This window comes from Melospiza melodia, unplaced genomic scaffold (genome assembly GCF_035770615.1).
Source record: "Melospiza melodia melodia isolate bMelMel2 unplaced genomic scaffold, bMelMel2.pri scaffold_18, whole genome shotgun sequence".
Taxonomy (NCBI): Eukaryota; Metazoa; Chordata; class Aves; order Passeriformes; family Passerellidae; genus Melospiza; species Melospiza melodia.
This window is the reverse complement of record NW_026948525.1, coordinates 339,841-411,929: the sequence shown is the minus strand read 5'-3', so window position 1 is coordinate 411,929 and position 72,089 is coordinate 339,841.

The window sequence follows — 72,089 nt, the reverse complement described above, 5'->3', positions numbered from 1 at the left end:
GTGCCCAGACACAAACCTCGGCCCGTTTCCCTGGCAAACAAAAGTAAGCTGCTCCGCTTCTGGATGGCAGATTGTAGGAACCACTTGTTACTATCAAACCAGCCCGACTTGGCACTAATGCCACCTCTGGTCTGGGAACCATCCTGCGTATCGTGGATTCTAAGGAGCCAGGCGGCCACTCCCAGCCACAGGCCCCCAAACACAAACAATGGCGCTTTTCCCTGGAAAACAAAACTCGCCTGCCAACTTTTTGATGGCAGATTGCAGGAGCCACTTGGTACTATCAAACCAGCCCGACTTGGCACTGGTGTCACCATGGGTCTGGTCACCTTCCTGCCTATCATAGCTTTTCAGGAGCCAGCCGGTCACTCCCTGCCATAGGCCCCCAGACAAATACCTCGGCCCGTATCCCTGGCAAACAAAAGTAAGCTGCCCCGCTTCTGGATGGCAGATTGCAGGAGCCACTTGGTACTATCAAACCAGCCCAACTTGGCACTGGTGCCACCACTGGTCTGGGAACCATCCTGCGTATCGAGCTTTTTAAGGAGCCAGCCGGCCACTCCCAGCCATATACCCCCATACACAAACCACGGACCTTTTCTCTTGCAAACAAAAATCCGCTGCCCCGCGTCTGGATGGCAGATTGCAGGAGCCACTTTGCACCATCAAACCAGCTTGACTTGGCACTGGTGTCACCTTGGATCTGGGAACGATCCTGCCTATCGTGGATTTTCAGGGGCCAGCCGGCCACTCTCAGCCATAGGCCCCCAAACACAAACCACGGCCGTTTACTCTGGCAAACAAAACTCAGCTGCCCACCTTCTGGGTGGAAGATTGCAGGGCCAATTCGTACTATCAAACCAGCCCAACTTGGCACGGGTGCCACCTTGGGTCTGGGAACCATCCTGCGTATTGTGGATTGTCAGGACCCAGCCGACCACTCTCGGCCACAGACCCCAATCAAAACCAACAGCCCGTTTCAATGGCAAAAAAAACTCAGCTGCCCCGCTTCTGGATGTCAGATTGCAGGACGCACTTGGTACTATCAAACCAGCCCGACTTGGCACTGGTGCCACCTTGGGTCTGGGAACCATCCTGCGTATCGTGGATTTTCAAAAGCCAGCCGGCCACTGCCAGCCACAGGCCCCCAAACACAAACAACGGCGCTTTTCCCTGGAAAATAAAACTCGCCTGCCAACTTTTTGATGGCAGATTGCAGGAGCCACTTGGTACTATCAAACCAGCCCAACTTGGCACTGGTGCCACCATGGGTCTGGTCACCATCCTGCCTATCGTAGCTTTTCAGGAGCCAGCCGGTCACTCCCTGCCATAGGCCCCCAGACACAAACCTCGGCCTGTTTCCCTGGCAAACAAAAGTATGCTACCCCGCTTCTGGATGGCAGATTGCAGGAACCACTTGGTACTATCAAACCAGCCTACCATGGCAATGGTGCCACCTCTGTTCTGGGAACCATCCTGCGTATCGTGGATTCTAATTAGCCAGCCGGCCACTCCCAGCCACATGCCACCAAACACAAACAACGGCGCTTTTCCCTGGAAAACAAAACTCGCCTGCCAACATTTTGATGGCAGATTGCAGGAGTCACTTGGTACTATCAAACCAGCCCAACTTGGCACTGGTGCCACCATGGGTCTGGTCACCATCCTGCCTATCGTAGCTTTTCAGGAGCCAGCCGGTCACTCCCAGCCATAGGCCCCCAGACACAAACCTCGGCCCGTTTCCCTTGCAAACAAAAGTAAGCTGCCCCGCTTCTGGATGGCAGATTGCAGGAGACACTTGGTACTATCAAACCAGCCCGACTTGGCACTGGTGCCACCTTGGCTCTGGGATCCATCCTGCGTAAAGTAGATTATAAGGCGTCTGGCGGCCACTCCCAGCCACAGGCCCCCAATCACAAACAACGACGCTTTTCCCTGGAAAACAAAACTCGCCTGCCAACTTTTTGATGGCAGATTGCAGGAGCCACTTGGTACTATCAAACCAGCCCAACTTGGCACTGGTGCCACCATGGGTCTGGTAACCATCCTGCCTATCGTACCTTTTCAGGAGCCAGCCGGTCACTCCCAGCCATAGGCCCCGAGACACAAACCTCGGCCCGTTTCCCTGGCAAACAAAAGTAAGCTGCCCCGCTTCTGGATGGCAGATTGCAGGAGCCACTTTGCACCATCAAACCAGCCCGACTTGGCGCTGGTGCCACCTTGGCTCTGGGAACCATCCTGCCTATTGTGGATTTTCAGGGGCCAGCCGGCCACTCTCAGCCATATGCCCCCAAACATAAACCATGGCCCTTTTCTCTGGCAAACAAAACTGAACTGCCCCTCTTCTGGATGACAAATTGCAGGACGCACTTGGTACTACCAAACCAGCCCGACTTGGCACTGATGCCACCTTGGGTCTGGGAACCATCCTGCGTATCGTGCTTTTTAAGGAGCCAGCCGGCCACTCCCAGCCATATACCCCCATACACAAACCACGGACCTTTTCTCTTGCAAACAAAAATCCGCTGCCCCGCGTCTGGATGGCAGATTGCAGGAGCCACTTGGTACTATCAAACCAGCCCGACTTGGCACTGGTGCCACCTTGGATCTGGGAACCATCCTGCCTATCGTGGATTTTCAGGGGCCAGCCGGCCACTCTCAGCCATAGGCCCCCAAACACAAACCACGGCCCTGTACTCTGGGAAACAAAACTCAGCTGCCCACCTTCTGGGTGGAAGATTGCAGGAGCCAATTCGTACTATCAAACCAGCCCGACTTGGCACTGGTGCCACCTTGGGTCTGGGAACCATCCTGCGTATTGTGGATTGTCAGGACCCAGCCGACCACTCTCGGCCACAGACCCCAATCAAAAACAACAGCCCGTTTCAATGGAAAAAAAAAACTCAGCTGCCCCGCTTCTGGATGTCAGATTGCAGGACGCAATTGGTAATATCAAATCAGCCCGACTTGGCACTGGTGCCACCATGGGTCTGGGAACCATCCTGCGTATCGTGGATTTTCAGGAGCCAGCCGGCCACTGCCAGCCACAGGCCCCCAAACACAAACAACGGCGCTTTTCCCTGGAAAACAAAAGTAAGCTGCTCCGCTTCTGGATGGCAGATTGCAGGAACCACTTGGTCCTATCAAACCAGCCCAACTTGGCACTGGTGCCACCTTGGGTGTGGGAACCATCCTGCGTATCCTGGGTTCAAAGGAGCCAGCCGGCCACTCCCAGCCACAGGCCCCCAAACACAAACAACGGCGCTTTTCCCTGGAAAATAAAACTCGCCTGCCAACTTTTTGATGGCTGATTGCAGGAGCCACTTGGTACTATCAAACCAGCCCAGCTTGGCACTGGTGCCACCATGGGCCTGGTCACCATCCTGCCTATCGTAGCTTTTCAGGATCCAGTCGGTCACTCCCAGCCATAGGCCCCCAACACAAACCTCGGCCTGTTTCCCTGGCAAACAAAAGTAAGCTACCCCGCTTCTGGATGGCAGATTGCAGGAACCAAATGGTACTATCAAACCAGCCCGACTTGGCACTGGTGCCACCTCTGGTCTGGGAACCATCCTGCGTATCGTGGATTCTAATTAGCCAGCCGGCCACTCCCAGCCACAGGCCACCAAACACAAACAACGGCGCTTTTCCCTGGGAAACAAAACTCGCCTGTCAAATTTTTGATGGCAGATTGCAGGAGCCCCTTGGTACTATGAAACCAGCCCAACTTGGCACTGGTGCCACCATGGGTCTGGTCACCATCCTGCCTATCGCAGCTTTTCAGGAGCCAGCCGGTCACTCCCAGCCATAGGCCCCGACACACAAACCTCGGCCCGTTTCCCGGGCAAACAAAAGTAAGCTACCTCGCTTCCGGATGGCAGGTTGCCGGAGTCACTTTGCACCATGAAACCAGCCCGACTTGGCACTGGTGCCAGCTCTGGTCTGGGAACCATCCTGCGTATCGTGGATTCTAAGGAGCCAGCCGGCCACTCCCAGCCACAGGCCCCCAAAGAAAATCATCGGCGCTTTTCCCTGGAAAATAAAACTCGCCCGCCAACTTTTTGATGGCAGATTGCAGGAGCCACTTGGTACTATCAAACCAGCCCAACTTGGCACTGGTGCCACCATGGGTCTGGTCACCATCCTGCCTATCGTAGCTTTTCAGGAGCCAGCCAGTCACTCCCAGCCATAGACCCCCAGACACAAACCTCGGCCCGTTTCCCTGGCAAACAAAAGTAAGCTGCTCCGCTTCTGGATGGCAGATTGTAGGAACCACTTGATACTATCAAACCAGCCCGACTTGGCACTGGTGCCACCTCTGGTCTGGGAACCATCCTGCGTATCGTGGATTCTAAGGAGCCAGGCGGCCACTCCCAGCCACAGGCCCCCAAACACAAACAACGGCGCTTTTCCCTGGAAAACAAAACTCGCCCGCCAACTTTTTGATGGCAGATTGCAGGAGCCACTTGGTACTATCAAACCAGCCCAACTTGGCACTGGTGCCTCAATGGGTCTGGTCACCATCCTGCCTATCATAGCTTTTAAGGAGCCAGCCGGTCACTCCCAGCCATAGGCGCCCAGACACAAACCTCGGCCCGTTTCCCTGGTAAACAAAAGTAAGCTGCCCCGCTTCTGGATGGCAGATTGCAGGACGCACTTGGTACTATCAAACCAGCTTACCATGGCAATGGTGCCACCTCTGGTCTGGGAACCATCCTGCGTATCGTGGATTCTAAGGAGCCAGCCGGCCACTCTCGGCCACAGACCCCAATAAAAAACAACAGCCCGTTTCAATGGCAAAAAAAACTCAGCTGCCCCGCTTCTGGATGTCAGATTGCAGGACGCACTTGGTACTATCAAACCAGCCCAACTTGGCACTGGTGCCACCTTGGGTCTGGGAACCATCCTGCGTATTGTGGATTGTCAGGACCCAGCCGACCACTCTCGGCCACAGACCCCAATCAAAAACAACAGCCCGTTTCAATGGCAAAAAAAACTCAGCTGCCCCGCTTCTGGATGTCAGATTGCAGGACGCACTTGGTAATATCAAACCAGCCCGACTTGGCACTGGTGCCACCTTGGGTCTGGGAAACATCCTGCGTATCGTGGATTTTCAAAAGCCAGCCGGCCACTGCCAGCCACAGGCCCCCAAACACAAACAACGGCGCTTTTCCCTGGAAAACAAAACTCGCCTGCCAACTTTTTGATGGCAGATTGCAGGAGCCACTTGGTACTTTCAAACCAGCCCAACTTGGCACTGGTGCCACCATGGGTCTGGTCACCATCCTGCCTATCGTAGCTTTTCAGGAGCCAGCCGGTCACTCCCTGCCATAGGCCCCCAGACACAAACCTCGGCCTGTTTCCCTGGCAAACAAAAGGATTCTACCCCGCTTCTGGATGGCAGATTGCAGGAACCACTTGGTACTATCAAACCAGCCTACCATGGCAATGGTGCCACCTCTGTTCTGGGAACCATCCTGCGTATCGTGGATTCTAATTAGCCAGCCGGCCACTCCCAGCCACAGGCCCCCAAACAAAAACAACGGCGCTTTTCCCTGGAAAACAAAACTCGCCTGCCAACATTTTGATGGCAGATTGCAGGAGTCACTTGGTACTATCAAACCAGCCCAACTTGGCACTGGTGCCACCATGGGTCTGGTCACCATCCTGCCTATCGTAGCTTTTCAGGACCCAGCCGGTCACTCCCAGCCATAGGCGCCCAGACACAAACCTCGGCCCGTTTCCCTGGCAAACAAAATTAAGCTGCCCCGCTTCTGGATGGCAGATTGCAGGAGCTCTTTAGTACTATCAAACCAGCCCGACTTGGCACTGGTGCCACCTCTGGTCTGGGAACCATCCTGCCTCTCGTGGATTTCCAGGGGCCAGCCGGCCATTCTCAGCCATAGGCCCCCAAACACAAACCACGGCCCTTTTCTCTGGCAAACAATACTCAACTGCCCCTCTTCTGGATGGCAAAATGCAGGACGCACTTGGTACTACGAAAACAGCCCGACTTGGCACTGGTGACACCTTGGATCTGGGAACCATCCTGCCTATCGTGGATTTTCAGGGGCCAGCTGGCCACTCTCAGCCATAGGCCCCCAAACACAAACCACGGCCCTTTACTCTGGTAAACAAAACTCAACTGCCCCTCTTCTGGATGGCAAATTGCAGGACGCACTTGGTACTAAAAAAGCAGCCCGACTTGGCACTGGTGCCACCTTTGGTCTGGTCACCATCCTGCGTATCGTGCATTTTAAGGAGCCAGCTGGAAAGTGCCAGCCATATGCCCCCAAACAAAATCTACGGCCCTTTTCACATGCAAACAAAACTCAGATGCCCGGCATGTGGATGGCATATGGCAGGACCCACTTTGCAGCATCAAACCAGCCCGACGTGGCACTGGTGACAACTTGGGTCTGGGAACGATCCTGCATTTTGTGGATTGTCAGGAGCCAGCCGGCACCTGCAAGCCACAGACACCAATGAAAAACAACGGCCCGTTTCACAGCCAAAAAAAAATCAGCTGCCCCGCTTCTGGATGGGAGATTGCAGGACGCACTTGGTACTATCAAACCAGCCCAACATGGCACTGGTGCCACCTCTGGTCTGGGAACCATCCTGCGTGTCGTGGATTCTAAGGAGCCAGCCGGCCACTCCCAGCCACAGGCCCCCAAATGAAATCATCGGCGCTTTTCCCTGGAAAACAAAACTCGCCTGCCAACTTTTTGATGTCAGATTGCAGGAGCCACTTGGTACTATCAAACCAGCCCAACTTGGCACTGCTGCCACCATGGGTCTGGTCACCATCCTGCCTATCGCAGCTTTTCAGGAGCCAGCCGGTCACTCCCAGCCATAGGCCCCCAGACACAAAGCTCGGCCCGTTTCCCTGGCAAAAACAAGTAAGCTATCCCGCTTCTGGATGGCAGATTGCAGGAGCCACTTTGCACCATCAAACCAGCCCGACTTGGCACTGGTGCCACCTCTGGTCTGGGAACCATCCTGCGTATCGTGGATTCTAAGGAGCCAGCCGGCCACTCCCAGCCACAGGCCACCAAACAAAAACAACGGCGCTTTTCCCTGGAAAACAAAACTCGCCCGCCAACTTTTTGATGGCAGATTGCAGGAGCCACTTGGTGCTATCAAACCAGCCCAACTTGGCACTGGTGCCACCATGGGTCTGGTCACCATCCTGCCTATCGTAGCTTTTCAGGAGCCAGCCGGTAACTCCCAGCCATAGGGCCCCAGACACAAACCTCGGCCCGTTTCCCTGGCAAACAAAAGTAAGCTGCTCCGCTTCTGGATGGCAGATTGTAGGAACCACTTGTTACTATCAAACCAGCCCGACTTGGCACTGGTGCCACCTCTGGTCTGGGAACCATCCTGCGTATCGTGGATTCTAAGAAGCCAGGCGGCCACTCCCAGCCACAGGCCCCCAAACACAAACAACGGCGCTTTTCCCTGGAAAACAAAACTCGCCCGCCAACTTTTTGATGGTACATTGCAGGAGCCACTTGGTACTATCAAACCAGCCCAACTTGGCACTGGTGCCTCCATGGGTCTGGTCACCATCCTGCCTATCGTAGCTTTTCAGGAGCCAGCCGGTCACTCCCAGCCATAGGCGCCCAAACACAAACCTCGGCCCGTTTCCCTGGCAAACAAAAGTAAGCTGCCCCGCTTCTGGATGGCGGATTGCAGGACGCACTTGGTACTATCAAACCAGCTTACCATGGCAATGGTGCCACCTCTGTTCTGGGAACCATCCTGCGTATCGTGGATTCTAAGGAGCCAGCCGGCCACTCCCAGCCACAGGCCCCCAAACACAAACAATGGCGCTTTTCCCTGGAAAACAAAACTCGCCTGCCAACTTTTTGATGGCAGATTGCAGGAGCCACTTGGTACTATCAAACCAGCCCGACTTGGCACTGGTGTCACCATGGGTCTGGTCACCTTCCTGCCTATCATAGCTTTTAAGGAGCCAGCCGGTCACTCCCTGCCATAGGCCCCCAGACAAATACCTCGGCCCGTTTCCCTGGCAAACAAAAGTAAGCTGCCCCGCTTCTGGATGGCAGATTGCAGGAGCCACTTGGTACTATCAAACCAGCCCAACTTGGCACTGGTGCCACCACTGGTCTGGGAACCATCCTGCGTATCGAGCTTTTTAAGGAGCCAGCCGGCCACTCCCAGCCATATACCCCCATACACAAACCACGGACCTTTTCTCTTGCAAACATAAATCCGCTGCCCCGCGTCTGGATGGCAGATTGCAGGAGCCACTTTGCACCATCAAACCAGCTTGACTTGGCACTGGTGTCACCTTGGATCTGGGAACGATCCTGCCTATCGTGGATTTTCAGGGGCCAGCCGGCCACTCTCAGCCATAGGCCCCCAAACACAAACCACGGCCGTTTACTCTGGCAAACAAAACTCAGCTGCCCACCTTCTGGGTGGAAGATTGCAGGGCCAATTCGTACTATCAAACCAGCCCAACTTGGCACGGGTGCCACCTTGGGTCTGGGAACCATCCTGCGTATTGTGGATTGTCAGGACCCAGCCGACCACTCTCGGTTACAGACCCCAATCAAAAACAACAGCCCGTTTCAATGGCAAAAAAAACTCAGCTGCCCCGCTTCTGGATGTCAGATTGCAGGACGCACTTGGTAATATCAAACCAGCCCGACTTGGCACTGGTGCCACATTGGGTCTGGGAAACATCCTGCGTATCGTGGATTTCCAAAAGCCAGCCGGCCACTGCCAGCCACAGGACCCCAAACACAAACAACGGCGCTTTTCCCTGGAAAACAAAACTCGCCTGCCAACTTTTTGATGGCAGATTGCAGGAGCCACTTGGTACTATCAAATCAGCCCAACTTGGCACTGGTGCCACCATGGGTCTGGTCACCATCCTGCCTATCGTAGCTTTTCAGGAGCCAGCCAGTCACTCCCTGCCATAGGCCCCCAGACACAAACCTCGGCCTGTTTCCCTGGCAAACAAAAGTATGCTACCCCGCTTCTGGATGGCAGATTGCAGGAACCACTTGGTACTATCAAACCAGCCTACCATGGCAATGGTGCCACCTCTGTTCTGGGAACCATCCTGTGTATAGTGGATTCTAATTAGCTTGCCGGCCACTCCCAGCCACAGGCTACCAAACAAAAACCACGGCGCTTTTCCCTGGAAAACAAAACTCGCCTGCCAACATTTTGATGGCAGATTGCAGGAGTCACTTGGTACTATCAAACCAGCCCAACTTGGCACTGGTGCCACCATGGGTCTGGTCACCATCCTGCCTATCGTAGCTTTTCAGGAGCCAGCCGGTCACTCCCAGCCATAGGCCCCCAGACACAAACCTCGGCCCGTTTCCCTGGCAAACAAAATTAAGCTGCCCCGCTTCTGGATGGCAGATTGCAGGAGCTCTTTAGTACTATCAAACCAGCCCGACTTGGCACTGGTGCCACCTCTGGTCTGGGAACCATCCTGCCTATCGTGGATTTCCAGGGGCCAGCCGGCCATTCTCAGCCATAGGCCCCCAAACACAAACCACGGCCCTTTTCTCTGGCAAACAATACTCAACTGCCCCTCTTCTGGATGGCAAAATGCAGGACGCACTGGGTACTACGAAAACAGCCCGACTTGGCACTGATGCCACCTTGGGTCTGGGAACCATCCTGCGTATCGTGTATTTTAAGGAGCCAGCTGGAAAGTGCCAGCCATATGCCCCCAAACAAAATCTACGGCCCTTTTCACATGCAAACAAAACTCAGCTGCACAGCATGTGGATGGCAGATTGCAGGAGCCACTTTGCACCATCAAACCAGCCCGACTTGGCACTGGTGACACCTTGGATCTGGGAACCATCCTGCCTATCGTGGATTTTCAGGGGCCAGCTGGCCACTCTCAGCCATAGGCCCCCAAACACAAACCACGGCCCTTTACTCTGGTAAACAAAACTCAACTGCCCCTCTTCTGGATGGCAAATTGCAGGAGCCACTTGGTACTAAAAAAGCAGCCCGACTTGGCACTGGTGCCACCTTTGGTCTGGTCACCATCCTGCGTATCGTGCATTTTAAGGAGCCAGCTGGAAAGTGCCAGCCATAGGCCCCCAAACAAAATCTACGGCCCTTTTCACATGCAAACAAAACTCAGCTGCACAGCATGTGGATGGCAGATTGCAGGAGCCACTTTGCACCATCAAACCAGCCCGACTTGGCACTGGTGACACCTTGGATCTGGGAACCATCCTGCCTATCGTGGATTTTCAGGGGCCAGCTGGCCACTCTCAGCCATAGGCCCCCAAACACAAACCACGGCCCTTTACTCTGGTAAACAAAACTCAACTGCCCCTCTTCTGGATGGCAAAATGCAGGACGCACTTGGTACTATCAAACCAGCCCGACTTGGCACTGGTGCAAACTTGGGTCTGGGAACCATCCTGCGTATCGTGGATTTTCAAAAGCCAGCCGGCCACTGCCAGCCACAGGCCCCCAAACACAAACAACGGCGCTTTTCCCTGGAAAACAAAACTCGCCTGCCAACTTTTTGATGGCAGATTGCAGGAGCCACTTGGTTCTATCAAACCAGCCCAACTTGGCACTGGTGCCACCTTTGGTCTGGTCACCATCCCGCGTATCGTGCATTTTAAGGAGCCAGCTGGAAAGTGCCAGCCATAGGCCCCCAAACAAAATCTACGGCCCTTTTCACATGCAAACAAAACTCAGCTGCCCAGCATGTGGATGGCAGATTGCAGGAGCCACTTTGTACTATCAAACCAGCCCAACTTGGCATTGGTGCCTCCATGGGTCTGGTAACCATCCTGCCTATCGTAGCTTTTCAGGAGCCAGCCGGTCACTCCCAGCCATAGGCCCCCAGACACAAACCTCGGCCTGTTTCCCTTGCAAACAAAAGTAAGCTACCCCGCTTCTGGATGGCAGATTGCAGGAGACACTTGGTACTATCAAACCAGCCCGACTTGGCACTGGTGCCACCTTGGCTCTGGGATCCATCCTGCGTAAAGTAGATTATAAGGCGTCTGGCGGCCACTCCCAGCCACAGGCCCCCAAACACAAACAACGGCGCTTTTCCCTGGAAAACAAAACTCGCCTGCCAACTTTTTGATGGCAGATTGCAGGAGCCACTTGGTACTATCAAACCAGCCCAACTTGGCACTGGTGCCACCATGGGTCTGGTCACAATCCTGCCTATCGTAGCTTTTAAGGAGCCAGCCGGTCACTCCCAGCCATAGGCCCCGAGACACAAACCTCGGCCCGTTTCCCTGGCAAACAAAAGTAAGCTGCCCCGCTTCTGGATGGCAGATTGCAGGAGCCACTTTGCACCATCAAACCAGCCCGACTTGGCGCTGGTGCCACCTTGGCTCTGGGAACCATCCTGCCTATCGTGGATTTTCAGGGGCCAGCCGGCCACTCTCAGCCATATGCCCCCAAACATAAACCATGGCCCTTTTCTCTGGCAAACAAAACTGAACTGCCCCTCTTCTGGATGACAAATTGCAGGACGCACTTGGTACTACCAAACCAGCCCGACATGGCACTGATGCCACCTTGGGTCTGGGAACCATCCTGCGGATCGAGCTTTTTAAGGAGCCAGCCGGCCACTCCCAGCCATATACCCCCATACACAAACCACGGACCTTTTCTCTTGCAAACAAAAATCCGCTGCCCCGCGTCTGGATGGCAGATTGCAGGAGCCACTTGGTACTATCAAACCAGCCCGACTTGGCACTGGTGCCACCTTGGATCTGGGAACCATCCTGCCTATCGTGGATTTTCAGGGGCCAGCCGGCCACTCTCAGCCATAGGCCCCCAAACACAAACCACGGCCCTGTACTCTGGGAAACAAAACTCAGCTGCCCACCTTCTGGGTGGAAGATTGCAGGAGCCAATTCGTACTATCAAACCAGCCCGACTTGGCACTGGTGCCACCTTGGGTCTGGGAACCATCCTGCGTATTGTGGATTGTCAGGACCCAGCCGACCACTCTCGGCCACAGACCCCAATCAAAAACAACAGCCCGTTTCAATGGCAAAAAAAACTCAGCTGCCCCGCTTCTGGATGTCAGATTGCAGGACGCAATTGGTAATATCAAATCAGCCCGACTTGGCACTGGTGCCACCTCTTGTATGGGAACCATCCTGCATATCGTGGATTTTCAGGAGCCAGCCGGCCACTGCCAGCCACAGGCCCCCAAACACAAACAACGGCGCTTTTCCCTGGAAAACAAAAGTAAGCTGCTCCGCTTCTGGATGGCAGATTGCAGGAACCACTTGGTCCTACCAAACCAGCCCGACTTGGCACTGGTGCCACCTTGGGTGTGGGAACCATCCTGCGTATCCTGGGTTCAAAGGAGCCAGCCGGCCACTCCCAGCCACAGGCCCCCAAACACAAACAAAGGCGCTTTTCCCTGGAAAATAAAACTCGCCTGCCAACTTTTTGATGGCTGATTGCAGGAGCCACTTGGTACTATCAAACCAGCCCAGCTTGGCACTGGTGCCACCATGGGCCTGGTCACCATCCTGCCTATCGTAGCTTTTCAGGATCCAGTCGGTCACTCCCAGCCATAGGCCCCCAGACACAAACCTCGGCCTGTTTCCCTGGCAAACAAAAGTAAGCTACCCCGCTTCTGGATGGCAGATTGCAGGAACCAAATGGTACTATCAAACCAGCCCGACTTGGCACTGGTGCCACCTCTGGTCTGGGAACCATCCTGCGTATCGTGGATTCTAATTAGCCAGCCGGCCACTCCCAGCCACAGGCCACCAAACACAAACAACGGCGCTTTTCCCTGGAAAACAAAACTCGCCTGCCAAATTTTTGATGGCAGATTGCAGGAGCCCCTTGGTACTATGAAACCAGCCCAACTTGGCACTGCTGCCACCATGGGTCTGGTCACCATCCTGCCTATCGCAGCTTTTCAGGAGCCAGCCGGTCACTCCCAGCCATAGGCCCCCAGATAAAAACCTCGGCCCGTTTCCCTGGCAAAAAAAAGTAAGCTACCTCGCTTCCGGATGGCAGATTGCAGGAGCCACTTTGCACCATCAAACCAGCCCAACTTGGCACTGGTGCCACCTCTGGTCTGGGAACCATCCTGCGTATCGTGGATTCTAAGGAGCCAGCCGGCCACTCCCAGCCACAGGCCCCCAAATGAAATCATCGGCGCTTTTCCCTGGAAAACAAAACTCGCCCGCCAACTTTTTGATGGCAGATTGCAGGAGCCACTTGGTGCTATCAAACCAGCCCAACTTGGCACTGGTGCCACCATGGGTCTGGTCACCATCCTGCCTATCGTAGCTTTTCAGGAGCCAGCCGGTCACTCCCAGCCATAGGCCCCCAGACAAAAACCTCGGCCCGTTCCCTGGCAAACAAAAGTAAGCTGCTCCGCTTCTGGATGGCAGATTGTAGGAACCACTTGTTACTATCAAACCAGCCCGACTTGGCACTGGTGCCACCTCTGGTCTGGGAACCATCCTGCGCATCGTGGATTCTAAGGAGCCAGGCGGCGACTCCCAGCCACAGGCCCCCAAACACAAACAACGGCAGTTTTCCCTGGAAAACAAAACTCGCCCGCCAACTTTTTGATGGTAGATTGCAGGAGCCACTTGGTACTATCAAACCAGCCCAACTTGGCACTGGTGCCTCCATGGGTCTGGTCACCATCCTGCCTATCGTAGCTTTTCAGGAGCCAGCCGGTCACTCCCACCCATAGGCGCCCAGACACAAACCTCGGCCCGTTTCCCTGGTAAACAAAAGTAAGCTGCCCCGCTTCTGGATGGCAGATTGCAGGACGCACTTGGTACTATCAAACCAGCTTACCATGGCAATGGTGCCACCTCTGGTCTGGGAACCATCCTGCGTATCGTGGATTCTAAGGAGCCAGCCGGCCACTCCCAGCCACAGGCCCCCAAACAAAAACAATGGCGCTTTTCCCTGGAAAGCAAAACTCGCCTGCCAACTTTTTGATGGCAGATTGCAGGAGCCACTTGGTACTATCAAACCAGCCCGACTTGGCACTGGTGTCACCATGGGTCTGGTCACCTTCCTGCCTATCATAGCTTTTCAGGAGCCAGCCGGTCACTCCCTGCCATAGGCCCCCAGACAAATACCTCGGCCCGTTTCCCTGGCAAACAAAAGTAAGCTGCCCCGCTTCTGGATGGCAGATTGCAGGAGCCACTTGGTACTATCAAACCAGCCCAACTTGGCACTGGTGCCACCTCTGGTCTGGGAAACATCCTGCGTATCGAGCTTTTTAAGGAGCCAGCCGGTCACTCCCAGCCATATACCCCCATACACAAACCACGGACCTTTTCTCTTGCAAACAAAAATCCGCTGCCCCGCGCCTGGATGGCAGATTGCAGGAGCCACTTGGTACTATCAAACCAGCCCGACTTGGCACTGGTGCCACCTTGGATCTGGGAACCATCCTGCCTATCGTGGATTTTCAGGGGCCAGCCGGCCACTCTCAGCCATAGGCCCCCAAACACAAACCACGGCCCTGTACTCTGGGAAACAAAACTCAGCTGCCCACCTTCTGGGTGGAAGATTGCAGGAGCCAATTCGTACTATCAAACCAGCCCGACTTGGCACTGGTGCCACCTTGGGTCTGGGAACCATCCTGCGTATTGTGGATTGTCAGGACCCAGCCGACCACTCTCGGCCACAGACCCCAATCAAAAACAACAGCCCGTTTCAATGGCAAAAAAAACTCAGCTGCCCCGCTTCTGGATGTCAGATTGCAGGACGCAATTGGTAATATCAAATCAGCCCGACTTGGCACTGGTGCCACCTCTTGTCTGGGAACCATCCTGCATATCGTGGATTTTCAGGAGCCAGCCGGCCACTGCCAGCCACAGGCCCCCAAACACAAACAACGGCGCTTTTCCCTGGAAAACAAAAGTAAGCTGCTCCGCTTCTGGATGGCAGATTGCAGGAACCACTTGGTCCTACCAAACCAGCCCGACTTGGCACTGGTGCCACCTTGGGTGTGGGAACCATCCTGCGTATCCTGGGTTCAAAGGAGCCAGCCGGCCACTCCCAGCCACAGGCCCCCAAACACAAACAAAGGCGCTTTTCCCTGGAAAATAAAACTCGCCTGCCAACTTTTTGATGGCTGATTGCAGGAGCCACTTGGTACTATCAAACCAGCCCAGCTTGGCACTGGTGCCACCATGGGCCTGGTCACCATCCTGCCTATCGTAGATTTTTCAGGATCCAGTCGGTCACTCCCAGCCATAGGCCCCCAGACACAAACCTCGGCCTGTTTCCCTGGCAAACAAAAGTAAGCTACCCCGCTTCTGGATGGCAGATTGCAGGAACCAAATGGTACTATCAAACCAGCCCGACTTGGCACTGGTGCCACCTCTGGTCTGGGAACCATCCTGCGTATCGTGGATTCTAATTAGCCAGCCGGCCACTCCCAGCCACAGGCCACCAAACACAAACAACGGCGCTTTTCCCTGGAAAACAAAACTCGCCTGCCAAATTTTTGATGGCAGATTGCAGGAGCCACTTGGTACTATCAAACCAGCCCAACTTGGCACTGGTGCCACCATGGGTCTGGTCACCATCCTGCCTATCGCAGCTTTTCAGGAGCCAGCCGGTCACTCCCAGCCATAGGCCCCCAGATAAAAACCTCGGCCCGTTTCCCTGGCAAAAAAAAGTAAGCTACCTCGCTTCCGGATGGCAGATTGCAGGAGCCACTTTGCACCATCAAACCAGCCCAACTTGGCACTGGTGCCACCTCTGGTCTGGGAACCATCCTGCGTATCGTGGATTCTAAGGAGCCAGCCGGCCACTCCCAGCCACAGGCCCCCAAATGAAATCATCGGCGCTTTTCCCTGGAAAACAAAACTCGCCCGCCAACTTTTTGATGGCAGATTGCAGGAGCCACTTGGTGCTATCAAACCAGCCCAACTTGGCACTGGTGCCACCATGGGTCTGGTCACCATCCTGCCTATCGTAGCTTTTCAGGAGCCAGCCGGTCACTCCCAGCCATAGGCCCCCAGACACAAACCTCGGCCCGTTCCCTGGCAAACAAAAGTAAGCTGCTCCGCTTCTGGATGGCAGATTGTAGGAACCACTTGTTACTATCAAACCAGCCCGACTTGGCACTGGTGCCACCTCTGGTCTGGGAACCATCCTGCGCATCGTGGATTCTAAGGAGCCAGGCGGCGACTCCCAGCCACAGGCCCCCAAACACAAACAACGGCAGTTTTCCCTGGAAAACAAAACTCGCCCGCCAACTTTTTGATGGTAGATTGCAGGAGCCACTTGGTACTATCAAACCAGCCCAACTTGGCACTGGTGCCTCCATGGGTCTGGTCACCATCCTGCCTATCGTAGCTTTTCAGGAGCCAGCCGGTCACTCCCAGCCATAGGCGCCCAGACACAAACCTCGGCCCGTTTACCTGGTAAACAAAAGTAAGCTGCCCCGCTTCTGGATGGCAGATTGCAGGACGCACTTGGTACTATCAAACCAGCTTACCATGGCAATGGTGCCACCTCTGGTCTGGGAACCATCCTGCGTATCGTGGATTCTAAGGAGCCAGCCGGCCACTCCCAGCCACAGGCCCCCAAACACAAACAATGGCGCTTTTCCCTGGAAAACAAAACTCGCCTGCCAACTTTTTGATGGCAGATTGCAGGAGCCACTTGGTACTATCAAACCAGCCCGACTTGGCACTGGTGTCACCATGGGTCTGGTCACCTTCCTGCCTATCATAGCTTTTCAGGAGCCAGCCGGTCACTCCCAGCCATATACCCCCATACACAAACCACGGACCTTTTCTCTTGCAAACAAATATCCGCTGCCCCACGTCTGGATGGCAGATTGCAGGAGCCACTTTGAACCATCAAACCAGCTTGACTTGGCATTGGTGTCACCTTGGATGTGGGAACGATCCTGCCTATGGTGGATTTTCAGGGGCCAGCCGGCCACTCTCAGCCATAGGCCCCCAAACACAAACCACGGCCGTTTACTCTGGCAAACAAAACTCAGCTGCCCACCTTCTGGGTGGAAGATTGCAGGGCCAATTCATACTATCAAACCAGCTCAACTTGGCACGGGTGCCACCTCTGGTCTGGGAACCATCCTGCGTATTGTGGATTGTCAGGACCCAGCCGACCACTCTCGGCCACAGACCCCAATCAAAACCAACAGCCCGTTTCAATGGCAAAAAAAACTCAGCTGCCCCGCTTCTGGATGTCAGATTGCAGGACGCACTTGGTACTATCAAACCAGCCCGACTTGGCACTGGTGCCACCTTGGGTCTGGGAACCATCCTGCGTATCGTGGATTTTCAAAAGCCAGCCGGCCACTGCCAGCCACAGGCCCCCAAACACAAACAACGGCGCTTTTCCCTGGAAAACAAAACTCGCCTGCCAACTTTTTGATGGCAGATTGCAGGAGCCACTTGGTACTATCAAACCAGCCCAACTTGGCACTGGTGCCACCATGGGTCTGGTCACCATCCTGCCTATCGTAGCTTTTCAGGAGCCAGCCGGTCACTCCCTGCCATAGGCCCCCAGACACAAACCTCGGCCTGTTTCCCTGGCAAACAAAAGTATGCTACCCCGCTTCTGGATGGCAGATTGCAGGAACCACTTGGTACTATCAAACCAGCCTACCATGGCAATGGTGCCACCTCTGTTCTGGGAACCATCCTGCGTATCGTGGATTCTAAGGAGCCAGCCGGCCACTCCCAGCCACAGGCCCCCAAACACAAACAATGGCGCTTTTCCCTGGAAAACAAAACTCGCCTGCCAACATTTTGATGGCAGATTGCAGGAGTCACTTGGTACTATCAAACCAGCCCAACTTGGCACTGGTGCCACCATGGGTCTGGGAACCATCCTGCCTCTCGTGGATTTCCAGGGGCCAGCCGGCCATTCTCAGCCATAGGCCCCCAAACACAAACCACGGCCCTTTTCTCTGGCAAACAATACTCAACTGCCCCTCTTCTGGATGGCAAAATGCAGGACGCACTTGGTACTACGAAAACAGCCCGACTTGGCACTGGTGACACCTTGGATCTGGGAACCATCCTGCCTATCGTGGATTTTCAGGGGCCAGCTGGCCACTCTCAGCCATAGGCCCCCAAACACAAACCACGGCCCTTTACTCTGGTAAACAAAACTCAACTGCCCCTCTTCTGGATGGCAAATTGCAGGACGCACTTGGTACTGAAAAAGCAGCCCGACTTGGCACTGGTGCCACCTTTGGTCTGGTCAACATCCTGCGTATCGTGTATTTTAAGGAGCCAGCTGGAAAGTGCCAGCCATAGGCCCCCAAACAAAATCTACGGCCCTTTTCACATGCAAACAAAACTCAGCTGCACAGCATGTGGATGGCAGATTGCAGGAGCCACTTTGCACCATCAAACCAGCCCGACTTGGCACTGGTGACACCTTGGATCTGGGAACCATCCTGCCTATCGTGGATTTTCAGGGGCCAGCTGGCCACTCTCAGCCATAGGCCCCCAAACACAAACCACGGCCCTTTACTCTGGTAAACAAAACTCAACTGCCCCTCTTCTGGATGGCAAATTGCAGGACGCACTTGGTACTAAAAAAGCAGCCCGACTTGGCACTGGTGCCACCTTTGGTCTGGTCACCATCCTGCGTATCGTGCATTTTAAGGAGCCAGCTGGAAAGTGCCAGCCATATGCCCCCAAACAAAATCTACGGCCCTTTTCACATGCAAACAAAACTCAGCTGCCCGGCATGTGGATGGCATATGGCAGGAGCCACTTTGCAGCATCAAACCAGCCCGACTTGGCACTGGTGACAACTTGGATCTGGGAACCATCCTGCCTATCGTGGATTTTCAGGGGCCAGCTGGCCACTCTCATCCATAGGCCCCCAAACACAAACCACGGCCCTTTACTCTGGTAAACAAAACTCAACTGCCCCTCTTCTAGATGGCAAATTGCAGGACGCACTTGGTACTATCAAACCAGCCCGACTTGGCACTGGTGCCACCTTGGGTCTGGGAACCATCCTGCGTATCGTGGATTTTCAAAAGCCAGCCGGCCACTGCCAGCCACAGGCCCCCAAACACAAACAACGGCGCTTTTCCCTGGAAAACAAAACTCGCCTGCCAACTTTTTGATGGCAGATTGCAGGAGCCACTTGGTTCTATCAAACCAGGCCAACTTGGCACTGGTGCCACCTTTGGTCTGGTCACCATCCCGCGTATCATGCATTTTAAGGAGCCAGCTGGAAAGTGCCAGCCATAGGCCCCCAAACAAAATCTACGGCCCTTTTCACATGCAAACAAAACTCAGCTGCCCAGCATGTGGATGGCAGATTGCAGGAGCCACTTTGTACTATCAAACCAGCCCAACTTGGCATTGGTGCCTCCATGGGTCTGGTAACCATCCTGCCTATCGTAGCTTTTCAGGAGCCAGCCGGTCACTCCCAGCCATAGGCCCCCAGACACAAACCTCGGCCCGTTTCCCTTGCAAACAAAAGTAAGCTACCCCGCTTCTGGATGGCAGATTGCAGGAGACACTTGGTACTATCAAACCAGCCCGACTTGGCACTGGTGCCACCTTGGCTCTGGGATCCATCCTGCGTATAGTAGATTATAAGGCGTCTGGCGGCCACTCCCAGCCACAGGCCCCCAAACAAAAACAACGGCGCTTTTCCCTGGAAAACAAAACTCGCCTGCCAACTTTTTGATGGCAGATTGCAGGAGCCACTTGGTTCTATCAAACCAGCCCAACTTGGCACTGGTGCCACCATGGGTCTGGTAACCATCCTGCCTATCGTTGCTTTTCAGGAGCCAGCCGGTCACTCCCAGCCATAGGCCCCGAGACACAAACCTCGGCCCATTTCCCTGGCAAACAAAAGTAAGCTGCCCCGCTTCTGGATGGCAGATTGCAGGAGCCACTTTGCACCATCAAACAAGCCCGACTTGGTGCTGGTGCCACCTTGGCTCTGGGAACCATCCTGCCTATCGTGGATTTTCAGGGGCCAGCCAGCCACTCTCAGCCATATGCCCCCAAACATAAACCATGGCCCTTTTCTCTGGCAAACAAAACTGAACTGCCCCTCTTCTGGATGACAAATTGCAGGACGCACTTGGTACTACCAAACCAGCCCGACTTGGCACTGATGCCACCTTGGGTCTGGGAACCATCCTGCCTATCGAGCTTTTTAAGGAGCCAGCCGGCCACTCCCAGCCATATACCCCCATACACAAACCACGGACCTTTTCTCTTGCAAACAAAAATCCGCTGCCCCGCGTCTGGATGGCAGATTGCAGGAGCCACTTGGTACTATCAAACCAGCCCGACTTGGCACTGGTGACACCTTGGATCTGGGAACCATCCTGCCTATCGTGGATTTTCAGGGGCCAGCCGGCCACTCTCAGCCATAGGCCCCCAAACACAAACCACGGCCCTGTACTCTGGGAAACAAAACTCAGCTGCCCACCTTCTGGGTGGAAGATTGCAGGAGCCAATTCGTACTATCAAACCAGCCCGACTTGGCACTGGTGCCACCTTGGGTCTGGGAACCATCCTGCGTATTGTGGATTGTCAGGACCCAGCCGACCACTCTCGGCCACAGACCCCAATCAAAAACAACAGCCCGTTTCAATGGCAAAAAAAACTCAGCTGCCCCGCTTCTGGATGTCAGATTGCAGGACGCAATTGGTAATATCAAATCAGCCCGACTTGGCACTGGTGCCACCTCTGGTCTGGGAACCATCCTGCGTATCGTGGATTTTCAGGAGCCAGCCGGCCACTGCCAGCCACAGGCCCCCAAACACAAACAACGGCGCTTTTCCCTGGAAAACAAAAGTAAGCTGCTCCGCTTCTGGATGGCAGATTGCAGGAACCACTTGGTCCTATCAAACCAGCCCGACTTGGCACTGGTGCCACCTTGGGTGTGGGAACCATCCTGCGTATCCTGGGTTCAAAGGAGCAAGCCGGCCACTGCCAGCCACAGGCCCCCAAACACAAACAAAGGCGCTTTTCCCTGGAAAATAAAACTCGCCCGCCAACTTTTTGATGGCTGATTGCAGGAGCCACTTGGTACTATCAAAACAGACCAGCTTGGCACTGGTGCCACCATGGGCCTGGTCACCATCCTGCCTATCGTAGCTTTTCAGGATCCAGTCGGTCACTCCCAGCCATAGGCCCCCAGACACAAACCTCGGCCTGTTTCCCTGGCAAACAAATTAACTACCCCGCTTCTGGATGGCAGATTGCAGGAACCAAATGGTACTATCAAACCAGCCCGACTTGGCACTGGTGCCACCTCTGGTCTGGGAACCATCCTGCGTATCGTGGATTCTAAGGAGCCAGACGGCCACTCCCAGCCACAGGCCACCAAACACAAACAACGGCGCTTTTCCCTGGAAAACAAAACTGGCATGCCAAATTTTTGATGGCAGATTGCAGGAGCCCCTTGGTACTATGAAACCAGCCCAACTTGGCACTGGTGCCACCATGGGTCTGGTCACCATCCTGCCTATCGCAGCTTTTCAGGAGCCAGCCGGTCACTCCCAGCCATAGGCCCCCAGATAAAAACCTCGGCCCGTTTCCCTGGCAAAAAAAAGTAAGCTACCTCGCTTCCGGATGGCAGATTGCAGGAGCCACTTTGCACCATCAAACCAGCCCGACTTGGCACTGGTGCCACCTCTGGTCTGGGAACCATCCTGCGTATCGTGGATTCTAAGGAGCCAGCCGGCCACTCCCAGCCACAGGCCCCCAAACACAAACAAAGGCGCTTTTCCCTGGAAAACAAAACTCGCCCGCCAAAATTTTGATGGCAGATTGCAGGAGCCCCTTGGTGCTATCAAACCAGCCCAACTTGGCACTGGTGCCACCATGGGTCTGGTCACCATCCTGCCTATCGTAGCTTTTCAGGAGCCAGCCGGTCTCTCCCAGCCATAGGCCCCCAGACACAAACCTCGGCCCGTTCCCTGGCAAACAAAAGTAAGCTGCTCCGCTTCTGGATGGCAGATTGTAGGAACCACTTGTTACTATCAAACCAGCCCGACTTGGCACTGGTGCCACCTCTGGTCTGGGAACCATCCTGCGTATCGTGGATTCTAAGGAGCCAGGCGGCCACTCCCAGCCACAGGCCCCCAAACACAAACAACGGCGCTTTTCCCTGGAAAACAAAACTCGCCCGCCAACTTTTTGATGGTAGATTGCAGGAGCCACTTGGTACTATCAAACCAGCCCAACTTGGCACTGGTACCTCCATGGATCTGGTCACCATCCTGCCTATCGTAGCTTTTCAGGAGCCAGCCGGTCACTCCCAGCCATAGGCCCCCAGACACAAACCTCGGCCCGTTTCCCTGATAAACAAAAGTAAGCTGCCCCGCTTCTGGATGGCAGATTGCAGGACGCACTTGGTACTATCAAACCAGCTTACCATGGCAATGGTGCCACCTCTGGTCTGGGAACCATCCTGCGTATCGAGCTTTTTAAGGAGCCAGCCGGCCACTCCCAGCCATATACCCCCATACACAAACCACGGACCTTTTAGCTTGCAAACAAAAATCCGCTGCCCCGCGTCTGGATGGCAGATTGCAGGAGCCACTTTGCACCATCAAACCAGCTTGACTTGGCACTGGTGTCACCTTGGATCTGGGAACGATCCTGCCTATCGTGGATTTTCAGGGGCCAGCCGGCCACTCTCAGCCATAGGCCCCCAAACACAAACCACGGCCGTTTACTCTGGCAAACAAAACTCAGCTGCCCACCTTCTGGGTGGAAGATTGCAGGGCCAATTCATACTAGCAAACCAGCCCAACTTGGCACGGGTGCCACCTCTGGTCTGGGAACCATCCTGCGTATTGTGGATTGTCAGGACCCAGCCGACCACTCTCGGCCACAGACCCCAATCAAAAACAACAGCCCGTTTCAATGGCAAAAAAAACTCAGCTGCCCCGCTTCTGGATGTCAGATTGCAGGACGCACTTGGTACGATCAAACCAGCCCGACTTGGCACTGGTGCCACCTTGGGTCTGGGAACCATCCTGCGTATCGTGGATTTTCAAAAGCCAGCCGGCCACTGCCAGCCTCAGTCCCCCAAACAAAAACAACGGCGCTTTTCCCTGGAAAACAAAACTCGCCCGCCAACTTTTTGATGGTAGATTGCAGGAGCCACTTGGTACTATCAAACCAGCCCAACTTGCCACTGGTGCCTCCATGGGTCTGGTCACCATCCTGCCTATCGTAGCTTTTCAGGAGCCAGCCGGTCACTCCCAGCCATAGGCGCCCAGACACAAACCTCGGCCGGTTTCCCTGGTAAACAAAAGTAAGCTGCCCCGCTTCTGGATGGCGGATTGCAGGACGCACTTGGTACTATCAAACCAGCTTACCATGGCAATGGTGCCACCTCTGTTCTGGGAACCATCCTGCGTATCGTGGATTCTAAGGAGCCAGCCGGCCACTCCCAGCCACAGGCCCCCAAACACAAACAATGGCGCTTTTCCCTGGAAAACAAAACTCGCCTGCCAACTTTTTGATGGCAGATTGCAGGAGCCACTTGGTACTATCAAACCAGCCCGACTTGGCACTGGTGTCACCATGGGTCTGGTCACCTTCCTGCCTATCATAGCTTTTCAGGAGCCAGCCGGTCACTCCCTGCCATAGGCCCCCAGACAAATACCTCGGCCCGTTTCCCTGGCAAACAAAAGTAAGCTGCCCCGCTTCTGGATGGCAGATTGCAGGAGCCACTTGGTACTATCAAACCAGCCCAACTTGGCACTGGTGCCACCACTGGTCTGGGAACCATCCTGCGTATCGAGCTTTTTAAGGAGCCAGCCGGCCACTCCCAGCCATAGGCCCCCATACACAAACCACGGACCTTTTCTCTTGCAAACAAAAATCCGCTGCCCCGCGTCTGGATGGCAGATTGCAGGAGCCACTTTGCACCATCAAACCAGCTTGACTTGGCACTGGTGTCACCTTGGATCTGGGAACGATCCTGCCTATCGTGGATTTTCAGGGGCCAGCCGGCCACTCTCAGCCATAGGCCCCCAAACACAAACCAAGGCCGTTTACTCTGGCAAACAAAACTCAGCTGCCCACATTCTGGGTGGAAGATTGCAGGGCCAATTCGTACTATCAAACCAGCCCAACTTGGCACGGGTGCCACCTTGGGTCTGGGAACCATCCTGCGTATTGTGGATTGTCAGGACCCAGCCGACCACTCTCGGCCACAGACCCCAATCAAAAACAAGAGCCCGTTTCAATGGCAAAAAAAACTCAGCTGCCCCGCTTCTGGATGTCAGATTGCAGGACGCACTTGGTACTATCAAACCAGCCCGACTTGGCACTGGTGCCACCTTGGGTCTGGGAACCATCCTGCGTATCGTGGATTTTCAAAAGCCAGCCGGCCACTGCCAGCCACAGGCCCCCAAACACAAACAACGGCGCTTTTCCCTGGAAAACAAAACTCGCCTGCCAACTTTTTGATGGCAGATTGCAGGAGCCACTTGGTACTATCAAACCAGCCCAACTTGGCACTGGTGCCACCATGGGTCTGGTCAGCATCCTGCCTATCGTAGCTTTTCAGGAGCCAGCCGGTCACTCCCTGCCATAGGCCCCCAGACACAAACCTCGGCCTGTTTCCCTGGCAAACAAAAGTATGCTACCCCGCTTCTGGATGGCAGATTGCAGGAACCACTTGGTACTATCAAACCAGCCTACCATGGCAATGGTGCCACCTCTGTTCTGGGAACCATCCTGCGTATCGTGGATTCTAAGGAGCCAGCCGGCCACTCCCAGCCACAGGCCACCAAACAAAAACAACGGCGCTTTTCCCTGGAAAACAAAACTCGCCTGCCAACTTTTTGATGGCTGATTGCAGGAGTCACTTGGTACTATCAAACCAGCCCAACTTGGCACTGGTGCCACCATGGGTCTGGTCACCATCCTGCCTATCGTAGCTTTTCAGGAGCCAGCCGGTCACTCCCAGCCATAGGCCCCCAGACACAAACCTCGGCCCGTTTCCCTGGCAAACAAAATTAAGCTGCCCCGCTTCTGGATGGCAGATTGCAGGAGCTCTTTAGTACTATCAAACCAGCCCGACTTGGCACTGGTGCCACCTCTGGTCTGGGAACCATCCTGCCTCTCGTGGATTTCCAGGGGCCAGCCGGTCATTCTCAGCCATAGGCCCCCAAACACAAACCACGGCCCTTTTCTCTGGCAAACAATACTCAACTGCCCCTCTTCTGGATGGCAAAATGCAGGACGCACTTGGTACTACGAAAACAGCCCGACTTGGCACTGATGCCACCTTGGGTCTGGGAACCATCCTGCGTATCGTGTATTTTAAGGAGCCAGCTGGAAAGTGCCAGCCATAGGCCCCCAAACAAAATCTACGGCCCTTTTCACATGCAAACAAAACTCAGCTGCACAGCATGTGGATGGCAGATTGCAGGAGCCACTTTGCACCATCAAACCAGCCCGACTTGGCACTGGTGACACCTTGGATCTGGGAACCATCCTGCCTATCGTGGATTTTCAGGGGCCAGCTGGCCACTCTCAGCCATAGGCCCCCAAACACAAACCACGGCCCTTTACTCTGGTAAACAAAACTCAACTGCCCCTCTTCTGGATGGCAAATTGCAGGACGCACTTGGTACTAAAAAAGCAGCCCGACTTGGCACTGGTGCCACCTTTGGTCTGGTCACCATCCTGCGTATCGTGCATTTTAAGGAGCCAGCTGGAAAGTGCCAGCCATATGCCCCCAAACAAAATCTACGGCCCTTTTCACATGCAAACAAAACTCAGCTGCCCGGCATGTGGATGGCATATGGCAGGAGCCACTTTGCAGCATCAAACCAGCCCGACTTGGCACTGGTGACAACTTGGATCTGGGAACCATCCTGCCTATCGTGGATTTTCAGGGGCCAGCTGGCCACTCTCATCCATAGGCCCCCAAACAAAAACCACGGCCCTTTACTCTGGTAAACAAAACTCAACTGCCCCTCTTGGGATGGCAAATTGCAGGACGCACTTGGTACTATCAAACCAGCCCGACTTGGCACTGGTGCCACCTTGGGTCTGGGAACCATCCTGCGTATCGTGGATTTTCAAAAGCCAGCCGGCCACTGCCAGCCACAGGCCCCCAAACACAAACAACGGCGCTTTTCCCTGGAAAACAAAACTCGCCTGCCAACATTTTGATGGCAGATTGCAGGAGCCACTTGGTTCTATCAAACCAGCCCAACTTGGCACTGGTGCCACCTTTGGTCTGGTCACCATCCCGCGTATCGTGCATTTTAAGGAGCCAGCTGGAAAGTGCCAGCCATAGGCCCCCAAACAAAACCTACGGCCCTTTTCACATGCAAACAAAACTCAGCTGCCCAGCATGTGGATGGCAGATTGCAGGAGCCACTTTGTACTATCAAACCAGCCCAACTTGGCATTGGTGCCTCCATGGGTCTGGTAACCATCCTGCCTATCGTAGCTTTTCAGGAGCCAGCCGGTCACTCCCAGCCATAGGCCCCCAGACAAATACCTCGGCCCGTTTCCCTGGCAAACAAAAGTAAGCTGCCCCGCTTCTGGATGGCAGATTGCAGGAGCCACTTGGTACTATCAAACCAGCCCAACTTGGCACTGGTGCCACCTCTGGTCTGGGAACCATCCTGCGTATCGAGCTTTTTAAGGAGCCAGCCGGCCACTCCCATCCATATACCCCCATACACAAACCACGGACCTTTTCTCTTGCAAACAAAAATCCGCTGCCCCGCGTCTGGATGGCAGATTGCAGGAGCCACTTTGCACCATCAAACCAGCTTGACTTGGCACTGGTGTCACCTTGGATCTGGGAACGATCCTGCCTATCGTGGATTTTCAGGGGCCAGCCGGCCACTCTCAGCCATAGGCCCACAAACACAAACCACGGCCGTTTACTCTGGCAAACAAAACTCAGCTGCCCACCTTCTGGGTGGAAGATTGCAGGGCCAATTCGTACTATCAAACCAGCCCAACTTGGCACGGGTGCCACCTTGGGTCTGGGAACCATCCTGCGTATTGTGGATTGTCAGGACCCAGCCGACCACTCTCGGCCACAGACCCCAATCAAAAACAACAGCCCGTTTCAATGGCAAAAAAACTCAGCTGCCCCGCTTCTGGAGGTCAGATTGCAGGACGCACTTGGTACTATCAAACCAGCCCGACTTGGCACTGGTGCCACCTCTGGTCTGGGAACCATCCTGCGTATCGTGGATTTTCAAAAGCCAGCCGGCCACTGCCAGCCACAGGCCCCCAAACACAAACAACGGCGCTTTTCCCTGGAAAACAAAACTCGCCTGCCAACTTTTTGATGGCAGATTGCAGGAGCCACTTGGTACTATCAAACCAGCCCAACTTGGCACTGGTGCCGCCATGGGTCTGGTCACCATCCTGCCTATCGTAGCTTTTCAGGAGCCAGCCGGTCACTCCCTGCCATAGGCCCCCAGACACAAACCTCGGCCTGTTTCCCTGGAAAACAAAAGTATGCTACCCCGCTTCTGGATGGCAGATTGCAGGAACCACTTTGTACTATCAAACCAGCCTACCATGGCAATGGTGCCACCTCTGTTCTGGGAACCATCCTGCGTATCGTGGATTCTAATTAGCCAGCCGGCCACTCCCAGCCACAGGCCACCAAACAAAAACAACGGCGCTTTTCCCTGGAAAACAAAACTCGCCTGCCAACTTTTTGATGGCAGATTGCAGGAGTCACTTGGTACTATCAAACCAGCCCAACTTGGCACTGGTGCCACCATGGGTCTGGTCACCATCCTGCCTATCGTAGCTTTTCAGGAGCCAGCCGGTCACTCCCAGCCATAGGCCCCCAGACACAAACCTCGGCCCGTTTCCCTGGCAAACAAAATTAAGCTGCCCCGCTTCTGGATGGCAGATTGCAGGAGCTCTTTAGTACTATCAAACCAGCCCGACTTGGCACTGGTGCCACCTCTGGTCTGGGAACCATCCTGCCTCTCGTGGATTTCCAGGGGCCAGCCGGCCATTCTCAGCCATAGGCCCCCAAACACAAACCACGGCCCTTTTCTCTGGCAAACAATACTCAACTGCCCCTCTTCTGGATGGCAAAATGCAGGACGCACTTGGTACTACGAAAACAGCCCGACTTGGCACTGATGCCACCTTGGGTCTGGGAACCATCCTGCGTATCGTGTATTTTAAGGAGCCAGCTGGAAAGTGCCAGCCATAGGCCCCCAAACAAAATCTACGGCCCTTTTCACATGCAAACAAAACTCAGCTGCACAGCATGTGGATGGCAGATTGCAGGAGCCACTTTGCACCATCAAACCAGCCCAACTTGGCACTGGTGCCACCTTGGATCTGGGAACCATCCTGCCTATCGTGGATTTTCAGGGGCCAGCTGGCCACTCTCAGCCATAGGCCCCCAAACACAAACCACGGCCCTTTACTCTGGTAAAAAAAACTCAACTGCCCCTCTTCTGGATGGCAAATTGCAGGACGCACTTGGTACTAAAAAAGCAGCCCGACTTGGCACTGGTGCCACCTTTGGTCTGGTCACCATCCTGCGTATCGTGCATTTTAAGGAGCCAGCTGGAAAGTGCCAGCCATATGCCCCCAAACAAAATCTACGGCCCTTTTCACATGCAAACAAAACTCAGCTGCCCGGCATGTGGATGGCATATGGCAGGAGCCACTTTGCAGCATCAAACCAGCCCGACTTGGCACTGGTGACAACTTGGATCTGGGAACCATCCTGCCTATCGTGGATTTTCAGGGGCCAGCTGGCCACTCTCATCCATAGGCCCCCAAACACAAACCACGGCCCTTTACTCTGGTAAACAAAACTCAACTGCCCCTCTTCTAGATGGCAAATTGCAGGACGCACTTGGTACTATCAAACCAGCCCGACTTGGCACTGATGCCACCTTGGGTCTGGGAACCATCCTGCGTATCGTGGATTTTCAAAAGCCAGCCGGCCACTGCCAGCCACAGGCCCCCAAACACAAACAACGGCGCTTTTCCCTGGAAAACAAAACTCGCCTGCCAACTTTTTGATGGCAGATTGCAGGAGCCACTTGGTTCTATCAAACCAGCCCAACTTGGCACTGGTGCCACCTTTGGTCTGGTCACCATCCCGCGTATCGTGCATTTTAAGGAGCCAGCTGGAAAGTGCCAGCCATAGGCCCCCAAACAAAATCTACGGCCCTTTTCACATGCAAACAAAACTCAGCTGCCCAGCATGTGGATGGCAGATTGCAGGAGCCACTTTGTACTATCAAACCAGCCCAACTTGGCACTGGTGCCACCATGGGTCTGGTCACCATCCTGCCTATCGTAGCTTTTCAGGAGCCAGCCGGTCACTCCCAGCCATAGGCCCCCAGACACAAACCTCGGCCCGTTTCCCTGGCAAACAAAATTAAGCTGCCCCGCTTCTGGATGGCAGATTGCAGGAGCTCTTTAGTACTATCAAACCAGCCCGACTTGGCACTGGTGCCACCTCTGGTCTGGGAACCATCCTGCCTCTCGTGGATTTCCAGGGGCCAGCCGGCCATTCTCAGCCATAGGCCCCCAAACACAAACCACGGCCCTTTTCTCTGGCAAACAATACTCAACTGCCCCTCTTCTGGATGGCAAAATGCAGGACGCACTTGGTACTACGAAAACAGCCCGACTTGGCACTGATGCCACCTTCGGTCTGGGAACCATCCTGCGTATCGTGTATTTTAAGGAGCCAGCTGGAAAGTGCCAGCCATAGGCCCCCAAACAAAATCTACGGCCCTTTTCACATGCAAACAAAACTCAGCTGCACAGCATGTGGATGGCAGATTGCAGGAGCCACTTTGCACCATCAAACCAGCCCGACTTGGCACTGGTGACACCTTGGATCTGGGAACCATCCTGCCTATCGTGGATTTTCAGGGGCCAGCTGGCCACTCTCAGCCATAGGCCCCCAAACACAAACCACGGCCCTTTACTCTGGTAAACAAAACTCAACTGCCCCTCTTCTGGATGGCAAATTGCAGGACGCACTTGGTACTAAAAAAGCAGCCCGACTTGGCACTGGTGCCACCTTTGGTCTGGTCACCATCCTGCGTATCGTGCATTTTAAGGAGCCAGCTGGAAAGTGCCAGCCATATGCCCCCAAACAAAATCTACGGCCCTTTTCACATGCAAACAAAACTCAGCTGCCCGGCATGTGGATGGCATATGGCAGGAGCCACTTTGCAGCATCAAACCAGCCCGACTTGGCACTGGTGACAACTTGGATCTGGGAACCATCCTGCCTATCGTGGATTTTCAGGGGCCAGCTGGCCACTCTCATCCATAGGCCCCCAAACACAAACCACGGCCCTTTACTCTGGTAAACAAAACTCAACTGCCCCTCTTCTAGATGGCAAATTGTAGGACGCACTTGGTACTATCAAACCAGCCCGACTTGGCACTGGTGCCACCTTGGGTCTGGGAACCATCCTGCGTATCGTGGATTTTCAAAAGCCAGCCGGCCACTGCCAGCCACAGGCCCCCAAACACAAACAACGGCGCTTTTCCCTGGAAAACAAAACTCGCCTGCCAACTTTTTGATGGCAGATTGCAGGAGCCACTTGGTTCTATCAAACCAGCCCAACTTGGCACTGGTGCCACCTTTGGTCTGGTCACCATCCCGCGTATCGTGCATTTTAAGGAGCCAGCTGGAAAGTGCCAGCCATAGGCCCCCAAACAAAATCTACGGCCCTTTTCACATGCAAACAAAATTCAGCTGCCCAGCATGTGGATGGCAGATTGCAGGAGCCACTTTGTACTATCAAACCAGCCCAACTTGGCATTGGTGCCTCCATGGGTCTGGTAACCATCCTGCCTATCGTAGCTTTTCAGGAGCCAGCCGGTCACTCCCAGCCATAGGCCCCCAGACACAAACCTCGGCCCGTTTCCCTGGCAAACAAAAGTAAGCTGCCCCGCTTCTGGATGGCAGATTGCAGGAGCCACTTGGTACTATCAAACAAGCCCGACTTGGCACTGGTGCCACCTCTGGTCTGGGAACCATCCTGCGTATCGAGCTTTTTAAGGAGCCAGCCGGCCACTCCCAGCCATATACCCCCATACACAAACCACGGACCTTTTAGCTTGCAAACAAAAATCCGCTGCCCCGCGTCTGGATGGCAGATTGCAGGAGCCACTTTGCACCATCAAACCAGCTTGACTTGGCACTGGTGTCACCTTGGATCTGGGAACGATCCTGCCTATCGTGGATTTTCAGGGGCCAGCCGGCCACTGCCAGCCATAGGCCCCCAAACACAAACCACGGCCGTTTACTCTGGCAAACAAAACTCAGCTGCCCACCTTCTGGGTGGAAGATTGCAGGGCCAATTCATACTATCAAACCAGCCCAACTTGGCACGGGTGCCACCTCTGGTCTGGGAACCATCCTGCGTATTGTGGATTGTCAGGACCCAGCCGACCACTCTCGGCCACAGACCCCAATCAAAAACAACAGCCCGTTTCAATGGCAAAAAAAACTCAGCTGCCCCGCTTCTGGATGTCAGATTGCAGGACGCACTTGGTACTATCAAACCAGCCCGACTTGGCACTGGTGCCACCTTGGGTCTGGGAACCATCCTGCGTATCGTGGATTTTCAAAAGCCAGCCGGCCACTGCCAGCCACAGTCCCCCAAACAAAAACAACTGCGCTTTTCCCTGGAAAACAAAACTCGCCCGCCAACTTTTTGATGGTAGATTGCAGGAGCCACTTGGTACTATCAAACCAGCCCAACTTGGCACTGGTGCCACCATGGGTCTGGTAACCATCCTGCCTATCGTAGCTTTTCAGGAGCCAGCCGGTCACTCCCTGCCATAGGCCCCCAGACACAAACCTCGGCCTGTTTCCCTGGCAAACAAAAGTATGCTACCCCGCTTCTGGATGGCAGATTGCAGGAACCACTTTGTACTATCAAACCAGCCTACCATGGCAATGGTGCCACCTCTGTTCTGGGAACCATCCTGCGTATCGTGGATTCTAATTAGCCAGCCGGCCACTCCCAGCCACAGGCCACCAAACAAAAACAACGGCGCTTTTCCCTGGAAAGCAAAACTCGCCTGCCAACTTTTTGATGGCATATTGCAGGAGTCACTTGGTACTATCAAACCAGCCCAACTTGGCACTGGTGCCACCATGGGTCTGGTCACAATCCTGCCTATCGTAGCTTTTCAGGAGCCAGCCGGTCACTCCCAGCCATAGGCCCCCAGACACAAACCTCGGCCCGTTTCCCTGGCAAACAAAATTAAGCTGCCCCGCTTCTGGATGGCAGATTGCAGGAGCTCTTTAGTACTATCAAACCAGCCCGACTTGGCACTGGTGCCACCTCTGGTCTGGGAACCATCCTGCCTCTCGTGGATTTCCAGGGGACAGCCGGCAATTCTCAGCCATAGGCCCCCAAACACAAACCACGGCCCTTTTCTCTGGCAAACAATACTCAACTGCCCCTCTTCTGGATGGCAAAATGCAGGACGCACTTGGTACTACGAAAACAGCCCGACTTGGCACTGATGCCACCTTGGGTCTGGGAACCATCCTGCGTATCGTGTATTTTAAGGAGCCAGCTGGAAAGTGCCAGCCATAGGCCCCCAAACAAAATCTACGGCCCTTTTCACATGCAAACAAAACTCAGCTGCACAGCATGTGGATGGCAGATTGCAGGAGCCACTTTGCACCATCAAACCAGCCCGACTTGGCACTGGTGACACCTTGGATCTGGGAACCATCCTGCCTATCGTGGATTTTCAGGGGCCAGCTGGCCACTCTCAGCCATAGGCCCCCAAACACAAACCACGGCCCTTTACTCTGGTAAACAAAACTCAACTGCCCCTCTTCTGGATGGCAAATTGCAGGACGCACTTGGTACTAAAAAAGCAGCCCGACTTGGCACTGGTGCCACCTTTGGTCTGGTCACCATCCTGCGTATCGTGCATTTTAAGGAGCCAGCTGGAAAGTGCCAGCCATATGCCCCCAAACAAAATCTACGGCCCTTTTCACATGCAAACAAAACTCAGCTGCCCGGCATGTGGATGGCATATGGCAGGAGCCACTTTGCAGCATCAAACCAGCCCGACTTGGCACTGGTGACAACTTGGATCTGGGAACCATCCTGCCTATCGTGGATTTTCAGGGGCCAGCTGGCCACTCTCATCCATAGGCCCCCAAACACAAACCACGGCCCTTTACTCTGGTAAACAAAACTCAACTGCCCCTCTTCTAGATGGCAAATTGCAGGACGCACTTGGTACTATCAAACCAGCCCGACTTGGCACTGATGCCACCTTGGGTCTGGGAACCATCCTGCGTGTCGTGGATTTTAAAAAGCCAGCCGGCCACTGCCAGCCACAGGCCCCCAAACACAAACAACGGCGCTTTTCCCTGGAAAACAAAACTCGCCTGCCAACTTTTTGATGGCAGATTGCAGGAGCCACTTGGTACTATCAAACCAGCCCAACTTGGCACTGGTGCCACCTTTGGTCTGGTCACCATCCGCGTATCGTGCATTTTAAGGAGCCAGCTGGAAAGTGCCAGCCATAGGCCCCCAAACAAAATCTACGGCCTTTTTCACATGCAAACAAAACTCAGCTGCCCAGCATGTGGATGGCAGATTGCAGGAGCCACTTTGTACTATCAAACCAGCCCAACTTGGCACTGGTGCCACCATGGGTCTGGTCACCATCCTGCCTATCGTAGCTTTTCAGGAGCCAGCCGGTCACTCCCAGCCATAGGCCCCCAGACACAAACCTCGGCCCGTTTCCCTGGCAAACAAAATTAAGCTGCCCCGCTTCTGGATGGCAGATTTCAGGAGCTCTTTAGTACTATCAAACCAGCCCGACTTGGCACTGGTGCCACCTCTGGTCTGGGAACCATCCTGCCTCTCGTGGATTTCCAGGGGCCAGCCGGCCATTCTCAGGCATAGGCCCCCAAACACAAACCACGGCCCTTTTCTCTGGCAAACAATACTCAACTGCCCCTCTTCTGGATGGCAAAATGCAGGACGTACTTGGTACTACGAAAACAGCCCGACTTGGCACTGATGCCACCTTGGGTCTGGGAACCATCCTGCGTATCGTAGCTTTTCAGGAGCCAGCCGGTCACTCCCAGCCATAGGCCCCCAGACACAAACCTCGGCCCGTTTCCCTTGCAAACAAAAGTAAGCTACCCCGCTTCTGGATGGCAGATTGCAGGAGACACTTGGTACTATCAAACCAGCCCGACTTGGCACTGGTGCCACCTTGGCTCTGGGATCCATCCTGCGTAAAGTAGATTATAAGGCGTCTGGCGGCCACTCCCAGCCACAGGCCCCCAAACACAAACAACGGCGCTTTTCCCTGGAAAACAAAACTCGCCTGCCAACTTTTTGATGGCAGATTGCAGGAGCCACTTGGTACTATCAAACCAGCCCAACTTGGCACTGGTGCCACCATGGGTCTGGTAACCATCCTGCCTATCGTAGCTTTTCAGGAGCCAGCCGGTCACTCCCAGCCATAGGCCCCGAGACACAAACCTCGGCCCGTTTCCCTGGCAAACAAAAGTAAGCTGCCCCGCTTCTGGATGGCAGATTGCAGGAGCCACTTTGCACCATCAAACCAGCCCGACTTGGCGCTGGTGCCACCTTGGCTCTGGGAACCATCCTGCCTATCGTGGATTTTCAGGGGCCAGCCGGCCACTCTCAGCCAAATGCCCCCAAACATAAACCATGGCCCTTTTCTCTGGCAAACAAAACTGAACTGCCCCTCTTCTGGATGACAAATTGCAGGACGCACTTGGTACTACCAAACCAGCCCGACTTGGCACTGATGCCACCTCTGGTCTGGGAACCATCCTGCGTATCGAGCTTTTTAAGGAGCCAGCCGGCCACTCCCAGCCATATACCCCCATACACAAACCACGGACCTTTTCTCTTGCAAACAAAAATCCGCTGCCCCGCGTCTGGATGGCAGATTGCAGGAGTCACTTGGTACTATCAAACCAGCCTGACTTGGCACTGGTGCCACCTTGGATCTGGGAACCATCCTGCCTATCGTGGATTTTCAGGGGCCAGCCGGCCACTCTCAGCCATAGGCCCCCAAACACAAACCACGGCCCTGTACTCTGGGAAACAAAACTCAGCTGCCCACCTTCTGGGTGGAAGATTGCAGGAGCCAATTCGTGCTATCAAACCAGCCCGACTTGGCACTGGTGCCACCTTGGGTCTGGGAACCATCCTGCGTATTGTGGATTGTCAGGACCCAGCCGACCACTCTCGGCCACAGACCCCAATCAAAAACAACAGCCCGTTTCAATGGCAAAAAAAACTCAGCTGCCCCGCTTCTGGATGTCAGATTGCAGGACGCAATTGGTAATATCAAATCAGCCCGACTTGGCACTGGTGCCACCTCTGGTCTGGGAACCATCCTGCGTATCGTGGATTTTCAGGAGCCAGCCGGCCACTGCCAGCCACAGGCCCCCAAACACAAACAACGGCGCTTTTCCCTGGAAAACAAAAGTAAGCTGCTCCGCTTCTGGATGGCAGATTGCAGGAACCACTTGGTCCTATCAAACCAGCCCGACTTGGCACTGGTGCCACCTTGGGTGTGGGAACCATCCTGCGTATCCTGGGTTCAAAGGAGCCAGCCGGCCACTCCCAGCCACAGGCCCCCAAACACAAACAAAGGCGCTTTTCCCTGGAAAATAAAACTCGCCTGCCAACTTTTTGATGGCTGATTGCAGGAGCCACTTGGTACTATCAAACCAGCCCAGCTTGGCACTGGTGCCACCATGGGCCTGGTCACCATCCTGCCTATCGTAGCTTTTCAGGATCCAGTCGGTCACTCCCAGCCATAGGCCCCCAGACACAAACCTCGGCCTGTTTCCCTGGCAAACAAAAGTAAGCTACCCCGCTTCTGGATGGCAGATTGCAGGAACCAAATGGTACTATCAAACCAGCCCGACTTGGCACTGGTGCCACCTCTGGTCTGGGAACCATCCTGCGTATCGTGGATTCTAATTAGCCAGCCGGCCACTCCCAGCCACAGGCCACCAAACACAAACAACGGCGCTTTTCCCTGGAAAACAAAACTCGCCTGCCAAATTTTTGATGGCAGATTGCAGGAGCCCCTTGGTACTATGAAACCAGCCCAACATGGCACTGGTGCCACCATGGGTCTGGTCACCATCCTGCCTATCGCAGCTTTTCAGGAGCCAGCCGGTCACTCCCAGCCATAGGCCCCCAGATAAAAACCTCGGCCCGTTGCCCTGGCAAAAAAAAGTAAGCTACCTCGCTTCCGGATGGCAGATTGCAGGAGCCACTTTGCACCATCAAACCAGCCCGACTTGGCACTGGTGCCACCTCTGGTCTGGGAACCATCCTGCGTATCGTGGATTCTAAGGAGCCAGCCGGCCACTCCCAACCACAGGCCACCAAAGAAAATCATCGGCGCTTTTCCCTGGAAAACAAAACTCGCCCGCCAACTTTTTGATGGCAGATTGCAGGAGCCCCTTGGTGCTATCAAACCAGCCCAACTTGGCACTGGCGCCACCATGGGTCTGGTCACCATCCTGCCTATCGTAGCTTTTCAGGAGCCAGCCGGTCACTCCCAGCCATAGGCCCCCAGACACAAACCTCGGCCCGTTTCCCTGGCAAACAAAAGTAAGCTGCCCCGCTTCTGGATGGCAGATTGCAGGAGCCACTTGGTACTATCAAACAAGCCCGACTTGGCACTGGTGCCACCTCTGGTCTGGGAACCATCCCGCGTATCGTGCATTTTAAGGAGCCAGCTGGAAAGTGCCAGCCATAGGCCCCCAAACAAAATCTACGGCCCTTTTCACATGCAAACAAAACTCAGCTGCCCAGCATGTGGATGGCAGATTGCAGGAGCCACTTTGTACTATCAAACCAGCCCAACTTGGCATTGGTGCCTCCATGGGTCTGGTAACCATCCTGCCTATCGTAGCTTTTCAGGAGCCAGCCGGTCACTCCCAGCCATAGGCCCCCAGACACAAACCTCGGCCCGTTTCCCTGGCAAACAAAAGTAAGCTGCCCCGCTTCTGGATGGCAGATTGCAGGAGCCACTTGGTACTATCAAACAAGCCCGACTTGGCACTGGTGCCACCTCTGGTCTGGGAACCATCCTGCGTATCGAGCTTTTTAAGGAGCCAGCCGGCCACTCCCAGCCATATACCCCCATACACAAACCACGGAACTTTTAGCTTGCAAACAAAAATCCGCTGCCCCGCGCCTGGATGGCAGATTGCAGGAGCCACTTTGCACCATCAAACCAGCTTGACTTGGCACTGGTGTCACCTTGGATCTGGGAACCATCCTGCCTATCGTGGATTTTCAAAAGCCAGCCGGCCACTGCCAGCCACAGTCCCCCAAACAAAAACAACCGCGCTTTTCCCTGGAAAACAAAACTCGCCCGCCAACTTTTTGATGGTAGATTGCAGGAGCCACTTGGTACTATCAAACCAGCCCAACTTGGCACTGGTGCCTCCATGGGTCTGGTCACCATCCTGCCTATCGTAGCTTTTCAGGAGCCAGCCGGTCACTCCCAGCCATAGGCGCCCAGACACAAACCTCGGCCCGTTTCCCTGGTAAACAAAAGTAAGCTGCCCCGCTTCTGGATGGCGGATTGCAGGACGCACTTGGTACTATCAAACCAGCTTACCATGGCAATGGTGCCACCTCTGGTCTGGGAACCATCCTGCGTATCGTGGATTCTAAGGAGCCAGCCGGCCACTCCCAGCCACAGGCCCCCAAACACAAACAATGGCGCTTTTCCCTGGAAAACAAAACTCGCCTGCCAACTTTTTGATGGCAGATTGCAGGAGCCACTTGATATTATCAAACCAGCCCGACTTGGCACTGGTGTCACCATGGGTCTGGTCACCTTCCTGCCTATCATAGCTTTTCAGGAGCCAGCCGGTCACTCCCTGCCATAGGCCCCCAGACAAATACCTCGGCCCGTTTCCCTGGCAAACAAAAGTAAGCTGCCCCGCTTCTGGATGGCAGATTGCAGGAGCCACTTGGTACTATCAAACCAGCCCAACTTGGCACTGGTGCCACCACTGGTCTGGGAACCATCCTGCGTATCGAGCTTTTTAAGGAGCCAGCCGGCCACTCCCAGCCATAGGCCCCCATACACAAACCACGGACCTTTTCTCTTGCAAACAAAAATCCGCTGCCCCGCGTCTGGATGGCAGATTGCAGGAGCCACTTTGCACCATCAAACCAGCTTGACTTGGCACTGGTGTCACCTTGGATCTGGGAACGATCCTGCCTATCGTGGATTTTCAGGGGCCAGCCGGCCATTCTCAGCCATAGGCCCACAAACACAAACCACGGCCCTGTACTCTGGGAAACAAAACTCAGCTGCCCACCTTCTGGGTGGAAGATTGCAGGGCCAATTCGTACTATCAAACCAGCCCAACTTGGCACGGGTGCCACCTTGGGTCTGGGAACCATCCTGCGTATTGTGGATTGTCAGGACCCAGCCGACCACTCTCGGCCACAGACCCCAATCAAAAACAACAGCCCGTTTCAATGGCAAAAAAACTCAGCTGCCCCGCTTCTGGATGTCAGATTGCAGGACGCACTTGGTACTATCAAACCAGCCCGACTTGGCACTGGTGCCACCTTGGGTCTGGGAACCATCCTGCGTATCGTGGATTTTCAAAAGCCAGCCGGCCACTGCCAGCCACAGGCCCCCAAACACAAACAACGGCGCTTTTCCCTGGAAAACAAAACTCGCCTGCCAACTTTTTGATGGCAGATTGCAGGAGCCACTTGGTACTATCAAACCAGCCCAACTTGGCACTGGTGCCACCATGGGTCTGGTCACCATCCTGCCTATCGTAGCTTTTCAGGAGCCAGCCGGTCACTCCCTGCCATAGGCCCCCAGACACAAACCTCGGCCTGTTTCCCTGGCAAACAAAAGTATGCTACCCCGCTTCTGGATGGCAGATTGCAGGAACCACTTTGTACTATCAAACCAGCCTACCATGGCAATGGTGCCACCTCTGTTCTGGGAACCATCCTGCGTATCGTGGATTCTAATTAGCCAGCCGGCCACTCCCAGCCACAGGCCACCAAACAAAAACAACGGCGCTTTTCCCTGGAAAGCAAAACTCGCCTGCCAACTTTTTGATGGCATATTGCAGGAGTCACTTGGTACTATCAAACCAGCCCAACTTGGCACTGGTGCCACCATGGGTCTGGTCACCATCCTGCCTATCGTAGCTTTTCAGGAGCCAGCCGGTCACTCCCAGCCATAGGCCCCCAGACACAAACCTCGGCCCGTTTCCCTGGCAAACAAAATTAAGCTGCCCCGCTTCTGGATGGCAGATTGCAGGAGCTCTTTAGTACTATCAAACCAGCCCGACTTGGCACTGGTGCCACCTCTGGTCTGGGAACCATCCTGCCTCTCGTGGATTTCCAGGGGACAGCCGGCAATTCTCAGCCATAGGCCCCCAAACACAAACCACGGCCCTTTTCTCTGGCAAACAATACTCAACTGCCCCTCTTCTGGATGGCAAAATGCAGGACGCACTTGGTACTACGAAAACAGCCCGACTTGGCACTGATGCCACCTTGGGTCTGGGAACCATCCTGCGTATCGTGTATTTTAAGGAGCCAGCTGGAAAGTGCCAGCCATAGGCCCCCAAACAAAATCTACGGCCCTTTTCACATGCAAACAAAACTCAGCTGCACAGCATGTGGATGGCAGATTGCAGGAGCCACTTTGCACCATCAAACCAGCCCGACTTGGCACTGGTGACACCTTGGATCTGGGAACCATCCTGCCTATCGTGGATTTTCAGGGGCCAGCTGGCCACTCTCAGCCATAGGCCCCCAAACACAAACCACGGCCCTTTACTCTGGTAAACAAAACTCAACTGCCCCTCTTCTGGATGGCAAATTGCAGGACGCACTTGGTACTAAAAAAGCAGCCCGACTTGGCACTGGTGCCACCTTTGGTCTGGTCACCATCCTGCGTATCGTGCATTTTAAGGAGCCAGCTGGAAAGTGCCAGCCATATGCCCCCAAACAAAATCTACGGCCCTTTTCACATGCAAACAAAACTCAGCTGCCCGGCATGTGGATGGCATATGGCAGGAGCCACTTTGCAGCATCAAACCAGCCCGACTTGGCACTGGTGACAACTTGGATCTGGGAACCATCCTGCCTATCGTGGATTTTCAGGGGCCAGCTGGCCACTCTCATCCATAGGCCCCCAAACACAAACCACGGCCCTTTACTCTGGTAAACAAAACTCAACTGCCCCTCTTCTAGATGGCAAATTGCAGGACGCACTTGGTACTATCAAACCAGCCCGACTTGGCACTGATGCCACCTTGGGTCTGGGAACCATCCTGCGTATCGTGGATTTTAAAAAGCCAGCCGGCCACTGCCAGCCACAGGCCCCCAAACACAAACAACGGCGCTTTTCCCTGGAAAACAAAACTCGCCTGCCAACTTTTTGATGGCAGATTGCAGGAGCCACTTGGTTCTATCAAACCAGCCCAACTTGGCACTGGTGCCACCTTTGGTCTGGTCACCATCCGCGTATCGTGCATTTTAAGGAGCCAGCTGGAAAGTGCCAGCCATAGGCCCCCAAACAAAATCTACGGCCTTTTTCACATGCAAACAAAACTCAGCTGCCCAGCATGTGGATGGCAGATTGCAGGAGCCACTTTGTACTATCAAACCAGCCCAACTTGGCACTGGTGCCACCATGGGTCTGGTCACCATCCTGCCTATCGTAGCTTTTCAGGAGCCAGCCGGTCACTCCCAGCCATAGGCCCCCAGACACAAACCTCGGCCCGTTTCCCTGGCAAACAAAATTAAGCTGCCCCCCTTCTGGATGGCAGATTGCAGGAGCTCTTTAGTACTATCAAACCAGCCCGACTTGGCACTGGTGCCACCTCTGGTCTGGGAACCATCCTGCCTCTCGTGGATTTCCAGGGGCCAGCCGGCCATTCTCAGGCATAGGCCCCCAAACACAAACCACGGCCCTTTTCTCTGGCAAACAATACTCAACTGCCCCTCTTCTGGATGGCAAATTGCAGGACGCACTTGGTACTACGAAAACAGCCCGACTTGGTACTGATGCCACCTTGGGTCTGGGAACCATCCTGCGTATCGTAGCTTTTCAGGAGCCAGCCGGTCACTCCCAGCCATAGGCCCCCAGACACAAACCTCGGCCCGTTTCCCTTGCAAACAAAAGTAAGCTACCCCGCTTCTGGATGGCAGATTGCAGGAGACACTTGGTACTATCAAACCAGCCCGACTTGGCACTGGTGCCACCTTGGCTCTGGGATCCATCCTGCGTAAAGTAGATTATAAGGCGTCTGGCGGCCACTCCCAGCCACAGGCCCCCAAACACAAACAACGGCGCTTTTCCCTGGAAAACAAAACTCGCCTGCCAACTTTTTGATGGCATATTGCAGGAGCCACTTGGTACTATCAAACCAGCCCAACTTGGCACTGGTGCCACCATGGGTCTGGTCACCATCCTGCCTATCGTAGCTTTTCAGGAGCCAGCCGGTCACTCCCAGCCATAGGCCCCGAGACACAAACCTCGGCCCGTTTCCCTGGCAAACAAAAGTAAGCTGCCCCGCTTCTGGATGGCAGATTGCAGGAGCCACTTTGCACCATCAAACCAGCCCGACTTGGCGCTGGTGCCACCTTGGCTCTGGGAACCATCCTGCCTATCGTGGATTTTCAGGGGCCAGCCGGCCACTCTCAGCCAAATGCCCCCAAACATAAACCATGGCCCTTTTCTCTGGCAAACAAAACTGAACTGCCCCTCTTCTGGATGACAAATTGCAGGACGCACTTGGTACTACCAAACCAGCCCGACTTGGCACTGATGCCACCTTGGGTCTGGGAACCATCCTGCGTATCGAGCTTTTTAAGGAGCCAGCCGGCCACTCCCAGCCATATACCCCCATACACAAACCACGGACCTTTTCTCTTGCAAACAAAAATCCGCTGCCCCGCGTCTGGATGGCAGATTGCAGGAGTCACTTGGTACTATCAAACCAGCCCGACTTGGCACTGGTGCCACCTTGGATCTGGGAACCATCCTGCCTATCGTGGATTTTCAGGGGCCAACCGGCCACTCTCAGCCATAGGCCCCCAAACACAAACCACGGCCCTGTACTCTGGGAAACAAAACTCAGCTGCCCACCTTCTGGGTGGAAGATTGCAGGAGCCAATTCGTACTATCAAACCAGCCCGACTTGGCACTGGTGCCACCTTGGGTCTGGGAACCATCCTGCGTATTGTGGATTGTCAGGACCCAGCCGACCACTCTCGGCCACAGACCCCAATCAAAAACAACAGCCCGTTTCAATGGCAAAAAAAACTCAGCTGCCCCGCTTCTGGATGTCAGATTGCAGGACGCAATTGGTAATATCAAATCAGCCCGACTTGGCACTGGTGCCACCTCTGGTCTGGGAACCATCCTGCGTATCGTGGATTTTCAGGAGCCAGCCGGCCACTGCCAGCCACAGGCCCCCAAACACAAACAACGGCGCTTTTCCCTGGAAAACAAAAGTAAGCTGCTCCGCTTCTGGATGGCAGATTGCAGGAACCACTTGGTCCTATCAAACCAGCCCGACTTGGCACTGGTGCCACCTTGGGTGTGGGAACCATCCTGCGTATCCTGGGTTCAAAGGAGCCAGCCGGCCACTCCCAGCCACAGGCCCCCAAACACAAACAAAGGCGCTTTTCCCTGGAAAATAAAACTCGCCTGCCAACTTTTTGATGGCTGATTGCAGGAGCCACTTGGTACTATCAAACCAGCCCAGCTTGGCACTGGTGCCACCATGGGCCTGGTCACCATCCTGCCTATCGTAGCTTTTCAGGATCCAGTCGGTCACTCCCAGCCATAGGCCCCCAGACACAAACCTCGGCCTGTTTCCCTGGCAAACAAAAGTAAGCTACCCCGCTTCTGGATGGCAGATTGCAGGAACCAAATGGTACTATCAAACCAGCCCGACTTGGCACTGGTGCCACCTCTGGTCTGGGAACCATCCTGCGTATCGTGGATTCTAATTAGCCAGCCGGCCACTCCCAGCCACAGGCCACCAAACACAAACAACGGCGCTTTTCCCTGGAAAACAAAACTCGCCTGCCAAATTTTTGATGGCAGATTGCAGGAGCCCCTTGGTACTATGAAACCAGCCCAACATGGCACTGGTGCCACCATGGGTCTGGTCACCATCCTGCCTATCGCAGCTTTTCAGGAGCCAGCCGGTCACTCCCAGCCATAGGCCCCCAGATAAAAACCTCGGCCCGTTGCCCTGGCAAAAAAAAGTAAGCTACCTCGCTTCCGGATGGCAGATTGCAGGAGCCACTTTGCACCATCAAACCAGCCCGACTTGGCACTGGTGCCACCTCTGGTCTGGGAACCATCCTGCGTATCGTGGATTCTAAGGAGCCAGCCGGCCACTCCCAACCACAGGCCACCAAAGAAAATCATCGGCGCTTTTCCCTGGAAAACAAAACTCGCCCGCCAACTTTTTGATGGCAGATTGCAGGAGCCCCTTGGTGCTATCAAACCAGCCCAACTTGGCACTGGCGCCACCATGGGTCTGGTCACCATCCTGCCTATCGTAGCTTTTCAGGAGCCAGCCGGTCACTCCCAGCCATAGGCCCCCAGACACAAACCTCGGCCCGTTTCCCTGGCAAACAAAAGTAAGCTGCCCCGCTTCTGGATGGCAGATTGCAGGAGCCACTTGGTACTATCAAACAAGCCCGACTTGGCACTGGTGCCACCTCTGGTCTGGGAACCATCCCGCGTATCGTGCATTTTAAGGAGCCAGCTGGAAAGTGCCAGCCATAGGCCCCCAAACAAAATCTACGGCCCTTTTCACATGCAAACAAAACTCAGCTGCCCAGCATGTGGATGGCAGATTGCAGGAGCCACTTTGTACTATCAAACCAGCCCAACTTGGCATTGGTGCCTCCATGGGTCTGGTAACCATCCTGCCTATCGTAGCTTTTCAGGAGCCAGCCGGTCACTCCCAGCCATAGGCCCCCAGACACAAACCTCGGCCCGTTTCCCTGGCAAACAAAAGTAAGCTGCCCCGCTTCTGGATGGCAGATTGCAGGAGCCACTTGGTACTATCAAACAAGCCCGACTTGGCACTGGTGCCACCTCTGGTCTGGGAACCATCCTGCGTATCGAGCTTTTTAAGGAGCCAGCCGGCCACTCCCAGCCATATACCCCCATACACAAACCACGGAACTTTTAGCTTGCAAACAAAAATCCGCTGCCCCGCGCCTGGATGGCAGATTGCAGGAGCCACTTTGCACCATCAAACCAGCTTGACTTGGCACTGGTGTCACCTTGGATCTGGGAACCATCCTGCCTATCGTGGATTTTCAAAAGCCAGCCGGCCACTGCCAGCCACAGTCCCCCAAACAAAAACAACCGCGCTTTTCCCTGGAAAACAAAACTCGCCCGCCAACTTTTTGATGGTAGATTGCAGGAGCCACTTGGTACTATCAAACCAGCCCAACTTGGCACTGGTGCCTCCATGGGTCTGGTCACCATCCTGCCTATCGTAGCTTTTCAGGAGCCAGCCGGTCACTCCCAGCCATAGGCGCCCAGACACAAACCTCGGCCCGTTTCCCTGGTAAACAAAAGTAAGCTGCCCCGCTTCTGGATGGCGGATTGCAGGACGCACTTGGTACTATCAAACCAGCTTACCATGGCAATGGTGCCACCTCTGGTCTGGGAACCATCCTGCGTATCGTGGATTCTAAGGAGCCAGCCGGCCACTCCCAGCCACAGGCCCCCAAACACAAACAATGGCGCTTTTCCCTGGAAAACAAAACTCGCCTGCCAACTTTTTCATGGCAGATTGCAGGAGCCACTTGATACTATCAAACCAGCCCGACTTGGCACTGGTGTCACCATGGGTCTGGTCACCTTCCTGCCTATCATAGATTTTCAGGAGCCAGCCGGTCACTCCCTGCCATAGGCCCCCAGACAAATACCTCGGCCCGTTTCCCTGGAAAACAAAAGTAAGCTGCCCCGCTTCTGGATGGCAGATTGCAGGAGCCACTTGGTACTATCAAACCAGCCCAACTTGGCACTGGTGCCACCACTGGTCTGGGAACCATCCTGCGTATCGAGCTTTTTAAGGAGCCAGCCGGCCACTCCCAGCCATAGGCCCCCATACACAAACCACGGACCTTTTCTCTTGCAAACAAAAATCCGCTGCCCCGCGTCTGGATGGCAGATTGCAGGAGCCACTTTGCACCATCAAACCAGCTTGACTTGGCACTGGTGTCACCTTGGATCTGGGAACGATCCTGCCTATCGTGGATTTTCAGGGGCCAGCCGGCCACTCTCAGCCATAGGCCCACAAACACAAACCACGGCCCTGTACTCTGGGAAACAAAACTCAGCTGCCCACCTTCTGGGTGGAAGATTGCGGGGCCAATTCGTACTATCAAACCAGCCCAACTTGGCACGGGTGCCACCTCTGGTCTGGGAACCATCCTGCGTAATGTGGATTGTCAGGACCCAGCCGACCACTCTCGGCCACAGACCCCAATCAAAAACAACAGCCCGTTTCAATGGCAAAAAAACTCAGCTGCCCCGCTTCTGGATGTCAGATTGCAGGACGCACTTGGTACTATCAAACCAGCCCGACTTGGCACTGGTGCCACCTTGGGTCTGGGAACCATCCTGCGTATCGTGGATTTTCAAAAGCCAGCCGGCCACTGCCAGCCACAGGCCCCCAAACACAAACAACGGCGCTTTTCCCTGGAAAACAAAACTCGCCTGCCAACTTTTTGATGGCAGATTGCAGGAGCCACTTGGTACTATCAAACCAGCCCAACTTGGCACTGGTGCCACCATGGGTCTGGTCACCATCCTGCCTATCGTAGCTTTTCAGGAGCCAGCCGGTCACTCCCTGCCATAGGCCCCCAGACACAAACCTCGGCCTGTTTCCCTGGCAAACAAAAGTATGCTACCCCGCTTCTGGATGGCAGATTGCAGGAACCACTTTGTACTATCAAACCAGCCTACCATGGCAATGGTGCCACCTCTGGTCTGGGAACCATCCTGCGTATCGTGGATTCTAATTAGCCAGCCGGCCACTCCCAGCCACAGGCCACCAAACAAAAACAACGGCGCTTTTCCCTGGAAAGCAAAACTCGCCTGCCAACTTTTTGATGGCAGATTGCAGGAGTCACTTGGTACTATCAAACCAGCCCAACTTGGCACTGGTGCCACCATGGGTCTGGTCACCATCCTGCCTATCGTAGCTTTTCAGGAGCCAGCCGGTCACTCCCAGCCATAGGCCCCCAGACACAAACCTCGGCCCGTTTCCCTGGCAAACAAAATTAAGCTGCCCCGCTTCTGGATGGCAGATTGCAGGAGCTCTTTAGTACTATCAAACCAGCCCGACTTGGCACTGGTGCCACCTCTGGTCTGGGAACCATCCTGCCTCTCGTGGATTTCCAGGGGACAGCCGGCCATTCTCAGCCATAGGCCCCCAAACACAAACCACGGCCCTTTTCTCTGGCAAACAATACTCAACTGCCCCTCTTCTTGATGGCAAAATGCAGGACGCACTTGGTACTACGAAAACAGCCCGACTTGGCACTGATGCCACCTTGGGTCTGGGAACCATCCTGCGTATCGTGTATTTTAAGGAGCCAGCTGGAAAGTGCCAGCCATAGGCCCCCAAACAAAATCTACGGCCCTTTTCACATGCAAACAAAACTCAGCTGCACAGCATGTGGATGGCAGATTGCAGGAGCCACTTTGCACCATCAAACCAGCCCGACTTGGCACTGGTGACACCTTGGATCTGGGAACCATCCTGCCTATCGTGGATTTTCAGGGGCCAGCTGGCCACTCTCAGCCATAGGCCCCCAAACACAAACCACGGCCCTTTACTCTGGTAAACAAAACTCAACTGCCCCTCTTCTGGATGGCAAATTGCAGGACGCACTTGGTACTAAAAAAGCAGCCCGACTTGGCACTGGTGCCACCTTTGGTCTGGTCACCATCCTGCGTATCGTGCATTTTAAGGAGCCAGCTGGAAAGTGCCAGCCATATGCCCCCAAACAAAATCTACGGCCCTTTTCACATACAAACAAAACTCAGCTGCCCGGCATGTGGATGGCATATGGCAGGAGCCACTTTGCAGCATCAAACCAGCCCGACTTGGCACTGGTGACAACTTGGATCTGGGAACCATCCTGCCTATCGTGGATTTTCAGGGGCCAGCTGGCCACTCTCATCCATAGGCCCCCAAACACAAACCACGGCCCTTTACTCTGGTAAACAAAACTCAACTGCCCCTCTTCTAGATGGCAAATTGCAGGACGCACTTGGTACTATCAAACCAGCCCGACTTGGCACTGATGCCACCTTGGGTCTGGGAACCATCCTGCGTATCGTGGATTTTCAAAAGCCAGCCGGCCACTGCCAGCCACAGGCCCCCAAACACAAACAACGGCGCTTTTCCCTGGAAAACAAAACTCGCCTGCCAACTTTTTGATGGCAGATTGCAGGAGCCACTTGGTTCTATCAAACCAGCCCAACTTGGCACTGGTGCCACCTTTGGTCTGGTCACCATCCGCGTATCGTGCATTTTAAGGAGCCAGCTGGAAAGTGCCAGCCATAGGCCCCCAAACAAAATCTACGGCCCTTTTCACATGCAAACAAAACTCAGCTGCCCAGCATGTGGATGGCAGATTGCAGGAGCCACTTTGTAATATCAAACCAGCCCAACTTGGCACTGGTGCCACCATGGGTCTGGTCACCATCCTGCCTATCGTAGCTTTTCAGGAGCCAGCCGGTCACTCCCAGCCATAGGCCCCCAGACACAAACCTCGGCCCGTTTCCCTGGCAAACAAAATTAAGCTGCCCCGCTTCTGGATGGCAGATTGCAGGAGCTCTTTAGTACTATCAAACCAGCCCGACTTGGCACTGGTGCCACCTCTGGTCTGGGAACCATCCTGCCTCTCGTGGATTTCCAGGGGCCAGCCGGCCATTCTCAGGCATAGGCCCCCAAACACAAACCACGGCCCTTTCCTCTGGCAAACAATACTCAACTGCCCCTCTTCTGGATGGCAAAATGCAGGACGCACTTGGTACTACGAAAACAGCCCGACTTGGCACTGATGCCACCTTGGGTCTGGGAACCATCCTGCGTATCGTAGCTTTTCAGGAGCCAGCCGGTCACTCCCAGCCATAGGCCCCCAGACACAAACCTCGGCCCGTTTCCCTTGCAAACAAAAGTAAGCTACCCCGCTTCTGGATGGCAGATTGCAGGAGACACTTGGTACTATCAAACCAGCCCGACTTGGCACTGGTGCCACCTTGGCTCTGGGATCCATCCTGCGTAAAGTAGATTATAAGGCGTCTGGCGGCCACTCCCAGCCACAGGCCACCAAACAAAAACAACGGCGCTTTTCCCTGGAAAACAAAACTCGCCTGCCAACTTTTTGATGGCAGATTGCAGGACCCACTTGGTACTATCAAACCAGCCCAACTTGGCACTGGTGCCACCATGGGTCTGGTAACCATCCTGCCTATCGTAGCTTTTCAGGAGCCAGCCGGTCACTCCCAGCCATAGGCCCCGAGACACAAACCTCGGCCCGTTTCCCTGGCAAACAAAAGTAAGCTGCCCCGCTTCTGGATGGCAGATTGCAGGAGCCACTTTGCACCATCAAACCAGCCCGACTTGGCGCTGGTGCCACCTTGGCTCTGGGAACCATCCTGCCTATCGTGGATTTTCAGGGGCCAGCCGGCCACTCTCAGCCAAATGCCCCCAAACATAAACCATGGCCCTTTTCTCTGGCAAACAAAACTGAACTGCCCCTCTTCTGGATGACAAATTGCAGGACGCACTTGGTACTACCAAACCAGCCCGACTTGGCACTGATGCCACCTTGGGTCTGGGAACCATCCTGCGTATCGAGCTTTTTAAGGAGCCAGCCGGCCACTCCCAGCCATATACCCCCATACACAAACCACGGACCTTTTCTCTTGCAAACAAAAATCCGCTGCCCCGCGTCTGGATGGCAGATTGCAGGAGCCACTTGGTACTATCAAACCAGCCCGACTTGGCACTGGTGCCACCTTGCATCTGGGAACCATCCTGCCTATCGTGGATTTTCAGGGGCCAGCCGGCCACTCTCAGCCATAGGCCCCCAAACACAAACCACGGCCCTGTACTCTGGGAAACAAAACTCAGCTGCCCACCTTCTGGGTGGAAGATTGCAGGAGCCAATTCGTACTATCAAACCAGCCCGACTTGGCACTGGTGCCACCTTGGGTCTGGGAACCATCCTGCGTATTGTGGATTGTCAGGACCCAGCCGACCACTCTCGGCCACAGACCCCAATCAAAAACAACAGCCCGTTTCAATGGCAAAAAAAACTCAGCTCCCCCGCTTCTGGATGTCAGATTGCAGGACGCAATTGGTAATATCAAATCAGCCCGACTTGGCACTGGTGCCACCTCTGGTCTGGGAACCATCCTGCGTATCGTGGATTTTCAGGAGCCAGCCGGCCACTGCCAGCCACAGGCCCCCAAACACAAACAACGGCGCTTTTCCCTGGAAAACAAAAGTAAGCTGCTCCGCTTCTGGATGGCAGATTGCAGGAACCACTTGGTCCTATCAAACCAGCCCGACTTGGCACTGGTGCCACCTTGGGTGTGGGAACCATCCTGCGTATCCTGGGTTCAAAGGAGCCAGCCGGCCACTCTCAGCCACAGGCCCCCAAACACAAACAAAGGCGCTTTTCCCTGGAAAATAAAACTCGCCTGCCAACTTTTTGATGGCTGATTGCAGGAGCCACTTGGTACTATCAAACCAGCCCAGCTTGGCACTGGTGCCACCATGGGCCTGGTCACCATCCTGCCTATCGTAGCTTTTCAGGATCCAGTCGGTCACTCCCAGCCATAGGCCCCCAGACACAAACCTCGGCCTGTTTCCCTGGCAAACAAAAGTAAGCTACCCCGCTTCTGGATGGCAGATTGCAGGAACCAAATGGTACTATCAAACCAGCCCGACTTGGCACTGGTGCCACCTCTGGTCTGGGAACCATCCTGCGTATCGTGGATTCTAATTAGCCAGCCGGCCACTGCCAGCCACAGGCCACCAAACACAAACAACGGCGCTTTTCCCTGGAAAACAAAACTCGCCTGCCAAATTTTTGATGGCAGATTGCAGGAGCCCCTTGGTACTATGAAACCAGCCCAACATGGCACTGGTGCCACCATGGGTCTGGTCACCATCCTGCCTATCGCAGCTTTTCAGGAGCCAGCCGGTCACTCCCAGCCATAGGCCCTCAGATAAAAACCTCGGCCCGTTGCCCTGGCAAAAAAAAGTAAGCTACCTCGCTTCTGGATGGCAGATTGCAGGAGCCACTTTGCACCATCAAACCAGCCCGACTTGGCACTGGTGCCACCTCTGGTCTGGGAACCATCCTGCGTATCGTGGATTCTAAGGAGCCAGCCGGCCACTCCCAACCACAGGCCACCAAAGAAAATCATCGGCGCTTTTCCCTGGAAAACAAAACTCGCCCGCCAACTTTTTGATGGCAGATTGCAGGAGCCCCTTGGTGCTATCAAACCAGCCCAACTTGGCACTGGTGCCACCTCTGGTCTGGTCACCATCCTGCCTATCGTAGCTTTTCAGGAGCCAGCCGGTCACTCCCAGCCATAGGCCCGCAGACACAAACCTCGGCCCGTTCCCTGGCAAACAAAAGTAAGCTGCTCCGCTTCTGGATGGCAGATTGTAGGAACCACTTGTTACAATCAAACCAGCCCGACTTGGCACTGGTGCCACCTCTGGTCTGGGAACCATCCTGCGTATCGTGGATTCTAAGGAGCCAGCCGGCCACTCCCAGCCACAGGCCCCCAAACAAAATCAACGGCGCTTTTCCCTGGAAAACAAAACTCGCCCGCCAACTTTTTGATGGTAGATTGCAGGAGCCACTTGGTACTATCAAACCAGCCCAACTTGGCACTGGTGCCACCATGGGTCTGGTCACCATCCTGCCTATCGTAGCTTTTCAGGAGCCAGCCGGTCACTCCCAGCCATAGGCCCCCAGACACAAACCTCGGCCCGTTTCCCTGGCAAACAAAATTAAGCTGCCCCGCTTCTGGATGGCAGATTGCAGGAGCTCTTTAGTACTATCAAACCAGCCCGACTTGGCACTGGTGCCACCTCTGGTCTGGGAACCATCCTGCCTCTCGTGGATTTCCAGGGGCCAGCCGGCAATTCTCAGCCATAGGCCCCCAAACACAAACCACGGCCCTTTTCTCTGGCAAACAATACTCAACTGCCCCTCTTCTGGATGGCAAAATGCAGGACGCACTTGGTACTACGAAAACAGCCCGACTTGGCACTGATGCCACCTTGGGTCTGGGAACCATCCTGCGTATCGTGTATTTTAAGGAGCCAGCTGGAAAGTGCCAGCCATAGGCCCCCAAACAAAATCTACGGCCCTTTTCACATGCAAACAAAACTCAGCTGCACAGCATGTGGATGGCAGATTGCAGGAGCCACTTTGCACCATCAAACCAGCCCGACTTGGCACTGGTGACACCTTGGATCTGGGAACCATCCTGCCTATCGTGGATTTTCAGGGGCCAGCTGGCCACTCTCAGCCATAGGCCCCCAAACACAAACCACGGCCCTTTACTCTGGTAAACAAAACTCAACTGCCCCTCTTCTGGATGGCAAATTGCAGGACGCACTTGGTACTAAAAAAGCAGCCCGACTTGGCACTGGTGCCACCTTTGGTCTGGTCACCATCCTGCGTATCGTGCATTTTAAGGAGCCAGCTGGAAAGTGCCAGCCATATGCCCCCAAACAAAATCTACGGCCCTTTTCACATGCAAACAAAACTCAGCTGCACAGCATGTGGATGGCATATGGCAGGAGCCACTTTGCAGCATCAAACCAGCCCGACGTGGCACTGGTGACAACTTGGATCTGGGAACCATCCTGCCTATCGTGGATTTTCAGGGGCCAGCTGGCCACTCTCATCCATAGGCCCCCAAACACAAACCACGGCCCTTTACTCTGGTAAACAAAACTCAACTGCCCCTCTTCTAGATGGCAAATTGCAGGACGCACTTGGTACTATCAAACAAGCCCGACTTGGCACTGGTGCCACCTTGGGTCTGGGAACCATCCTGCGTATCGTGGATTTTCAAAAGCCAGCCGGCCACTGCCAGCCACAGGCCCCCAAACACAAACAACGGCGCTTTTCCCTGGAAAACAAAACTCGCCTGCCAACTTTTTGATGGCAGATTGCAGGAGCCACTTGGTTCTATCAAACCAGCCCAACTTGGCACTGGTGCCACCTTTGGTCTGGTCACCATCCCGCGTATCGTGCATTTTAAGGAGCCAGCTGGAAAGTGCCAGCCATAGGCCCCCAAACAAAATCTACGGCCCTTTTCACATGCAAACAAAACTCAGCTGCCCAGCATGTGGATGGCAGATTGCAGGAGCCACTTTGTACTATCAAATCAGCCCAACTTGGCACTGGTGCCACCATGGGTCTGGTCACCATCCTGCCTATCGTAGCTTTTCAGGAGCCAGCCGGTCACTCCCAGCCATAGGCCCGCAGACACAAACCTCGGCCCGTTTCCCTGGCAAACAAAAGTAAGCTGCTCCGCTTCTGGATGGCAGATTGTAGGAACCACTTGTTACTATCAAACCAGCCCGACTTGGCACTGGTGCCACCTCTGGTCTGGGAACCATCCTGCGTATCGTGGATTCTAAGGAGCCAGGCGGCCACTCCCAGCCACAGGCCCCCAAACAAAAACAACGACGCTTTTCCCTGGAAAACAAAACTCGCCCGCCAACTTTTTGATGGTAGATTGCAGGAGCCACTTGGTACTATCAAACCAGCCCAACTTGGCACTGGTGCCACCATGGGTCTGGTCACCATCCTGCCTATCGTAGCTTTTCAGGAGCCAGCCGGTCACTCCCAGCCATAGGCCCCCAGACACAAACCTCGGCCCGTTTCCCTGGCAAACAAAATTAAGCTGCCCCGCTTCTGGATGGCAGATTGCAGGAGCTCTTTAGTACTATCAAACCAGCCCGACTTGGCACTGGTGCCACCTCTGGTCTGGGAACCATCCTGCCTCTCGTGGATTTCCAGGGGCCAGCCGGCCATTCTCAGCCATAGGCCCCCAAACACAAACCACGGCCCTTTTCTCTGGCAAACAATACTCAACTGCCCCTCTTCTGGATGGTAAAATGCAGGACGCACTTGGTACTACGAAAACAGCCCGACTTGGCACTGATGCCACCTTGGGTCTGGGAACCATCCTGCGTATCGTGTATTTTAAGGAGCCAGCTGGAAAGTGCCAGCCATAGGCCCCCAAACAAAATCTACGGCCCTTTTCACATGCAAACAAAACTCAGCTGCACAGCATGTGGATGGCAGATTGCAGGAGCCACTTTGCACCATCAAACCAGCCCGACTTGGCACTGGTGACACCTTGGATCTGGGAACCATCCTGCCTATCGTGGATTTTCAGGGGCCAGCTGGCCACTCTCAGCCATAGGCCCCCAAACACAAACCACGGCCCTTTACTCTGGTAAACAAAACTCAACTGCCCCTCTTCTGGATGGCAAATTGCAGGACGCACTTGGTACTAAAAAAGCAGCCCGACTTGGCACTGGTGCCACCTTTGGTCTGGTCACCATCCTGCGTATCGTGCATTTTAAGGAGCCAGCTGGAAAGTGCCAGCCATATGCCCCCAAACAAAATCTACGGCCCTTTTCACATGCAAACAAAACTCAGCTGCACAGCATGTGGATGGCATATGGCAGGAGCCACTTTGCAGCATCAAACCAGCCCGACGTGGCACTGGTGACAACTTGGATCTGGGAACCATCCTGCCTATCGTGGATTTTCAGGGGCCAGCTGGCCACTCTCATCCATAGGCCCCCAAACACAAACCACGGCCCTTTACTCTGGTAAACAAAACTCAACTGCCCCTCTTCTAGATGGCAAATTGCAGGACGCACTTGGTACTATCAAACAAGCCCGACTTGGCACTGGTGCCACCTTGGGTCTGGGAACCATCCTGCGTATCGTGGATTTTCAAAAGCCAGCCGGCCACTGCCAGCCACAGGCCCCCAAACACAAACAACGGCGCTTTTCCCTGGAAAACAAAACTCGCCTGCCAACTTTTTGATGGCAGATTGCAGGAGCCACTTGGTTCTATCAAACCAGCCCAACTTGGCACTGGTGCCACCTTTGGTCTGGTCACCATCCCGCGTATCGTGCATTTTAAGGAGCCAGCTGGAAAGTGCCAGCCATAGGCCCCCAAACAAAATCTACGGCCCTTTTCACATGCAAACAAAACTCAGCTGCCCAGCATGTGGATGGCAGATTGCAGGAGCCACTTTGTACTATCAAATCAGCCCAACTTGGCACTGGTGCCACCATGGGTCTGGTCACCATCCTGCCTATCGTAGCTTTTCAGGAGCCAGCCGGTCACTCCCAGCCATAGGCCCGCAGACACAAACCTCGGCCCGTTTCCCTGGCAAACAAAAGTAAGCTGCTCCGCTTCTGGATGGCAGATTGTAGGAACCACTTGTTACTATCAAACCAGCCCGACTTGGCACTGGTGCCACCTCTGGTCTGGGAACCATCCTGCGTATCGTGGATTCTAAGGAGCCAGGCGGCCACTCCCAGCCACAGGCCCCCAAACAAAAACAACGACGCTTTTCCCTGGAAAACAAAACTCGCCCGCCAACTTTTTGATGGTAGATTGCAGGAGCCACTTGGTACTATCAAACCAGCCCAACTTGGCACTGGTGCCACCATGGGTCTGGTCACCATCCTGCCTATCGTAGCTTTTCAGGAGCCAGCCGGTCACTCCCAGCCATAGGCCCCCAGACACAAACCTCGGCCCGTTTCCCTGGCAAACAAAATTAAGCTGCCCCGCTTCTGGATGGCAGATTGCAGGAGCTCTTTAGTACTATCAAACCAGCCCGACTTGGCACTGGTGCCACCTCTGGTCTGGGAACCATCCTGCCTCTCGTGGATTTCCAGGGGCCAGCCGGCCATTCTCAGCCATAGGCCCCCAAACACAAACCACGGCCCTTTTCTCTGGCAAACAATACTCAACTGCCCCTCTTCTGGATGGTAAAATGCAGGACGCACTTGGTACTACGAAAACAGCCCGACTTGGCACTGATGCCACCTTGGGTCTGGGAACCATCCTGCGTATCGTGTATTTTAAGGAGCCAGCTGGAAAGTGCCAGCCATAGGCCCCCAAACAAAATCTACGGCCCTTTTCACATGCAAACAAAACTCAGCTGCACAGCATGTGGATGGCAGATTGCAGGAGCCACTTTGCACCATCAAACCAGCCCGACTTGGCACTGGTGACACCTTGGATCTGGGAACCATCCTGCCTATCGTGGATTTTCAGGGGCCAGCTGGCCACTCTCAGCCATAGGCCCCCAAACACAAACCACGGCCCTTTACTCTGGTAAACAAAACTCAACTGCCCCTCTTCTGGATGGCAAATTGCAGGACGCACTTGGTACTAAAAAAGCAGCCCGACTTGGCACTGGTGCCACCTTTGGTCTGGTCACCATCCTGCGTATCGTGCATTTTAAGGAGCCAGCTGGAAAGTGCCAGCCATATGCCCCCAAACAAAATCTACGGCCCTTTTCACATGCAAACAAAACTCAGCTGCCCGGCATGTGGATGGCATATGGCAGGAGCCACTTTGCAGCATCAAACCAGCCCGACTTGGCACTGGTGACAACTTGGATCTGGGAACCATCCTGCCTATCGTGGATTTTCAGGGGCCAGCTGGCCACTCTCATCCATAGGCCCCCAAACACAAACCACGGCCCTTTACTCTGGTAAACAAAACTCAACTGCCCCTCTTCTAGATGGCAAATTGCAGGACGCACTTGGTACTATCAAACCAGCCCGACTTGGCACTGGTGCCACCTTGGGTCTGGGAACCATCCTGCGTATCGTGGATTTTCAAAAGCCAGCCGGCCACTGCCAGCCACAGGCCCCCAAACACAAACAACGGCGCTTTTCCCTGGAAAACAAAACTCGCCTGCCAACTTTTTGATGGCAGATTGCAGGAGCCACTTGGTTCTATCAAACCAGCCCAACTTGGCACTGGTGCCACCTTTGGTCTGGTCACCATCCCGCGTATCGTGCATTTTAAGGAGCCAGCTGGAAAGTGCCAGCCATAGGCCCCCAAACAAAATCTACGGCCCTTTTCACATGCAAACAAAACTCAGCTGCCCAGCATGTGGATGGCAGATTGCAGGAGCCACTTTGTACTATCAAACCAGCCCAACATGGCACTGGTGCCACCATGGGTCTGGTCACCATCCTGCCTATCGTAGCTTTTCAGGAGCCAGCCGGTCACTCCCAGCCATAGGCCCGCAGACACAAACCTCGGCCCGTTTCCCTGGCAAACAAAAGTAAGCTGCTCCGCTTCTGGATGGCAGATTGTAGGAACCACTTGTTACTATCAAACCAGCCCGACTTGGCACTGGTGCCACCTCTGGTCTGGGAACCATCCTGCGTATCGTGGATTCTAAGGAGCCAGGCGGCCACTCCCAGCCACAGGCCCCCAAACAAAAACAACGACGCTTTTCCCTGGAAAACAAAACTCGCCCGCCAAATTTTTGATGGTAGATTGCAGGAGCCACTTGGTACTATCAAACCAGCCCAACTTGGCACTGGTGCCACCATGGGTCTGGTCACCATCCTGCCTATCGTAGCTTTTCAGGAGCCAGCCGGTCACTCCCAGCCATAGGCCCCCAGACACAAACCTCGGCCCGTTTCCCTGGCAAACAAAATTAAGCTGCCCCGCTTCTGGATGGCAGATTGCAGGAGCTCTTTAGTACTATCAAACCAGCCCGACTTGGCACTGGTGCCACCTCTGGTCTGGGAACCATCCTGCCTCTCGTGGATTTCCAGGGGCCAGCCGGCCATTCTCAGCCATAGGCCCCCAAACACAAACCACGGCCCTTTTCTCTGGCAAACAATACTCAACTGCCCCTCTTCTGGATGGCAAAATGCAGGACGCACTTGGTACTACGAAAACAGCCCGACTTGGCACTGATGCCACCTTGGGTCTGGGAACCATCCTGCGTATCGTGTATTTTAAGGAGCCAGCTGGAAAGTGCCAGCCATAGGCCCCCAAACAAAATCTACGGCCCTTTTCACATGCAAACAAAACTCAGCTGCACAGCATGTGGATGGCAGATTGCAGGAGCCACTTTGCACCATCAAACCAGCCCGACTTGGCACTGGTGACACCTTGGATCTGGGAACCATCCTGCCTATCGTGGATTTTCAGGGGCCAGCTGGCCACTCTCAGCCATAGGCCCCCAAACACAAACCACGGCCCTTTACTCTGGTAAACAAAACTCAACTGCCCCTCTTCTAGATGGCAAATTGCAGGACGCACTTGGTACTAAAAAAGCAGCCCGACTTGGCACTGGTGCCACCTTTGGTCTGGTCACCATCCTGCGTATCGTGCATTTTAAGGAGCCAGCTGGAAAGTGCCAGCCATATGCCCCCAAACAAAATCTACGGCCCTTTTCACATGCAAACAAAACTAAGCTGCCCGGCATGTGGATGGCATATGGCAGGAGCCACTTTGCAGCATCAAACCAGCCCGACTTGGCACTGGTGACAACTTGGATCTGGGAACCATCCTGCCTATCGTGGATTTTCAGGGGCCAGCTGGCCACTCTCATCCATAGGCCCCCAAACACAAACCACGGCCCTTTACTCTGGTAAACAAAACTCAACTGCCCCTCTTCTAGATGGCAAATTGCAGGACGCACTTGGTACTATCAAACCAGCCCGACTTGGCACTGGTGCCACCTTGGGTCTGGGAACCATCCTGCGTATCGTGGATTTTCAAAAGCCAGCCGGCCACTGCCAGCCACAGGCCCCCAAACACAAACAACGGCGCTTTTCCCTGGAAAACAAAACTCGCCTGCCAACTTTTTGATGGCAGATTGCAGGAGCCACTTGGTTCTATCAAACCAGCCCAACTTGGCACTGGTGCCACCTTTGGTCTGGTCACCATCCCGCGTATCGTGCATTTTAAGGAGCCAGCTGGAAAGGGCCAGCCATAGGCCCCCAAACAAAATCTACGGCCCTTTTCACATGCAAACAAAACTCAGCTGCCCAGCATGTGGATGGCAGATTGCAGGAGCCACTTTGTACTATCAAACCAGCCCAACTTGGCATTGGTGCCTCCATGGGTCTGGTAACCATCCTGCCTATCGTAGCTTTTCAGGAGCCAGCCGGTCACTCCCAGCCATAGGCCCCCAGACACAAACCTCGGCCCGTTTCCCTTGCAAACAAAAGTAAGCTACGCCGCTTCTGGATGGCAGATTGCAGGAGACACTTGGTACTATCAAACCAGCCCGACTTGGCACTGGTGCCACCTTGGCTCTGGGATCCATCCTGCGTAAAGTAGATTATAAGGCGTCTGGCGGCCACTCCCAGCCACAGGCCCCCAAACACAAACAACGGCGCTTTTCCCTGGAAAACCAAACTCGCCTGCCAACTTTTTGATGGCAGATTGCAGGAGCCACTTGGTACTATCAAACCAGCCCAACTTGGCACTGGTGCCACCATGGGTCTGGTAACCATCCTGCCTATCGTAGCTTTTCAGGAGCCAGCCGGTCACTCCCAGCCATAGGCCCCGAGACACAAACCTCAGCCCCTTTCCCTGGCAAACAAAAGTAAGCTGCCCCGCTTCTGGATGGCAGATTGCAGGAGCCACTTTGCACCATCAAACCAGCCCGACTTGGCGCTGGTGCCACCTTGGCTCTGGGAACCATCCTGCCTATGGTGGATTTTCAGGGGCCAGCCGGCCACTCTCAGCCAAATGCCCCCAAACATAAACCATGGCCCTTTTCTCTGGCAAACAAAACTGAACTGCCCCTCTTCTGGATGACAAATTGCAGGACGCACTTGGTACTACCAAACCAGCCCGACTTGGCACTGATGCCACCTTGGGTCTGGGAACCATCCTGCGTATCGAGCTTTTTAAGGAGCCAGCCGGCCACTCCCAGCCATATACCCCCATACACAAACCACGGACCTTTTCTCTTGCAAACAAAAATCCGCTGCCCCGCGTCTGGATGGCAGATTGCAGGAGCCACTTGGTACTATCAAACCAGCCCGACTTGGCACTGGTGCCACCTTGGATCTGGGAACCATCCTGCCTATCGTGGATTTTCAGGGGCCAGCCGGCCACTCTCAGCCATAGGCCCCCAAACACAAACCACGGCCCTATACTCTGGGAAACAAAACTCAGCTGCCCACCTTCTGGGTGGAAGATTGCAGGAGCCAATTCGTACTATCAAACCAGCCCGACTTGGCACTGGTGCCACCTTGGGTCTGGGAACCATCCTGCGTATCGCGGATTTTCAAAAGCCAGCCGGCCACTGCCAGCCACAGGCCCCCAAACACAAACAAAGGCGCTTTTCCCTGGAAAACAAAACTCGCCTGCCAACTTTTTGATGGCAGATTGCAGGAGCCACTTGGTTCTATCAAACCAGCCCAACTTGGCACTGGTGCCACCTTTGGTCTGGTCACCATCCCGCGTATCGTGCATTTTAAGGAGCCAGCTGGAAAGTGCCAGCCATAGGCCCCCAAACAAAATCCACGGCCCTTTTCACATGCAAACAAAACTCAGCTGCCCAGCATGTGGATGGCAGATTGCAGGAGCCACTTTGTACTATCAAACCAGCCCAACTTGGCACTGGTGCCACCATGGGTCTGGTCACCATCCTGCCTATCGTAGCTTTTCAGGAGCCAGCCGGTCACTCCCAGCCATAGGCCCCCAGACACAAACCTCGGTCCGTTTCCCTGGCAAACAAAATTAAGCTGCCCCGCTTCTGGATGGCAGATTGCAGGAGCTCTTTAGTACTATCAAACCAGCCCGACTTGGCACTGGTGCCACCTCTGGTCTGGGAACCATCCTGCCTCTCGTGGATTTCCAGGGGCCAGCCGGCCATTCTCAGCCATAGGCCCCCAAACACAAACCACGGCCCTTTTCTCTGGCAAACAATACTCAACTGCCCCTCTTCTGGATGGCAAAATGCAGGACGCACTTGGTACTACGAAAACAGCCCGACTTGGCACTGATGCCACCTTGGGTCTGGGAACCATCCTGCGTATCGTGTATTTTAAGGAGCCAGCTGGAAAGTGCCAGCCATATGCCCCCAAACAAAATCTACGGCCCTTTTCACATGCAAACAAAACTCAGCTGCACAGCATGTGGATGGCAGATTGCAGGAGCCACTTTGCACCATCAAACCAGCCCGACATGGCACTGGTGCCACCTTGGGTCTGGGAACCATCCTGCGTATCGTGGATTTTCAAAAGCCAGCCGGCCACTGCCAGCCACAGGCCCCCAAACACAAACAACGGCGCTTTTCCCTGGAAAACAAAACTCGCCTGCCAACTTTTTGATGGCAGATTGCAGGAGCCACTTGGTTCTATCAAACCAGCCCAACTTGGCACTGGTGCCACCTTTGGTCTGGTCACCATCCCGCGTATCGTGCATTTTAAGGAGCCAGCTGGAAAGGGCCAGCCATAGGCCCCCAAACAAAATCTACAGCCCTTTTCACATGCAAACAAAACTCAGCTGCCCAGCATGTGGATGGCAGATTGCAGGAGCCACTTTGTACTATCAAACCAGCCCAACTTGGCATTGGTGCCTCCATGGGTCTGGTAACCATCCTGCCTATCGTAGCTTTTCAGGAGCCAGCCGGTCACTCCCAGCCATAGGCCCCCAGACACAAACCTCGGCCCGTTTCCCTTGCAAACAAAAGTAAGCTACCCCGCTTCTGGATGGCAGATTGCAGGAGACACTTGGTACTATCAAACCAGCCCGACTTGGCACTGGTGCCACCTTGGGTCTGGGATCCATCCTGCGTAAAGTAGATTATAAGGCGTCTGGCGGCCACTCCCAGCCACAGGCCCCCAAACACAAACAACGGCGCTTTTCCCTGGAAAACAAAACTCGCCTGCCAACTTTTTGATGGCAGATTGCAGGAGCCACTTGGTACTATCAAACCAGCCCAACTTGGCACTGGTGCCACCATGGGTCTGGTCACCATCCTGCCTATCGTAGCTTTTCAGGAGCCAGCCGGTCACTCCCAGCCATAGGCCCCGAGACACAAACCTCGGCCCGTTTCCCTTGCAAACAAAAGTAAGCTGCCCCGCTTCTGGATGGCAGATTGCAGGAGCCACTTTGCACAATCATACCAGCCCGACTTGGCGCTGGTGCCACCTTGGCTCTGGGAACCATCCTGCCTATCGTGGATTTTCAGGGGCCAGCCGGCCACTCTCAGCCAAATGCCCCCAAACATAAACCATGGCCCTTTTCTCTGGCAAACAAAACTGAACTGCCCCTCTTCTGGATGACAAATTGCAGGACGCACTTGGTACTACCAAACCAGCCCGACTTGGCACTGATGCCACCTCGGGTCTGGGAACCATCCTGCGTATCGAGCTTTTTAAGGAGCCAGCCGGCCACTCCCAGCCATATACCCCCATACACAAACCACGGACCTTTTCTCTTGCAAACAAAAATCCGCTGCCCCGCGTCTGGATGGCAGATTGCAGGAGCCACTTGGTACTATCAAACCAGCCCGACTTGGCACTGGTGCCACCTTGGATCTGGGAACCATCCTGCCTATCGTGGATTTTCAGGGGCCAGCCGGCCACTCTCAGCCATAGGCCCCCAAACACAAACCACGGCCCTGTACTCTGGGAAACAAAACTCAGCTGCCCACCTTCTGGGTGGAAGATTGCAGGAGCCAATTCGTACTATCAAACCAGCCCGACTTGGCACTGGTGCCACCTTGGGTCTGGGAACCATCCTGCGTATTGTGGATTGTCAGGACCCAGCCGACCACTCTCGGCCACAGACCCCAATCAAAAACAACAGCCCGTTTCAATGGCAAAAAAAACTCAGCTGCACCGCTTCTGGATGTCAGATTGCAGGACGCAATTGGTAATATCAAATCAGCCCGACTTGGCACTGGTGCCACCTCTGGTCTGGGAACCATCCTGCGTATCGTGGATTTTCAGGAGCCAGCCGGCCACTGCCAGCCACAGGCCCCCAAACACAAACAACGGCGCTTTTCCCTGGAAAACAAAAGTAAGCTGCTCCGCTTCTGGATGGCAGATTGCAGGAACCACTTGGTCCTATCAAACCAGCCCGACTTGGCACTGGTGCCACCTTGGGTGTGGGAACCATCCTGCGTATCCTGGGTTCAAAGGAGCCAGCCGGCCACTCCCAGCCACAGGCCCCCAAACACAAACAAAGGCGCTTTTCCCTGGAAAATAAAACTCGCCTGCCAAATTTTGATGGCTGATTGCAGGAGCCACTTGGTACTATCAAACCAGCCCAGCTTGGCACTGGTGCCACCATGGGCCTGGTCACCATCCTGCCTATCGTAGCTTTTCAGGATCCAGTCGGTCACTCCCAGCCATAGGCCCCCAGACACAAACCTCGGCCTGTTTCCCTGGCAAACAAAAGTAAGCTACCCCGCTTCTGGATGGCAGATTGCAGGAACCAAATGGTACTATCAAACCAGCCCGACTTGGCACTGGTGCCACCTCTGGTCTGGGAACCATCCTGCGTATCGTGGATTCTAATTAGCCAGCCAGCCACTCCCAGCCACAGGCCACCAAACAAAAACAACGGCGCTTTTCCCTGGAAAACAAAACTCGCCTGCCAACTTTTTGATGGCAGATTGCAGGAGCCCCTTGGTACTATGAAACCAGCCCAACATGGCACTGGTGCCACCATGGGTCTGGTCACCATCCTGCCTATCGCAGCTTTTCAGGAGCCAGCCGGTCACTCCCAGCCATAGGCCCCCAGATAAAAACCTCGGCCGGTTTCCCTGGCAAAAAAAAGTAAGCTACCTCGCTTCCGGATGGCAGATTGCAGGAGCCACTTTGCACCATCAAACCAGCCCGACTTGGCACTGGTGCCACCTCTGGTCTGGGAACCATCCTGCGTATCGTGGATTCTAAGGAGCCAGCCGGCCACTCCCAACCACAAGCCCCCAAAGAAAATCATCGGCGCTTTTCCCTGGAAAACAAAACTCGCCCGCCAACTTTTTGATGGCAGATTGCAGGAGCCCCTTGGTGTTATCAAACCAGCGCAACTTGGCACTGGTGCCACCATGGGTCTGGTCACCATCCTGCCTATCGTAGCTTTTCAGGAGCCAGCTGGTCACTCCCAGCCATAGGCCCGCAGACACAAACCTCGGCCCGTTTCCCTGGCAAACAAAAGTAAGCTGCTCCGCTTCTGGATGGCAGATTGTAGGAACCACTTGTTACTATCAAACCAGCCCGACTTGGCACTGGTGCCACCTCTGGTCTGGGAACCATCCTGCGTATCGTGGATTCTTAGGAGCCAGCCGGCCACTCCCAGCCACAGGCCCCCAAACACAAACAACGGCGCTTTTCCCTGGAAAACAAAACTCGCCCGCCAACTTTTTGATGGTAGATTGCAGGAGCCACTTGGTACTATCAAACCAGCCCAACTTGGCACTGGTGCCTCCATGGGTCTAGTCACCATCCTGCCTATCGTAGCTTTTCAGGAGCCAGCCGGTCACTCCCAGCCATAGGCGCCCAGACACAAACCTCGGCCCGTTTCCCTGGTAAACAAAAGTAAGCTGCCCCGCTTCTGGATGGCGGATTGCAGGACGCACTTGGTACTATCAAACCAGCTTACCATGGCAATGGTGCCACCTCTGGTCTGGGAACCATCCTGCGTATCGTGGATTCTAACGAGCCAGCCGGCCCCTCCCAGCCACAGACCCCCAAACACAAACAATGGCGCTTTTCCCTGGAAAACAAAACTCGCCTGCCAACTTTTTGATGGCAGATTGCAGGAGCCACTTGGTACTATCAAACCAGCCCGACTTGGCACTGGTGTCACCATGGGTCTGGTCACCTTCCTGCCTATCATAGCTTTTCAGGAGCCAGCCGGTCACTCCCTGCCGTAGGGCCCAGACAAATACCTCGGCCCGTTTCCCTGGCAAACAAAAGTAAGCTGCCCCGCTTCTGGTTGGCAGATTGCAGGAGCCACTTGGTACTATCAAACCAGCCCAACTTGGCACTGGTGCCACCTCTGGTCTGGGAACCATCCTGCGTATCGAGCTTTTTAAGGAGCCAGCCGGCCACTCCCAGCCATATACCCCCATACACAAACCACGGACCTTTTCTCTTGCAAACAAAAATCCGCTGCCCCGCGTCTGGATGGCAGATTGCAGGAGCCACTTTGCACCATCAAACCAGCTTGACTTGGCACTGGTGTCACCTTGGATCTGGGAACGATCCTGCCTATCGTGGATTTTCAGGGGCCAGCCGGCCACTCTCAGCCATAGGCCCCCAAACACAAACCAAGGCCGTTTACTCTGGCAAACAAAACTCAGCTGCCCACATTCTGGGTGGAAGATTGCAGGGCCAATTCATACTATCAAACCAGCCCAACTTGGCACGGGTGCCACCTCTGGTCTGGGAACCATCCTGCGTATTGTGGATTGTCAGGACCCAGCCGACCACTCTCGGCCACAGACCCCAATCAAAAACAACAGCCCGTTTCAATGGCAAAAAAAACTCAGCTGCCCCGCTTCTGGATGTCAGATTGCAGGACGCACTTGGTACTATCAAACCAGCCCGACTTGGCACTGGTGCCACCTTGGGTCTGGGAACCATCCTGCGTATCGTGGATTTTCAAAAGCCAGCCGGCCACTGCCAGCCACAGGCCCCCAAACACAAACAACGGCGCTTTTCCCTGGAAAACAAAACTCGCCTGCCAACTTTTTGATGGCAGATTGCAGGAGCCACTTGGTACTATCAAACCAGCCCAACTTGGCACTGGTGCCACCTTGGGTCTGGTCACCATCCTGCCTATCGTAGCTTTTCAGGAGCCAGCTGGTCACTCCCTGCCATAGGCCCCCAGACACAAACCTCGGCCTGTTTCCCTGGCAAACAAAAGTAAGCTGCCCCGCTTCTGGATGGCAGATTGCAGGAGCCACTTGGTACTATCAAACCAGCCCAACTTGGCACTGGTGCCACCTCTGGTCTGGGAACCATCCTGCGTATCGAGCTTTTTAAGGAGCCAGCCGGCCACTCCCAGCCATATACCCCCATACACAAACCACGGACCTTTTCTCTTGCAAACAAAAATCCGCTGCCCCGCGTCTGGATGGCAGATTGCAGGAGCCACTTTGCACCATCAAACCAGCTTGACTTGGCACTGGTGTCACCTTGGATCTGGGAACGATCCTGCCTATCGTGGATTTTCAGGGGCCAGCCGGCCACTCTCAGCCATAGGCCCCCAAACACAAACCAAGGCCGTTTACTCTGGCAAACAAAACTCAGCTGCCCACATTCTGGGTGGAAGATTGCAGGGCCAATTCATACTATCAAACCAGCCCGACTTGGCACGGGTGCCACCTCTGGTCTGGGAACCATCCTGCGTATTGTGGATTGTCAGGACCCAGCCGACCACTCTCGGCCACAGACCCCAATCAAAAACAACAGCCCGTTTCAATGGCAAAAAAAACTCAGCTGCCCCGCTTCTGGATGTCAGATTGCAGGACGCACTTGGTACTATCAAACCAGCCCGACTTGGCACTGGTGCCACCTTGGGTCTGGGAACCATCCTGCGTATCGTGGATTTTCAAAAGCCAGCCGGCCATTGCCAGCCACAGGCCCCCAAACACAAACAACGGCGCTTTTCCCTGGAAAACAAAACTCGCCTGCCAACTTTTTGATGGCAGATTGCAGGAGCCACTTGGTACTATCAAACCAGCCCAACCTGGCACTGGTGCCACCTTGGGTCTGGTCACCATCCTGCCTATCGTAGCTTTTCAGGAGCCAGCCGGTCACTCCCTGCCATAGGCCCCCAGACACAAACCTCGGCCTGTTTCCCTGGCAAACAAAAGTAAGCTGCCCCGCTTCTGGATGGCAGATTGCAGGAGCCACTTGGTACTATCAAACCAGCCCAACTTGGCACTGGTGCCACCTCTGGTCTGGGAACCATCCTGCGTATCGAGCTTTTTAAGGAGCCAGCCGGCCACTCCCAGCCATATACCCCCATACACAAACCACGGACCTTTTCTCTTGCAAACAAAAATCCGCTGCCCCGCGTCTGGATGGCAGATTGCAGGAGCCACTTTGCACCATCAAACCAGCTTGACTTGGCACTGGTGTCACCTTGGATCTGGGAACGATCCTGCCTATCGTGGATTTTCAGGGGCCAGCCGGCCACTCTCAGCCATAGGCCCCCAAACACAAACCAAGGCCGTTTACTCTGGCAAACAAAACTCAGCTGCCCACATTCTGGGTGGAAGATTGCAGGGCCAATTCATACTATCAAACCAGCCCAACTTGGCACGGGTGCCACCTCTGGTCTGGGAACCATCCTGCGTATTGTGGATTGTCAGGACCCAGCCGACCACTCTCGGCCACAGACCCCAATCAAAAACAACAGCCCGTTTCAATGGCAAAAAAAACTCAGCTGCCCCGCTTCTGGATGTCAGATTGCAGGATGCACTTGGTACTATCAAACCAGCCCGACTTGGCACTGGTGCCACCTCTGTTCTGGGAACCATCCTGCGTATCGTGGATTCTAATTAGCCAGCCGGCCACTGCCAGCCACAGGCCCCCAAACACAAACAAAGGCGCTTTTCCCTGGAAAACAAAACTCGCCTGCCAACTTTTTGATGGCAGATTGCAGGAGCCACTTGGTTCTATCAAACCAGCCCAACTTGGCACTGGTGCCACCTTTGGTCTGGTCACCATCCCGCGTATCGTGCATTTTAAGGAGCCAGCTGGAAAGTGCCTGCCATAGGCCCCCAAACAAAATCTACGGCCCTTTTCACATGCAAACAAAACTCAGCTGCCCAGCATGTGGATGGCAGATTGCAGGAGCCACTTTGTACTATCAAACCAGCCCAACTTGGCACTGGTGCCACCATGGGTCTGGTCACCATCCTGCCTATCGTAGCTTTTCAGGAGCCAGCCGGTCACTCCCAGCCATAGGCCCCCAGACACAAACCTCGGTCCGTTTCCCTGGCAAACAAAATTAAGCTGCCCCGCTTCTGGATGGCAGATTGCAGGAGCTCTTTAGTACTATCAAACCAGCCCGACTTGGCACTGGTGCCACCTCTGGTCTGGGAACCATCCTGCCTCTCGTGGATTTCCAGGGGCCAGCCGGCCATTCTCAGCCATAGGCCCCCAAACACAAACCACGGCCCTTTTCTCTGGCAAACAATACTCAACTGCCCCTCTTCTGGATGGCAAAATGCAGGACGCACTTGGTACTACGAAAACAGCCCGACTTGGCACTGATGCCACCTTGGGTCTGGGAACCATCCTGCGTATCGTGTATTTTAAGGAGCCAGCTGGAAAGTGCCAGCCATAGGCCCCCAAACAAAATCTACGGCCCTTTTCACATGCAAACAAAACTCAGCTGCACAGCATGTGGATGGCAGATTGCAGGAGCCACTTTGCACCATCAAACCAGCCCGACTTGGCACTGGTGACACCTTGGATCTGGGAACCATCCTGCCTATCGTGGATTTTCAGGGGCCAGCTGGCCACTCTCAGCCATAGGCCCCCAAACACAAACCACGGCCCTTTACTCTGGTAAACAAAACTCAACTGCCCCTCTTCTGGATGGCAAATTGCAGGACGCACTTGGTACTAAAAAAGCAGCCCGACTTGGCACTGGTGCCACCTTTGGTCTGGTCACCATCCTGCGTATCGTGCATTTTAAGGAGCCAGCTGGAAAGTGCCAGCCATATGCCCCCAAACAAAATCTACGGCCCTTTTCACATGCAAACAAAACTCAGCTGCCCGGCATGTGGATGGCATATGGCAGGAGCCACTTTGCAGCATCAAACCAGCCCGACTTGGCACTGGTGACAACTTGGATCTGGGAACCATCCTGCCTATCGCGGATTTTCAGGGGCCAGCTGGCCACTCTCATCCATAGGCCCCCAAACACAAACCACGGCCCTTTACTCTGGTAAACAAAACTCAACTGCCCCTCTTCTAGATGGCAAATTGCAGGACGCACTTGGTACTATCAAACCAGCCCGACTTGGCACTGGTGCCACCTTGGGTCTGGGAACCATCCTGCGTATCGTGGATTTTCAAAAGCCAGCCGGCCACTGCCAGCCACAGGCCCCCAAACACAAACAACGGCGCTTTTCCCTGGAAAACAAAACTCGCCTGCCAACTTTTTGATGGCAGATTGCAGGAGCCACTTGGTTCTATCAAACCAGCCCAACTTGGCACTGGTGCCACCTTTGGTCTGGTAACCATCCCGCGTATCGTGCATTTTAAGGAGCCAGCTGGAAAGTGCCAGCCATAGGCCCCCAAACAAAATCTACGGCCCTTTTCACATGCAAACAAAACTCAGCTGCCCAGCATGTGGATGGCAGATTGCAGGAGCCACTTTGTACTATCAAACCAGCCCAACTTGGCATTGGTGCCTCCATGGGTCTGGTAACCATCCTGCCTATCGTAGCTTTTCAGGAGCCAGCCGGTCACTCCCAGCCATAGGCCCCCAGACACAAACCTCGGCCCGTTTCCCTTGCAAACAAAAGTAAGCTACCCCGCTTCTGGATGGCAGATTGCAGGAGACACTTGGTACTATCAAACCAGCCCGACTTGGCACTGGTGCCACCTTGGCTCTGGGATCCATCCTGCGTAAAGTAGATTATAAGGCGTCTGGCGGCCACTCCCAGCCACAGGCCCCCAAACACAAACAACGGCGCTTTTCCCTGGAAAACAAAACTCGCCTGCCAACTTTTTGATGGCAGATTGCAGGAGCCACTTGGTACTATCAAACCAGCCCAACTTGGCACTGGTGCCACCATGGGTCTGGTCACCATCCTGCCTATCGTAGCTTTTCAGGAGCCAGCCGGTCACTCCCAGCCATAGGCCCCGAGACACAAACCTCGGCCCGTTTCCCTTGCAAACAAAAGTAAGCTGCCCCGCTTCTGGATGGCAGATTGCAGGAGCCACTTTGCACAATCATACCAGCCCGACTTGGCGCTGGTGCCACCTTGGCTCTGGGAACCATCCTGCCTATCGTGGATTTTCAGGGGCCAGCCGGCCACTCTCAGCCAAATGCCCCCAAACATAAACCATGGCCCTTTTCTCTGGCAAACAAAACTGAACTGCCCCTCTTCTGGATGACAAATTGCAGGACGCACTTGGTACTACCAAACCAGCCCGACTTGGCACTGATGCCACCTCGGGTCTGGGAACCATCCTGCGTATCGAGCTTTTTAAGGAGCCAGCCGGCCACTCCCAGCCATATACCCCCATACACAAACCACGGACCTTTTCTCTTGCAAACAAAAATCCGCTGCCCCGCGTCTGGATGGCAGATTGCAGGAGCCACTTGGTACTATCAAACCAGCCCGACTTGGCACTGGTGCCACCTTGGATCTGGGAACCATCCTGCCTATCGTGGATTTTCAGGGGCCAGCCGGCCACTCTCAGCCATAGGCCCCCAAACACAAACCACGGCCCTGTACTCTGGGAAACAAAACTCAGCTGCCCACCTTCTGGGTGGAAGATTGCAGGAGCCAATTCGTACTATCAAACCAGCCCGACTTGGCACTGGTGCCACCTTGGGTCTGGGAACCATCCTGCGTATTGTGGATTGTCAGGACCCAGCCGACCACTCTCGGCCACAGACCCCAATCAAAAACAACAGCCCGTTTCAATGGCAAAAAAAACTCAGCTGCCCCGCTTCTGGATGTCAGATTGCAGTACGCAATTGGTAATATCAAATCAGCCCGACTTGGCACTGGTGCCACCTCTGGTCTGGGAACCATCCTGCGTATCGTGGATTTTCAGGAGCCAGCCGGCCACTGCCAGCCACAGGCCCCCAAACACAAACAACGGCGCTTTTCCCTGGAAAACAAAAGTAAGCTGCTCCGCTTCTGGATGGCAGATTGCAGGAACCACTTGGTCCTATCAAACCAGCCCGACTTGGCACTGGTGCCACCTTGGGTGTGGGAACCATCCTGCGTATCCTGGGTTCAAAGGAGCCAGCCGGCCACTCCCAGCCACAGGCCCCCAAACACAAACAAAGGCGCTTTTCCCTGGAAAATAAAACTCGCCTGCCAAATTTTGATGGCTGATTGCAGGAGCCACTTGGTACTATCAAACCAGCCCAGCTTGGCACTGGTGCCACCATGGGCCTGGTCACCATCCTGCCTATCGTAGCTTTTCAGGATCCAGTCGGTCACTCCCAGCCATAGGCCCCCAGACACAAACCTCGGCCTGTTTCCCTGGCAAACAAAAGTAAGCTACCCCGCTTCTGGATGGCAGATTGCAGGAACCAAATGGTACTATCAAACCAGCCCGACTTGGCACTGGTGCCACCTCTGGTCTGGGAACCATCCTGCGTATCGTGGATTCTAATTAGCCAGCCAGCCACTCCCAGCCACAGGCCACCAAACAAAAACAACGGCGCTTTTCCCTGGAAAACAAAACTCGCCTGCCAAATTTTTGATGGCAGATTGCAGGAGCCCCTTGGTACTATGAAACCAGCCCAACATGGCACTGGTGCCACCATGGGTCTGGTCACCATCCTGCCTATCGCAGCTTTTCAGGAGCCAGCCGGTCACTCCCAGCCATAGGCCCGCAGATAAAAACCTCGGCCGGTTTCCCTGGCAAAAAAAAGTAAGCTACCTCGCTTCCGGATGGCAGATTGCAGGAGCCACTTTGCACCATCAAACCAGCCCGACTTGGCACTGGTGCCACCTCTGGTCTGGGAACCATCCTGCGTATCGTGGATTCTAAGGAGCCAGCCGGCCACTCCCAACCACAAGCCCCCAAAGAAAATCATCGGCGCTTTTCCCTGGAAAACAAAACTCGCCCGCCAACTTTTTGATGGCAGATTGCAGGAGCCCCTTGGTGTTATCAAACCAGCGCAACTTGGCACTGGTGCCACCATGGGTCTGGTCACCATCCTGCCTATCGTAGCTTTTCAGGAGCCAGCTGGTCACTCCCAGCCATAGGCCCCCAGACACAAACCTCGGCCCGTTTCCCTGGCAAACAAAAGTAAGCTGCTCCGCTTCTGGATGGCAGATTGTAGGAACCACTTGTTACTATCAAACCAGCCCGACTTGGCACTGGTGCCACCTCTGGTCTGGGAACCATCCTGCGTATCGTGGATTCTAAGGAGCCAGCCGGCCACTCCCAGCCACAGGCCCCCAAACACAAACAACGGCGCTTTTCCCTGGAAAACAAAACTCGCCCGCCAACTTTTTGATGGTAGATTGCAGGAGCCACTTGGTACTATCAAACCAGCCCAACTTGGCACTGGTGCCTCCATGGGTCTAGTCACCATCCTGCCTATCGTAGCTTTTCAGGAGCCAGCCGGTCACTCCCAGCCATAGGCGCCCAGACACAAACCTCGGCCCGTTTCCCTGGTAAACAAAAGTAAGCTGCCCCGCTTCTGGATGGCGGATTGCAGGACGCACTTGGTACTATCAAACCAGCTTACCATGGCAATGGTGCCACCTCTGGTCTGGGAACCATCCTGCGTATCGTGGATTCTAAGGAGCCAGCCGGCCACTCCCAGCCACAGACCCCCAAACACAAACAATGGCGCTTTTCCCTGGAAAACAAAACTCGCCTGCCAACTTTTTGATGGCAGATTGCAGGAGCCACTTGGTACTATCAAACCAGCCCGACTTGGCACTGGTGTCACCATGGGTCTGGTCACCTTCCTGCCTATCATAGCTTTTCAGGAGCCAGCCGGTCACTCCCTGCCGTAGGGCCCAGACAAATACCTCGGCCCGTTTCCCTGGCAAACAAAAGTAAGCTGCCCCGCTCTGGTTGGCAGATTGCAGGAGCCACTTGGTACTATCAAACCAGCCCAACTTGGCACTGGTGCCACCTCTGGTCTGGGAACCATCCTGCGTATCGAGCTTTTTAAGGAGCCAGCCGGCCACTCCCAGCCATATACCCCCATACACAAACCACGGACCTTTTCTCTTGCAAACAA